Below are 72,089 nucleotides of genomic sequence, written 5' to 3'. Positions count from 1 at the left end.
TCTATGTGCTTGAAATAACTTTTCCATTCTTTTACTCTATGGTGGCATCTACTGCCAATAATAAGGTATATTTCTTGGAGACTACATAAATATAGACTGTATTTTCTAAGCAGATCTATTATTCAATGTCTCTGTATTTACTCTTAATTCTTGTCATTTTGTTGCATATGTGGTGTTTTCCAAGACCTCTATGGATTAACTGTTCTGATATTTTTTGTGTCTTGCTTGACGTTTAACCTTTTGTTTGGACCTAAATATTTTCTCTAATAGCCTCTGTAAAGTTGTCTTAGAGGTCATATATTTTCATGTTTTATTATTTATTTTTTTGAGATAATAAATACACTATATCTCAGTTCCAATTACTCTTTCAAACCCTATTATATACCCTGACATCCTGTTTTTTTTTAAAATCACAGTCTTTCTTTTCATTAAGTGTTGTAATAGACTTAAGTATATATGTATATACATACATATTCCTAAATATAACCTTTACAGGTTATAATGTTATCTTGTACATGTATTTTCTTGGATGACCATTTGGTATTGGTTAATCAATTTGTGTAATTTTCAATGTGTAATTTCTCCCAATCTCAGCATTCCTTGACTGCCTATAGTTCAAGGTCAAGGCTTTCTGTGCATTCTGTTGTCTCCTATAGCAAATACATTGTTGTCATTGTTAAGCCTTGTGTAGGCATTCGTGTTGGTCAGACTTTTGGATATGCTAGGAGATACAATCTCATATAAAACCCTGTCATCTTCTGGCTTGTACAATCTTTCTGCCTTTCCCTTTGCAGTGTTTTCCAATCCTTAGGTATGAGAATATTTTGTAGATGTGTTTATTGGTACTAAGTTTCACAGGTATGCATTTTGACTGGTTCTGGTTTTCTGTAATGATCTCCATTTATTGTTAAGAGAAGTTTTCTTGTGGTGTGAGACAACTTTTACCAACGAGTGTAAAAACGAATATTTAGAATGTAGTTATTATGCTGGTTTAGTAAACTAGTGGTTGTGGGTTCTCCCTCGAGATCATGACTTCAATAGCCCTCAGGATTTGGCTAGGTTTCTAGTACCATTTGTGTTTTTTTCTTGTTGAGTGGTTCTTAAGTCCAATTATAAAGTTCTTAGTTACTGCCAAGATACATGTGCCAGTATTGCCCCCTTGGGGTTTGCATACCATGCTGGTCCTTATTGTTAGTTCAAAGGTGCTATAACTGGGTAGGACCATTTATTGTTTTTTACCTTTGGAAACTTGCATGGAAAAAGTCAGAAAGGAGGTTTAAAAGAAAAGTTAGAATGTCTGAAAAAAAATCATATCTACCTAAAAAAAGAAAAAACTTGCATATAACTGTTTATAAATACACATGTATAAATGAAATTTTCTCATCTGAACTGACAATGCTTCCTCCAAGAGCTAAAGATGATGTTAAAAAAAAAAAAAGAAAAAGAAAAACTACAGTACCAGGTAAGAGAAACCTTCTTTTGAATTGTTGCTCAGGGTCCTTCAAGAGACATTCGAAGCTGTGCTAGCTATTGTAATTGCACCTGGCTGTCCTCTGGAATTGAAATGTCAGTACCTATTGCTGAGTACACTTTAGATGCAGGGCCCAGAGGCTTCTGAACTGGAACTGACCTGAAAACTTCCTCCATGATTTCTTCCTCACTGATTTCTTAAATCTATTTTCGTAATTAAAACTTTTTTTCTCCTTTGATTTCACTGATATTTTTCTGGATATAGTATTCCTTGGCTGGCATTTTTCACAATTTGTACATCAGTGGTTCAACCCTTGTGGTTTTGGAAGTCTCCATTGATAAAGCAGCTGTTAATCTGAAGGACTTTGTCACAATATGTGACTTGTCTTTTTCTCTTGCTGCTTTCAATCTTTTCTTAGCTCTGTGTATTTGGTGTTTTGACTTTGTCTGGCATCATTTGTTTCTTTTCTGAGCCTGTTTATTTGGTGTTCTGCTTGCATGGCTCCTCCATCTTGACAAGCATTTATTCCCTTAAATTAGTGAAGTATCTTCTGTGATTTTGTTGAAACATTCTCTGTGCTTTTGATTTGAGTTACCTCTTCTTCTATGTCTATGATTCATAGGTTTGGTTCTGTTTATGAGACCATCTATGTATTCCTCTTGTTGAAGGAACCTGAAGTTCAATTATACAGAGTTCTTGGTTACTGCCATGCATTTTTTTTGTTTTTGTTTTTTGTTTTTTTTAGATTTATCATTCTGTTTGACTGAGTGATCATATTATTTTACCTTGTCTTCAAGATATGATGTGTTCTTTTCCATTTGATCATTTGTTCTAATTTGTATGTGAGACTTTATTCTGATTTTTTTGTTTGACTTTCTGAATATTTCATTTTGAGTTTTATTCCTGTTTGGATTTTCTTCAGGGGTCCTATCTCTTTATGAAGTTTTATTTTCCTATCTGTTATTAATTAATTAAATATTTGGGTTTTTGTAATTTTTTTTCTGGCATTTATTCACATCCTTTTTGAGTCCCATTATTACTATCATGGTAGCCTGTCTTGTCCACTGTCTAAGTTGTTTTCTTAGGGAATATTAGAATGAGAGTAATAGTTTTATAGGAGAATACTGTCTTGCTTATTCATATTTGTGTTTTTGCAATGGACTCTAAGAACTTGGGTAGGTCATTGGCAGTGATATTTTTGTTATAGATTTCTTGTCTCTCCTTTGTTTGAATGTTTGTATCTCTGCTGATATCCCAGCTTTTCAGGTTGTAGACTAATTCAACGGGACTCAGGATTCAGTCGCGAAGCAAGTCAGTGTTGTTGTTTGAATGGAATATCAGCAGCAGTCTTGGCTCAGCTAGGATGAGCAGAAGATCCTGATTTCAGGAGCAGACCTATTGTAAAGTTAGAACAGCCAGTTCTCACGACTCTGAGAGAGGTATTCAGGACTTATCCTCAGGTGGTAGGACTGGGTAGAGCTATGTGAGAATTTGAGGTCCCTACCTGGAAAGTCATACTTAATTTTACAGGAAGAAAAATTAGCGACCTATTTGATAGTCTTTTGATTAAGGGATTAAATGCATTTGTATGCATAGTTATTGTTAAAAAACTATTTTGATTCCTGTTATTTTGTTGATTTTTAAAAATCTCTGGTATTATTGTAGTTCTCATTTTCTCTCATATCTTTTCAGGTGCATTTCCTTCTCTTAATTCTGAAGTCTTTCTGTCAGTGGCCTCTGTGGTTTGGAGGTCATGACTTGCTTTAGCCTTTTATTCTCATAGGGATTTTCTACCTCTTCCAAGTGTGACAGATAGTTTTGCTGGATATGGTAGTTTGGATAGCTGTGGTCTTTCAGAACTTGAAATAGATCCTTCAATAACCTTCTGGTTTTTAGAATTTCCATTAAAAATAGATATTAAAAAAATTAGGCTCTGGATTTCAGGCAAGAAGAAGTTCACCTAGAAGCCTGCCCAGCGCCTCCGGTGACAGGCAATTTTCAGGCACCATTACGGTGAATAAGTAAAGGATGGAGACATAGGAGAGAGTGAGAAGCAAAATGAGTTCCGTGTTCTTGAGAGAGAGGCAAATTTGAAGAGGCAGGGGCTGACACAGATGCCGTACTGCCACCTAGGGACAGATATCTGGGTCTGGGATGCTACCAAGGCCTATGACTTGGTCCATAATCCTGGTGAAGGACTGGACAGAGTTGACTCCGTTCCTCACCAGCTGAAACACTCAGGAGAGAGGCCCTCCATCTCACCTGTGCAGAACAATAGAGTCAAAGCTGTTAGTGGAGGTGTGGGTGAGACAGTCCTGAAATTTGAGCAGGGGAGAGCAATCCCCACTACTTGTCTGTCTCGAGGCAGTATGGATGGGGGAGAGACCCTCTTACCTCTTGCCCTTTACTGCTTGAAACAGACGCTAGCTGACCCTCCCCCTTACCAGCTGCAGCACTTAGAAAAAGCGGGACCCGCTTCTCACCTGGGAAACACAGTAGAGCTGACTCTGTCACTAGGCGCAGGCGAGATTGCTCTGAAGATGTGAGGATAGCTTGATGCATCTCAGTTGCCTGCCCTGTGGTGGACAGGACAAAGGACAAAGGAAGGTTGCCCTCACCACCCCCGCACCTTTACACTGCCACCTGTGGTGGATGAGGGAGCTGACCCTACCCCTTACCAACCAACCGCAGCACTCGGGAAAGGGGACCCTGCCCCTTCGCTGAGTAGCACTGTTAGCTGGCCCAGTTGGCAGAGGTGTGGGTGAGCCAACCTCAATGTTGTGAGCCTGGGAGAGTCATTACTCAGCAGTCGTGTGGTGGCATGGGTGGAGGAGAGATGTCCTCCCCTCATCAAAGCCTGAGGTAGGTGGAAGAGCTGTCCCTGAGGTCATAAAAGCAGGAGAGCGGTCCCTGACCCTCATCAGCTGCAGCACTTGGGAGAGTGACCCCTACCCCTTGCTTGGTGCTCTCAGGAGAGTTGGCCCTGAGGTGTAGGTATGGGAGAACCTGCCCTGAAGATGTGAAAGCTGGAGAACTGGTCCCTCCCCTTGCTCATCACTGCAAAGGATGAATTAGCCAGGGCAATGCTGGAGAGCTCACCCTGGTGGTGAAGACGTGGGGGGGGGGAGGAGCTGGAGGGCTGACCAAGCCTGTCTGAAGCTACACAGGCCCAGAAACAGGGTTACGAGTTGGCCCACCCCAACATCCAACACATCTGTGATCTGCTGGAGTATGAGGGGGCGGGGACGATAGAGGTAGGAAATGGGGATAAGGGGAGGGGGTGGTCTGGTTCAGTGAAAGTGAGAGGTTATTCCAGCTCTGTAGACCCAGGGCTGCAGGATTTCCATTTCCATGATACAAGGCAGCAACTGGATGTCCAGAACGAATACCAGTGATAGCCTAGCATCAGTTGTGTAGTGGAAATTAGAGGCCTAGAACCAGACTAATGATTCTTTGCAATGAATTCCTGCACATAAAAATGTCTGCATAAAGAGCTTTACTGTGATACTGACTGTATCACACTGCAGCTTCCATGATGAGATTTCCCTTTCTTCCTCCCTCCCTTTTTTTTCTCCTAAGTTTGTTTTATTTCCAGAGGAGGGAGGGGAATGGGTGGGACTGGGAAGCATGATGTGAAAGACACAAAGAATAAATAAAAAGAAGCCTTAAAAATTAGATATGATTCTGATGGCCCTGCTTTTGGATGGGAGTTAGCCCTTGAAACATAAATCTTTCAATCTTATTTGTCTGTATATTTAGTTTTTGACTATAATATGGCATAGTCTCTTCTCTGCTTCTATTTAGTATTCTATATAGCCCTCTGTGCTGATGGACATCACTTTTCCTAGATTAGAGAATTTTCTTTTATAAATGATTAAAAAGTAGGTTCTTTGCCTTTGTCTTGGTATTTTACTATCCTTCTAGACCAATAATTTGTAAGTTTGGCCTTTTCATAGTGTCCCAAAGAAATTGCCATTTGTTACCTTTTCTTCTAGCTGAGACAATCTGTTATCCACATAATCCATTCTGCTGGTGAAGCTTCTTACTAGACATAGTTCTAGCATCCTTTCATTTGGTTCTCTTCAGTACTCTCATTCTTCATATACCGAATTAACTTCCTTATTTCATTTATCTCTCCCTTTGTTTTCCTGGAATTAAGACAGGATTCTTTTCTTATCTCCTTTCAATTCATACATCTTCTATTCTGGTCTTCTTGACATTTTTGGATATATTCATGGTCATTCATTGAATTCTTTGCTGAATTTTATCTGCACACTTATTGTCAGCCATGACTATGATACTGGCAACATTTGGGGATGATATTTTCTCCTGGCTTTCATGTTATTTATTAGCTTTTTGGTTAGGTCTTTTCAGCACTCACATGTTGACTGAGTGTTTGGTTTCCATTTTGGTGTTAACCCACGTTGGAGGGTCTTGGTTAAGCTTAGTGCTGCTTGAAGTTCAGTCATGAAGGTGTTTGGTGATGGATTGTATTCAAATAATACAAATCTTGACACGAGTAGGTGAATCTTCTGTAGACAGTGCTGTCTGTAAATATATCACCTCTTCTTTTATATTGTGAAAGTGGATGGTTGAGTCTGTCTATCACTAGGGGCAATGCTGGGGTTGTGCTTTGGGGTTACTTGGGTGATCACACTGTACCATTACCTTTATGTTCTTCTATTATCTCTTGATTATAGTCGTTTTTGTGCACCAGCCTCAAAATCTATATTTTCCTTGGTATTTGAACTTGGAGGGACTTCTGTCTGTTCATTTTTCTAAGAATGCAAGCCATGTATTTGTTCTAGCTCTTTATTTCTTTGAAGGGTCTTAGGAAAAGAAAACATGTACAGGATATACCTATACAAAAATAAAATGTTTAATAATTTACCTGTCTTTAAAATTCTTATTTTTATGAAAAATGATCATTTAAAAAATGTGAAGTATCTGGAAATAGCTATATAAAGATCTTTTAGTGTTGGATATATTTTATTATACAACCTAGCTTATATTGCTCTTAATCACTCAGTACATATTTTCTTCTTACTAACTTAATGTTTGAGTAATGTATGGACTTACTGAAAAGTAACTTGCCAAAAGATTACTGAACAAAAAGTCAAGTTCACGATATTAATTCAAAAATATGTACTTTTGGTTAATTAGCAGAAAAGTACACAGAATTATTTTTTCATAGGAGGTATTAATATATGTAGCTATGAATCAAAATTATTTATATTTCTTTTTTCAGATGAAGGAAAGAGAGTCAGCTGACTAGAGATGATTTCATTTTTCCTAACAGGTTTGACTGATTACATAATGACCAGCAGGATTTTTAGAAGTCACTCTAAATACTATACTTTAAATATTCTATTTCATAAGTAATTTTCAAGTGTTCAATTAAGATTCTGTTTTTGCTTTATTTTTATAGCAGTGTTTTAGATTTCTATCTAAGAGAGACACTTGAGAGGTAATAAATGGTTATTTGTTCAATGCATTTTATGTTGTAATGCTGCCCTAATTTCTTCTAATACACCTCTTGTTCTTTTTGTGGTTCATGAGCAGTAAACATTCCAAAGACAATTGTATACTGGGTCCTTGTGCTGTTCTTCAGCTGGGTTTCTGTTAACTTGGCACAGAGGTGTGAGCAAAAAGTAAGAAATAATCCACTATAGCAAGAAGGGACATTAAATTACTAGCACAAGTAAAAACTTAGGGTGTGATGAAAGAATGCTCACACGTAGCACTTAACTCACACAAGGCATGCAAATCGTGCTGTCTGATAGCAACTGACACATGTGTGCCATTTTTGTCCTGTTTATCTGCTGAAGTAGCCAATATGACTATGAGGAACCGAGACTGGGTGGGGAAATAAGAGAATGTACAAGAGAACACTATGGGTGTATCCGAGATTATAAAGACACAGTCCACCCCAGAGAGCCTGAGCCATCAGGTCCAGGGAAAGTATTGTGAGGACTAAGTAACATTTCTAGACAGCTGAAATACAGTATGGCAGAAGGACCTTATTAGAGAAATTGCTATTCAAGTTTTCTTCTGAAGCAAGAACATTTGCAAAGCATTTTAGAATAGGAAACAGAAAAATAGAAGGAGTTTGATGAAATATTCCTAGGACTTCAAGGAATAACACAGGCAGATTAAATGTGTGTACATTCTGGAGAAATCTTCATTATATCAATGAAAGTTAGAACAAGTGAAATTGGAGTTAGCAATCTGAGAAGGAATGCCATGAAGGCTACTGGACTGTCAGATTTATTGCCAATGTAATTTCCAGAGAGAAACTTTCAGAATTTCAGAATTTTAGGGGTTGGTGGGAGTCTTCCATGTTTGTCCTCAGTCCCATTTGCTACTTGGAGTTTAACTGAATTTCATCAATGTTTGATTAATATGCCTATTAACGTTGATCATCATGCTTCAAGAAGGAGAGGACAGGGGTGGTGATGCTACGTGCTCAATTTTTATTAGTTATTAAACAAATAATCAAGGGGTTGCCAGCGCTTTGTTATCTTTGAGAAAAGTGTCAGAAGATTCTTTGTCCTGTCTTCTTGGTTGATTTTTGTCTTGGCTTTTGACCCGTACACATGTCGGGAACTGGCTACATCTAGATCCTACTGAGGAATGCAGAATGTGAATTTGGTAGAAATAATAAAAGTTTTAATAAGCAAATTAATTTGAATAACTGAAACCTGATAACCAATTGGTTAGTTTTCTACCCCTCACTGAACTGACTTAATTAACAGCTTGTGTTCATGCTGTGTAGCTCTCTCCACATCTATTGAAACACAGGATTATCATTTATAGAGAACAAATGCTCTCCCTCAGCTCTGAAGTGTCCCCGTGTTCTTTGTACCTTCAATTAGAGTTTCTGTTTTGATGATTTTGCTCTTCCTAATGTCAATAAAAGTTGTTATCAGTTTCAAAAACATATTGAACACACAACATCTTGTTTCTAAATTTCAACACATAAGTTCTCTTCAATGAATATGCCTAACACTAGATGTTAAATTTAAGTAGGCATAAATGTGTTGTTTAGAATTAATTTATCTTAGTTTCTGACTGTCTTACACAACTCTATGCAGTAAATAATCTACTCATGTCAGTGAAATCATATCAAGCAATAGTTATTTTACTCAATTATTTTGTTACTTTTTAGACATTTTTATAACTAATACTAGAGAACTGTTTACATAAACTGTGACTCTTAGTGCACAAGAAATTCAAGGACATTAGGTTACAATCATTTTGCTTCTCATCAGTTAATAGCTTTGCATACTTTTAACACTATTGACTTGTATGATTGTGTGTTTTAAAATATCAGAAAATCCCACTTGTCTTGTGCAGTAAATAAACATGAGACAGGATACTGTGGACTGGCAGCTCTGCAAGCTGACAGATTATGGGTCTAGCAGAGGCCAGTGGCTCAAGTGAAGGCAGCAATATAATACAACTGACAGGAGGGGCTTGTTTCTTTATGTGAGGCCACTTGTATTTGTCTGTAGAAGTCATGTAAATGGAAGAGACTTCCAGAGTTTGTACTCCTTCCATATTTTATTTTCCATCAAGAGACTGGAGTTCAAGTTTAAAAAAAATTACGTATCTTTCTACCTGGACAGAGCAATAATCAAATCCTTGCTTTGTCACTCTAAACACAGAGCGTAAACTTGTCAGAGAAAAATCTCTATTTTGTATTTTTTTTGCCTTACTCTGAAGATATTCTGCTAGTATTTAAGACATTCTAATCTGATGTGGGTAAACATGAGTACATGTGTATGCTAGAAAAATTTTTAAATTTCCTAGAGTTTCTTAATGAACGTAGATAGCAATCGGACAAAAGGAAAAGTATGTTTTGCTGTCAATATCTGTATACTTCTTACCTCAGAAACAAAGTACACCATCTTCATTTTTTTAAAATGTCTTTTATCCACCAGTTACTGCACTAAAATTAATTTGTTATATGCCCATGCTTGACTCTCCAAGAGACTTTAGTAAGTGATTGGGGCTAATCTGATGAATTAAGGTTCTAGTGTGGGTGTAATTGCTAAGTGTGTCCTCTCTTATAGGTAGCATTTATATTTGCTCATAGGTCTTCAATGCCTTGACCCAATGAGGTGTGTAATAAGATTAGAATGACTGGACCCAAGCCCTTCCACCTGAAAGCAGGCATCAGTCAATATTTGTGGGCTGATCTGAGAATTTCCATTACTGACACAGCCAATAAAACATTTTTGGGAAGGGAAGAGATTTAAATTCCTTTAGGTCTATGTATGATTGTGTTTACTATTGTAAATGTTTTCTGCTTTGGGATTACACAAAAAATACAAATATTGCCCTGGGATTATATTTCTTTTTTTTTTTTTGTAAATTTTATTAAATTATAAAAGTTTCCATTTCCACCCCCCCTCCCAACACCCTCCCACTCCCCCTACTCCCCCTCCTCCTCCCTCTTCGTCCCCCAGGGCAGTCAGGGTTTCCTGCCCTGTGGGAAGCTCCAGCTCCCTCCCCCTCCCTCCAGGTCCAGGAAGGTGAGTATACAAACAGACTGGATCCCCAAAATCCATTATATGTAGAGGAAACAGGTCCCAGTGTCATAGTCAATGGCTTTTCAGAAAGACTTCGGGTCAGCCACAGTCAGAGAATCCGGCCAAATTCGGAGAGTCTGGTTAGATCACGTCCTCTTTCAGTCCCAGTCCAACTGCCCTTGGTAAACTCTCATCAGATCCGTTCCCTTGTATCAGTGGGTGATAGCATCCCTCGCAGTACTGATTTCGTTTTTCATGTTCTTCCTCCTTCTGCTCCTCATTTGGACCTCGGGGGGCTCAGTCCGGTGCTGCAATATGGGTCACCGACTGTATCGCCGTCCTTCGTCAGATGCAGGATCTATGGTGATAAGCAAAATATACATCAGTATGGACATGGGCCACGGCCGATTCAGGCACCCACTCCTCTGTCCAGAGAGCAATCTGGGGGATCTCTCCTTGGACCTGGGATCCCATATATAATCAAGTCTCCTGTAAACCCTAAAATGGGTCCCTTAGTTGAAATATAATCTTCCCTGATCCCATATTCATCCTTCCTCCCTCCCCCCCCATCCCAGGCCACCAAGCTTTCCCCTTTCTTCCCCTACTCCCTTCTCTCTAACCTTCTCCCCTTCCATCGACCCTCCCTCCCCCGCATGCACCCGAGGTTACCTGGGACTCTTGTCTATTTCCTACCTCCTGGTGGATAGCTAAATAATCTTCATCAGGTTCATCTTCTTATTTAGCTTCTCTAGGATCACGAATAATAGGCTCAAAGACCTTTAATTATGGTTAGAATCCACTTATGAGTGAATACATACCGTGTTCCTCTTTTTGGGTCTGGCTTACCTCACTCAGTAAAGTGTTTTCTATGTCCATCCATTTGCATGCAAAATTCAAGATGTCATTGTTTTTTACCACTGAGTAAAACTCTAATGTGTATATGTTCCACACCTTTTTTAACCATTCTTCTATTGAGGGGCACCTAGGCTGTTTCCAGGTTCTGGCTATTACAAATAGTGCTGCTATGAACATAGTAGAACAAATGCTTTTGTAGTATGATCGGGAATCTTTAGGGTATATTCCCAAGAGTGGAATTGCTGGGTCCTGAGGGAGGTTGACTCCCAGTTTCCTGAGAAACCGCCACACTGATTTCCACAGTGGCTGCACGAGTTTGCATTCCCACCAACAATGGATGAGTGTTCCCCTCACCCCACATCCTCTCCAGCATAGGATATCATTGGTGTTTTTGACTTTAGCTATTCTGACAGGTGTAAGATGGTATCTCAAAGTGGTTTTGATTTGCATTTCCCTGATCGCTAAGGAGGTTGAGCATGACCTTAAGTGACTTCTTGGTGCGGGAGAATTATCTGTATTCTGTCAATCATATTTTAATAAAACGCTGATTGGCCAGGCAGGCAGTATAGGCGGGAAAGCCAGACAGGAAGTAGGGGTGGAGCAAAGAGACTGGGAGTATTCTGGAAGCAGAAGCTCTCTCTCAGCCATTCCTGTACAGACCACCGAAGAGACAGCATGTAACCTGCCCAGCTGAAAAAGGTATGGAGCCATTATGGCTAACATAGATGAGAATAATGAGTTAATATAAGTTATAAGAGTTAACAAGAAGCCTGACCTAATGAGCCAATCAGTTTATAACCTTATGGAGTCTTGTGCGTGATTTTCCTTGGGACTTGCTGGCTTATTGGGGTACTGGGCCAGACAGAAACCCCAACAAGCCGGCCCCACATGCTACATATGGCGCCCAGACGTGGATAACTGAATCCACAGAAAGCCTGAGAAAGCTTAGAAAAGAATAGAGTAAAGCATGGCTTCTTGGTGGCAGCAATTTCTCAGGTCTACTTTGCTTGCTAGAGGCAAGCAAGCGCTCTCATCTGAGAGAGGCTTCCTGACTCAGCTTTAGCTGCAAAACCTTGCAGCTCTTTAAAGAGGTCCTGCCACAAAATACTTAAATGTTGTTGATGATAAGCTGAACGCATTCTTTTCAGTTTTCAGCTGTAGCAGGAGAAAAGCTGTGCTGTTTTAAAATGCCGGTTATCTGGGCTGTCCTGCCAGAGCAAACTCTGACTCTTTCAGGCAGGCAGTCCGACTGAGTGTGGTCTGTGAGCAGAATGCTGCAGCTTGCTTGCTGGCAAGGACCTTGAAACGCCATAGAGTTGTGGCAGTGAACACAGCTCTGGCTGGTACCTCAGCCTTGAGGCTGAAAAGCTAAGGAATGAGCTGGATCTAGCCGTCAAAGCCACAGCTCTCCATATTGCTTAGTAAATTAAAGACTCATATGGTCAGAAAAAGAAAAATATACAGTAAAGAGAGATTCAAAGAGGAAGAAAACCTCTAAATGGTTTACAGTGTGTATATGCAGGCTAAAAGTTAAAGTTCTTAAAGTTAAAAGGAAAGAAAGAGAGTAGTTGGGTGTGGTGGTACACACCTTTAATCCCAATGCCTGGGAGGCAGAGGCATATTGACCTCTGTGACTTCAAGAGACAGAGGAAGGGATTGACCTCTGTGACCTCAAGGTGTGGTAGTACACACCTTTAATCCCAATGCCTGGGAGGCAGAGTCAGAAGCATCTCTGAGTTCAAGGTGTGATAGCATACACCTTTAATCCTAGCACTGGGGAGGCAGAGACAGTGGATCTCTGTGAGTTCAAGGACAGCCTGGTCTACAGTGTTATTCCAGGACAAAGATATACAGAGAACCTGTCTCAAAAAGTAAAAGTAAAAATAAAAGAAATAGAGTTTAAAATAAAGATGGAGAATACACAGAGAATCTTGATACTGTATGTTATTATGCTCTCTTTGAATTGCTTGAATGCTGAGGAAGGAGCAACAGCTGCTGAAAGACTTTTGTTTATAAATGCTGCTGAACGAACCCAAGATAGGTATTTTGAAAATACCTTGGCTTCAAAACTGAAGTCAAAAGGTATGTTACTTTGGAGAAGAGATTTTGCTTTTGTTTCCACAGAAAACGAGAGACTCTGGATTTATTCAGAGTTAAGAATAATCACCTTTGACCAAGGGAGGCCACCTGAAAAATCTCCGATAGGAACAGATGGCCCAGATGACAGAGGTCTACATCCAGAACTGATCCAAGACTGCTGCCTGAGATGATCGAGACTCACAGGATACTCCAGTCATGACTTGATTATAACTCTAAATTTTCTTTAGGTCCCCTTAAGACTATCAGCGCCCCCAACCAGCAGGAAGTAGCCTGAAATACTACGCCCACATTCCCAACAAATGGATTATGGGCATTTTCCTTTGTTTAAAAAAAAAAAAAGAGGGAAATGGTGCGGGAGAATTATCTGTATTCTGTCAATCATATTTTAATAAAACGCTGATTGGCCAGGCAGGCAGTATAGGCGGGAAAGCCAGACAGGAAGTAGGGGTGGAGCAAAGAGACTGGGAGTATTCTGGAAGCAGAAGCTCTCTCTCAGCCATTCCTGTACAGACCACCGAAGAGACAGCATGTAACCTGCCCAGCTGAAAAAGGTATGGAGCCATTATGGCTAACATAGATGAGAATAATGAGTTAATATAAGTTATAAGAGTTAACAAGAAGCCTGACCTAATGAGCCAATCAGTTTATAACCTTATGGAGTCTTGTGCGTGATTTTCCTTGGGACTTGCTGGCTTATTGGGGTACTGGGCCAGACAGAAACCCCAACAAGCCGGCCCCACATGCTACAACTTCTGGCCATTCGAAGTTCATCTGTTGTGAATTCTCTGTTAAGTTCAGTACCCCATTTTTTAATTGGGTTAATTAGAGTTTTAGTGCCTAGTTTCTTGAGTTCTTTGTATATTTTGGAGATCAGACCTTTGTCTGATGAGGGGTTGGTGAAGATCTTCTCCCAGTCAGAAGGCAGCCTTTTTGTCCTACTGACAGTGTCCTTTGCTTTACAGAAGCTTCCCAGTTTCAGTAGATCCCATTTATTCATTGTTTCTCTTATTGTCTGTGCTGCTGGGGTCCTGCTTAGGAAGAGGCCTCCTGTGCCTATATCTTGTAGACTACTTCCCACTTTCTCTTCTATCAGGTTCAAAGTGGACGGATTAATGTTGATGTCTTTAATCCATTTGGACTTGATTTTTGTGCATGGTGATAGATATGGATCTACTTTCATTTTTTTACAGGTTGACATCCAGTTATGCCAGCACCATTTGTTAAAGATGCTTTCCTTCTTCCATTGTATACCTTTAGCTCCCTTGTCGAAAATTAGGTGTTCATAAGTTTGTGGGTTAATATCTGGGTCTTCTATTCGATTCCATAGGTCGACTTCTCTGTTCTTATGCCAATACCAAGCTGTTTTCAATACTGTAGCTCTATAATAGAGTTTGAAGTCAGGGATGGTAATGCCTCCAGAAGTTCTTTTATTATATAAGATTGTTTTGGCTATCCTGGGTTTTTTGTTTTGCCATATAAACTTGATTATTGTTCTCTCAAGGTCTGTGAAGAAGTTTGATGGGATTTTGATGGAGATTGCATTGAATCTATAGATTGCTTTTGGTAGAATTGCCATTTTTACTATGTTGATTCTCCCAATCCAAGAGCAGGGGAGGTCTTTCCATTTTCTGGTATCCTCCTCAATTTCTTTCTTCAAAGACTTAAAGTTTTTGTCAAATAGGTCTTTCACTTCCTTGGTTAGAGTAACCCCAAGATATTTTATGCTATTTGTGGCTATCATGAAAGGTGATGCTTCTCTGATTTCCCTCTCTGCTTCTTTATCCTTTGTGTATAGGAGGGCCACTGATTTTTTGGAGTTGATCTTGTATCCTGCCACGTTACTAAAGGTGTTTATCAGCTGTAGGAGTTCTTTGGTAGAGTTTTTGGGGTCACTTATGTAAACTATCATATCGTCAGCAAATAACGAAAGTTTAACTTCATCCTTTCCAATTCAAATCCCCTTGATCTCCTTATGTTGTCTTATTGCTATTGCTAGAACTTCAAGCACTATATTGAAGAGGTATGGAGAGAGTGGACAGCCTTGTCGCGTTCCTGATTTTAGTGGAAAGGCTTTGAGTTTCTCTCCATTCAGTTTGATGTTAGCTGTCGGCTTGCTGTATATTGCTTTTATTATATTTAGGTATGATCCTTGTATCCCCAGTCTCTCCAACACCTTTATCATAAATGGGTGTTGAATTTTGTCAAATGCTTTTTCAGCATCTAGTGAGATGATCATATGGTTTTTTTCTTTCAGTTTATTTATATGATGGATTACATTGATAGATTTGCGTATGTTGAACCAGCCCTGCATCTCTGGAATGAAGCCGACTTGATCATAATGGATAATTTTTCTAATGTGCTCTTGGATTCGGTTTGCCAGTATTTTATTGAGAATTTTCGCGTCGATGTTCATGAGTGAGATTGGCCTGTAATTCTCTTTCTTGGTTGTGTCTTTGTGTGGTTTTGGTATTAGGGTAACTGTAGCTTCATAAAAGGAGTTAGGCAATGACTCTTCTGTTTCTATATTGTGGAATACGTTAAGGAGTATAGGTATTAGCTCTTCCTGGAAGTTCTGGTAGAATTCTGCATTGAAACCATCTGGTCCTGGGCTTTTTTTGGTAGGGAGATTTTTGATAACAGCTTCTAATTCTTCGCGACTAACAGGTCTATTTAGATTGTTCACCTGTTCTTGGTTCAACTTTGGTATATGGTACTTATCTAAAAAAATGTCCATTTCTTTTACATTTTCCAACTTTGTGGCATATAAACTTTCATAGTAAGATCTAATGATTCTCTGAATTTCCTCTGTGTCTGTGGTTATGTCCCCCTTTTCATTTCTGATCTTATTAATTTGCATGTTCTCTCTCTGCCGTTTGATTAGTTTGGATAGGGGTTTGTCAATCTTGTTGATTTTCTCCAAGAACCAGCTTTTTGATTCATTGATTCTTTGGATTGTTTTCTCTGTTTCTATTTTGTTGATTTCAGCCCTCAGTTTGATTATTTCCAGTCTTCTAGACCTCCTGGGTGAATCAGCTTCTTTTTTTTCTAGATCTTTCAATTGTGCTGTTAATTCTCCAATGTGTGCTTTCTCCGCTTTCTTTAATTGGGCACTTAGTGCTATGAACTTTCCTCTTAGCACTGCTTTCATAGTGTCCCATAGGTTTGAGTATGTTGTGTCTTTGTTTTCATTAAATTCAAGGAAGAGTTTAATTTCTTTCTTTATTTCTTCCTTGACCCAGGGGTGATTTAGTAGTTGACTGTTCAGTTTCCATGAGTTTGTTGGCTTCCTGGGGGGAGCATTGTTGTTGAATTCTAATTTTAGTCCACGGTGATCTGACAAGACACAGGTAGTTACTAATATTTTTTTGTATCTGTGGAAGTTTACTTTGTTACCGAGTATGTGGTCAATTTTCGAGAAGGTTCCATGAGCTGCAGAGAAAAAGGTATATTCTTTCCTATTTGGGTGGAGTGTTCTATAGATGTCTGTTAAGTCCATTTGATTCAATACCTCCAATAGGTCTCTCAATTCTCTGTTTGGTTTCTGTCTGATTGACCTGTCCATTGGTGAGAGAGGAGTGTTGAAGTCTCCTACTATTAGTGTGTGTGGTTTGATGACCGCCTTGAGTTCTAGAAGAGTTTCTTTTACATATGTGGGTGCCTTTATATTAGGAGCATAGATATTCAGGATTGAGACTTCCTCCTGATGAATTGTTCCAGTTATGAGTATGAAATGTCCATCTCCATTTCTTCTGATTGATTTTAGTTTGAAGTCGATTTTGTTAGATATTAGAATGGCCACGCCCGCTTGTTTCTTAGGTCCATTTGCTTGGAAAACCTTTTCCCAACCCTTTACTCTGTGTAGGTGTCTGTCTTTGTGGTTGAGGTGTGTTTCTTGTAAACAGCAGAATGTTGGATCCTGTTTTCGTATCCAATCTCTAAGTCTGTGCCTCTTTATAGGTGAATTGAGTCCATTGATATTAAGTGATATTAATGACCAGTGGTTGTTGACTCCGGTCATTTTTTTTTTGTTAGGTAGTAGAGTATATGTGTTTTTCTTCTTTAATTTGTGCTTGTGAATGGTCGCTAGATGTTCGAGTTATTGTAGGCCGTGTTGGGAATGTTGGATTCCTTCGGTAGTGATTTTCCTTCTAATATTCTCTGTAAGGCTGGATTAGTAGCTACGTATTGTTTAAATTTGTTTTTATCCTGGAATATTTTGTTTTCTCCGTTGATAGTGAACAGTAGCTTGGCAGGGTATATTAGTCTGGGTTTGCATCCATGGTCTCTTAGTTTCTGCAGTACCTCTATCCAGGATCTTCTGGCTTTCATGGTTTCCATAGAGAAATCCGGTGTAAGCCTGATAGGTTTACCTTTATAAGTTACTTGACCTTTTTCCTTTGCAGCTCTTAAAATTTTTTCTTTAATATTTATGTTTTGTGTTTTGATTATTATATGACGCGGGGATGTTTTTTTCTGATCCAATCTATTCGGTGTTCTGTATGCTTCTTGAACCTTCATAGGAATATCGTTCTTTAGGTTGGGAAAGTTTTCTTCTATAATTTTGTTGAATATATTTTCTGGGCCTTTGATCTGCAGTTCTTCTCCTTCTTCAATCCCTATTATTCTTAGATTTGGTTTTTTTATTGTGTCCCAGATTTCCTGAATGTTTTGTGAAGAGAATTTGTTGGATTTGCCATTTTCTCTGACCAGAGCATTTATTTTCTCTATGGTATCTTCAGAATCTGAGATTCGTTCTTCTATCTCTTGTATTCTATTGGTTATGCTTGATTCTGTAGTCTCCGCTCGTTTACCTAGGTTTTCCATATCCAGCCGGTTCTCGCTTTGTGTTTTCTTCATTGCCTCCATTTCAGTTTTCAATTCTTGGACTGTTTCCTTTACTTGTTTGATTGTTTTTTCTTGGTTTCTCAGGGTATCACTCACGGATTTACTTATTTCTTCAAACTTTTTGTTATATTTCTCATCCATTTCTATACTCATTTCTTCAAACTTTTTGTTATACTTCTCGACCAGTTCCTTAAGGGAGTTATTCATATCCTGTTTAAGGGACTCTATTGCTTTCATAATGGCACTTTTTTCCACTTCATCTGGGTTAGAGTGCTCAAATCCTTCTGTTGTAGGGTCATTGGGATCTGATATTTTCATGTTGTTTTTCAGATTGTTGGAGGAGGTCTTGCCTTGGCGTCTGCCCATCTCTTCGATCCAATGCTCTCTATTGGAGCTTCTGGTATCGGGTCAGGTTCCCTTGTTGGGCAGGGAGTTCACTGACAGAATGCCTACCTTTCCCCAGGCAGGGTATTGAAGCACAGGCACTCCCTCTTTCCGGGATGCCCCTACAGAGCAGGCCCAGTGTGCAAGGCAGCTGAACTGGGGAAATTTTATGGCCTCAGTGGGAGGGGAGAAATATAGAAATTTGTACCTGGATGGAAGCTGGGATGGCAGGCGGGAGAGCCTAGCAGTGTGGACACAGCACTGCAGGCTGACCTGGGAGTCTATGGGGTCGGGGAAAGTCCTAGCTCCTCCTCGCTGGGCCCCTGCCGCGGGCCCGAATCAACTCACCACTCCGAAGGCCCTCTGGATGGAAGCTGGGATGGCTGGCGGGAAGCTAGCAGGGTGGAGCAGGTAGAGCAGGCTGACCTGGGGGTCTATGGGGTCGGGGAAAGTCCTAGCTCCCCCTCGCCGGGCCCCTGTCGTGGCCCGAATCAACTCACCACTCGGAAGGCCCTCTGGATGGAAGCTGGGATGGCTGGCGGGAAGCTAGCAGGGTGGAGCCAGCAGAGCAGGCTGACCTGGGAGTCTATGGGGTCGGGGAAAGTCCTAGCTTCCCCTCGCCGGGGCCCCTGCCGTGGCCCGAATCAACTCACCACTCGGGAAGGCCCTCTGGATGGAAGCTGGGATGGCTGGCAGGAAGCTAGCAGGGTGGAGCCAGCAGGGCAGGCTAACCTGGGTGTCTATGGGCTCGGGGAAAGTCCTAGCTCCCCCTCGCCGGGGCCCCTGCCGTGGCCCGAATCAACTCACCACTCGGAAGGCCCTCTGGATGGAAGCTGGGATGGCTGGCGGGAAGCTAGCAGGGTGGAGCCAGCAGGGCAGGCTGACCTGGGAGTCTATGGGGTCGGGGAAAGTCCTAGCTCCCCCTCGCCGGGCCCCTGCCGTGGCCCGAATCAGCTCACCACTTGGAAGGCCCTCTGGATGGAAGCTGGGATGGCTGGCGGGAAGCTAGCAGGGTGGAGCCAGCAGGGCAGGCTGACCTGGGAGTCTATGGGGTCGGGGAAAGTCCTAGCTCCTCCTTGCTGGGCCCCTGCCGCGGGCCCGAATCAACTCACCACTCCGAAGGCCCTCTGGATGGAAGCTGGGATGGCTGGCGGGAAGCACTTGGAAGGCCCTCTGGATGGAAGCTGGGATCCTGGGATTATATTTCAAAAGCAATTTCTATTAATATCTAAACAATAATATTGTTAGTTGTGTTAGAATTACATGAGACATTATAGAAAGCTTATTTTATTAAGTTCCATTTTTGTCTAAGTTTTGATTTCTTTTACTCTCTTAATATTTTCTCTCAACAACTATTCTATTAGCTTAAACAAATGGTACTTTTATTTTATCTCCAATTATATGTTGGAGGGAGGCCCCTTGTTAGTTCCTCGCTGCCCAGAACCGAAATAGTCACACAGAAACTGTATTAATTAAATCACTACTTGGCCCATTAGCTCTAGCTTCTTATTGGCTAACTCTTACATCTTAATTTAACCCATTTCTATTGTCTGCGTATTGCCATGTGGCTGTGGCTTACTGGGTAAATTTCCATCTGGCTGCAGCGGGGCTACAAGGCTTCTCTCTGACTCTGCCTCCTTTCTTCCAGCATTTCATTTAGTTTTCCCCACCAAGCTCTGTTCCTCTATAGCGCTGCTATAGTCCCAAAGTGGTTTCATTATTAACCAGTGGTATTCACAGCATACAGAGGGTAATCCCACATCAATTATATGACCAGATTTGCTAACACTATCCACAGGGATTTAAGACTCTTATTTCAGGCCACATTTACATTCACATATTATTCTTATATATCACATTTTATTCTTCTTCTTCATGTTTATCTCTGCTGCTAAAACCAAAAGCAACGGCAATTTCTCACTATTCTACTCAATGACCTTCATACCATACGAACCACTTTTCTACTGTGCACCAAATAACTTGGCTGGAATATCGTTGACATCCATGCCCCCTCACTACCTTCTCTGGACACCAATATCTTTGATAGAAACTGTTAATATCTTCACCCATGAGTTGCAGCCTCTGAGGTTCTAAATTGTTACTATGCCCTTGAGAGTCCTTGACCCTTAGTGCTAGCAAGAGCAGGTAGATAACTCTCTCTTACTGCTTCCACTTGGGCTTTCAAAGCTTCATAGAGTTTTCTATGAATGAATTCTTTTAGTTTTAATTTTACATTCTCTCTGAGTTCTTTCAATTTGGGTAATAAATTCAAGTGGGGCATCATTTCCAGCTTAGAATAAACAATCTCTTTAATGAGTTTTTCTGTTTAATCGTTCGGTGTGGTTAACTTAGCTTCTTTTGAATAATATTTTCTCTTTGGAGAATATCATAATTGACCCATAAGCAGTCACTCTGGTGACTAAGATACAGCCTCATTCCTACTTATGATCCAACTGGATTGATATACATCTTCAATGATGTCTCTCTCCTCTCTGTTTTTTCCAAAATTTTACTTGTTTAAAGATAGAGAATTTATGATATTATGGTTTCAAAAATGTGACATTTTCCTTCCTCTATCATAACCTATACAGTTTCCCCCTCTGTGTTGCAAAGTTTCACATAACTAGTTATCAAAAAACATAAGAAGTATGTACCTACAGTATAAGTAGTATATGACCTGGTATTGATCTTTAATGGAGAAGTTGATATGCCTAAACAGTAGTTAAAGGGGTTATGTTTAATTCTTCCACTAGTCATTCCAAACTGAATCTGAAATCCTTTTATTAAGTCATATCTCAATCTAAACCCAAATGTTGAGGACTGGCCTTTACAAAATACCTCTTGCCAGGGTAGGGGCATGGTAATTTAAAAATGTAAGTAAAGAATATGATGACACATGAAAAATAATAGAACAGAAACAGTAGAATAATACCTGGAGGGCAGTCCAGTAAGTACTGAAATCCACCTGCACTTATCTCTCCACAGCTTTTATACCCAATGGAAATGGGGGTTGGGGATGGCAGTAGAAGGTAACAAAAGACTTTATTAACATGCTAAAAAAGATAACTCAAACAGTCAATTGTTTTATCACTCTGAGTCACCAAATCATTAGCATTCTGTTGTCTAGGTAGGGAAGCTGCTCTAGATTACTTAAACTGAAGGCAGCCACTTCCCCAGGTGACCTCATAGTTACAAAAGAAAGAGCAGGAGTACATTTGTGTGTCCTGAACAAATGTCAGAATGGCACAGACCTACTTGAATGAGCTATTTAAATGTTAAAAAAAATCAAGCAATCACATCCTGAGTTGAGAAATGCAACTATGCTTGTAAGTCATTTTGAGCAGCCTTCAACTCTCTGACTATCAGACAAGGTAGAAATGAGTCCACATTTTTGGGCCTCCACACCCAAACAAGATAAACTTTACTTTGTTTGCATATCATAGTATTCTTGCTTATATTTCAACTATTATATCTTTATCTGTGTAGGGAATCTGTAACAGATGTTTTTGAGGGGAAAATAACCAGCTCACAAATCATGACATGGAGACTTATTATTAGTTATGAATAATCACTTTATCTTATGCTCATCTCATTAGCTCTTATAACTTGCTTTTTTATTTATTAAAAATTTCCACCTCCTCCCCACCTCCCTTTTCTCTCCCCCTTCCCACCTCCCCCTCCCTCTCTAGTCCTAAGAGCAGTCAGGGTTCCCTGCCCTGTGGGAAGTCCAAGGTCCTCCCCCTCCTCCGTCCAGGTCTAGGAAGGTGTGCATCCAAACAAACCAGGATTCCACAGTCAGTCCATGTAGTAGAATCAAAACCCAGTGCCATTGCCCTTGGTTTCTCAGTCAGCCTTCATTGCCAGCCACATTCAGAGTGTCCAGTCTGATCACATGCTCCATCACTCCCAGTACAGCTGGCCTTGGTGAGCTCCCATTAAATCAGTCCCACCATCTCAGTGGGTGGATGCACATCTCATGATCCTGACTTCCTTGCTCATGTTCTCCCTCTATCTCCTCGTCATTTGGACCTTGGGAGCTAAGTCCAGTGTTCCAATGTGGGTCTCTGTCTCTATGTCCATCCATCGCCAGATGAAGGTTCTATGGTGATATGCAAGATATTCACCAGTGTGGCTATGGGACAAGGCCAGTTCAGGCACCTCTCCTCTGCTGCCCAAGGAACAATCTGGGGACCTCTCCTTGGACCTGGGAATCCCTCTAGAGACAAGTCCCTAGCAAACCCTAAAATGGCTCCCTTAATAAAGATATTTATGGCTCCCTTAATAAAGATATTTACTTCCCTGCTCCCATATTCACCCTTCCTCCATCCCACCCATCCCAGTGCCCCAAGCTCTCCCGAATCCTCCCCTTCTCCCTTCTCTCTACCTATCTCCCCTTACATCCACCCCCCCACACCCCTGTGCACCCAAGTTTTGCCTGGCAATCTTGTGTACTTCCAATCTCCAGGAGGATAACTACATAATTTTCTTTGGGTTCACCTTCTTATTTAGCTTCTCTAGGATCATGAATTATTGGCTCAATGTCCTTTAATTATGGCTAGTCCACTTATGAGTGAGTACATACCATATTCCTCTTTTTGGGTCTGGGTTACCTCACTCAGTAAAGCGTTTTCTATTTCCATCCATTTGCATGCAAAATTCAAGATGTCATTGTTTTTTACCCCTGAGTAAAACTCCAATGTGTATATGTTCCACACCTTCTTTAACCATTCTTCTATTGAGGGTCACCTAGGTTGTTTCCAGGATCTGGATATTACAAATAGTGCTGCTATGAACATAGTTGAACAAATCCTTTTGTAGTATGATAGGGCATCTCTTGGGGATATTTCCAAGAGTGGAATTGCTAGATCCTGATGTAGGTTGACTCCCAGTTTCCTTGGAAACCGTCACAGTGATTTCCAAAGTGGCTGCACAAGTTTGCATTCCCACCAACAATGGATGAGTGTTCCCCTCACTCCACATCCTCTCCAGCATAGGCTATCATTGGTGTTTTTGAGTTTAGCTATTCTGACAGGTATAAAATGGTATCTCAAAATTGTTACGATTTGCATTTCCCTGATCGCTAAGGAGGTTGAGCATGACCTTAAGTGTCTTTTGGACATTTGAACTTCTTCTGTTGATAATTCTCTGTTCAGTTCAGTACCCCATTTTTTAATTGGGTTAATTAGAGTTTAAGTGTCTAGTTTCTTGAGTTATTTGTATATTTTGGAGATCACCATATTTGGAGATGAGTGGTTGGTGAAGATCTTCTCCTAATCAGTAGGTTTCCGTTTTGTCTTACTGACAGTGTCCTTTGCTTTACAGAAGCTTCTCAGTTTCAGGAGGTCCCATTTATTCATTGTTGCTCTTATTGTCTATGTTACTAGGGTTCTACCTAGGAAATGGTCTCCTGTGCCCATGTCTTGTAAACTATTTCCCACTTTCTCTTCTATCAGGTTTAATGTGGTCAGATTAATATTGATGTCTTTAATTCATTTGGACTTGAGTTTTGTGCATAGTGATAGATATGGCTCTATTTTTATTTTTCTACAGGTTGACATCCAGTTATGTCAGCACCATTTGTTAAAGATTCTTTCTTTCTTCCATTGTATACTTTTAGCTCCTTTGTCGAAAATCAGGTGTTCATAGGTTTGTGGATTAATATCTGGGTCTTCGATTCGATTCCATTGGTCAATGTCTCTGTTTTTGTGCCAGTACCAAGCAGTTTTCATTACTGTAGCTCTGTAATAAAATTTGAAGTCAGGGATGGTAATGCCTCTGGAAGTTCTTTTATTGTATAGGATTGTTTTGGCTATCCTGGGTTTTTTTTTAAGCCATATAAATTTGATTATTGTTCTCTCAAGGTCTGTGAAGAATTTTGATGGGATTTTGATGGAGATTGCATTGAATCTATAGATTGCTTTTGGTAGAATTGCCATTTTTACTATGTTTTTCCTCCCAATACAAGAGTATGGGAGGTTCTTCCATTTTCTGGTATCCTCTTCAACTTCTTTCTTCAAAACCTTAAAGTTCTTGTCAAATAGATCTGTCACTTTCTTGATTAGAGTTACCCCAAGATATATTATACTATTTGTGGCTATCGTGAAAGGTGATATTTCTCTGATTTCCCTCTCTGTATCTTTGTTCTTTGTGTATAGGAGGGCCAATGATTTTTTTGGAGTTGATCTTGTATCCTGCCACAGTACTAAAGGTGTTGATTAGCTGTAGGAGTTCTCTGGTAGAGTTTTTGGGGGTCACTTATGTACACTATCATATCATCTGCAAATTAATGAAAGTTTGACTTCTTCCTTTCCAATTCAAATCCCCTTAATCTCTTTATGCTGTCTTATTGCTATTGCTAGAATTTCAAGCACTAAAATATTGACGAGGTATGGAGAGAATGGACAGCCTTGTCTTGTTCTTGATTTTGGTGGGATGGCTTTGAGTTTCTCTCCATTTAATTTAATGTTAGCTGTTGGCTTGCTGTATATTGCTTTTATTATATTTAGGAATGAACCTTGTATCCCTAATCTCTCCGAGACCTTTATCATCAAGGGGTGCTGAATTTTGTCAAATGCTTTTTCAGCATCTAATGAAATGATCACATGGCTTTTTTCTTTCAGTTTATTTATATGATCGTAAAAGGAATGGCAGGCTGTGTCCCGCCACCTGGCTCCTGGCTAGCTTTACTCAAAATAATTACACGGAAACTGTATTCTTTTAAACACTGCCTGGCCCATTATCTGTAGCCTCTTATTGGCTAACTCTTACATATTGATCTAACCCATTTCTAATAATCTGTGTAGTACCACAAGGTGGTGGCTTACCAGGAGGATTCCAACCTGTGGCTGTCTGGGAGAGGAGAGTCATGGCGTCTGCCTCACTTCCCTTCTTCCCAGCATTCTGTTCTGTCTACTCCACCTATATAAGCTGCTGTCCTATCAAAAGCCAAGGCAGTTTCTTTATTAACCAATGAAAGTAACACATAGACAGTTAACCCTCCTTCATCATTTCCCCTTTTTCTGTATAAACAAAAAGGAAAGGCTTTAATTTTAACATAGTTAAATTGTATATAACAAAACAGTTATCAAGCAAGAATTACAGTTACAATATTTATATCTACTTTATCTTTTATCATAACTAAGAAAAACTATAATTAACCATTCTTCAACTCCATCAAAGACTTTAGAAGGATATAATATTAACTAATTAAACAAGAAACAAGCAACTTCAAACTCTAGAAATGAAAGAGACATCTCACTCCATGGACAGTCACCCAAAGTTCTTTTGTACCGTTGGGGCATCCATCTTCAGCCTTCAGGCCCATAGTTTCCAGCAGACATCTCCATGAAGCAGGAAATTTCAAAGGCAGTTTAGTCATTATCTGCTGTGTCCTGCAGAATGTTTTGCAGACTTTTTCATGAATCAGGAACCCCGAAAGACCATCTCACCTTTAGACAAGTTCAGTAGTCCTCTCTTTGAGGGTTCTTTGTATCCAGTTTATGTATTAGTCCAGGCAAGAGCAGTTTCTTGCCCAAATGGCTATCAAACTCCATAAGGAGCCTCTTTAATGCCCATCTTTCTCTTGAAGTAGATTTGTGCTGCCAGGAGCAGACATGTCTCATTGTCATGAAAAGTCCTAAGTTATTAAAACATTAAAAGGCATATTCTGAAGTCTTTGAAAGATATGAAGAATGCCTATATAACTGAAATATATCTCGAAAATCTAACTAACATGACTACAAGATTTACTATTATCGATAATTATCCATTAACAACCTATATTTCCTAATTATGCATTGCATTTTAAATGAACTACACAATCACAATACTTTAATCAAGATCAGAAATACATATAACAAAATTGACCTTAAAATCCATACCAATGCAAATTATTCATATCTATATCATATTCCCCTTTAAATGTAAAAGAACATTTATAAACAATATTTGGGAACATGGGCGTAGTTATTTCTCTCCAAACTTCTTCCTGCTGATTAGGGGCTCTGTTAATCAGGTCTTTCATGATAATCAGTGTGCTAGGTTCATCTCAGTTGGCAGTTGAATGAAGTAATTTCTTGTGGGTGTTCACAGCAACCTTTCAGGAGGACATGGTCTATCATACCATTTTGGGATAGAAACAATCCACAGGGTCTCATCCTCTGTGAAAACAAAAGAAGACCTTCTCCAAAGCATCATATCCTTAGACCCAAATTTGAAAGTCATTATACTCTTATGATATCCATTCTGGTTTAGCTTGACAGCCCATATAATGAAATGTCTCTCTGTACTTAGCTTCTTCATAGTCAAAAATTTTAAAGAAAACACAATGTACAGATTCCAGACTCTCTGTGAATTTTCCATTTTTATGTGGCTTATTTTTATTTATTTCTTTTAATCTATAACTATCTGTATTTTGTCTCTTTAGAGTCTTTATCCTTTTTTAAGGCATTAACTTTATTGTCTATATTTTTTTTCTCCCAAGTCTATGTACAGTCATCCAACATTGTGACCCATTTATAGGTCTTGTATGTCTGAATCTGTCCTATTGTGAATCTGTAATATTTTTAGTATCCAGGAGCATTTTTTAATATGCTAAGCAGTTCTTAAAAACATAAGTTGCACCATGTAGAGATAATATGGTATGGCCTATTTCCAGTCTAAACCTTAATTGTGCTTTTATTATGATAATTATGATCGCTCCTGCCTGAGGTCAGCATAGTTTAGCCTGGCTGAGTGGAGCCAGAGCGCTCCAGCCTCCGAGCCGAGCACAGTTCTAGACACACAGCAGGTCCATATTGGAGCCGCACTCAACAGTTTAATTTTGAGACTGAGCGTGCCGCATAGAAATTCTTTTCGTCCAAGTAACAGCCAAATCTGATGTGCAGAGCAATGCACAGCCTACAAACATCTTTCTGTATGGTGGCAGAAATCCATCATGCTCTCCAGTCTGCCTAAGACTGGTTCCACAGTCTGCCCAGGTGGGGAGAGCAGGCATGGTCTCAGAGTATTTTCCTCCTGATCCTGAGCCGGAGTGGGAACACAAACATTTGGGCCCAGAAATGTTCCATAGCTGGAGTTTGCACCAGCAGCAGGGCCCAGGAAGCTCTTTTTCTGCCGCTAATGCTGAAACAGGAAATCTCTCTACAGCACGCCCTAGCAAACAGCAAAATCTGTGTTAAACTCTCTTTCCCTTATTTTTAAGCTCTCTCAGGTTTTTAAGTGGATTTAGTTACCACGTTTGGCGCCACTCTGTAAAAGGAATGGCGGGCTGTGTCCCGCCACCTGGCTCCTGGCTAGCTTTACTCAAAATAATTACATGGAAACTGTATTCTTTTAAACACTGCCTGGCCCATTATCTGTAGCCTCTTATTGGCTAACTCTTACATATGGATCTAACCCATTTCTGATAATTTATGTAGCACCACAAGGTGGTGGCTTACCAGGAGGATTCCAACCTGTGGCTATCTGGGAGAGGAGAGTCATGGCGTCTGCCTCACTTCCCTTCTTCCCAGCATTCTGTTCTGTCTACTCCACCTATCTAAGCTGCTGACCTATCAAAAGCCAAGGCAGTTTCTTTATTAACCAATGAAACATAGACACATAGACAGTTAACCCTCCTCCATCCTATGATGGATTACGTTGATATATTTTTGTATGTTGAACCAGCCCTGCCTCTCTGAGATGAAGCCTACTTTATCGTAATGTATATTTTTTTGGGGTGTGTTCTTGGATCTGTTTCTCATTATGTACATTTTTCCTCAGGGGGTTATCCCCTTTGTTTCAATCTGTATGTTCTTTTCCTTGTCTGGCTGGCTAAAGACTGCATGGCTGACTGGCCTGAGACATCTTCTTTTTTCCCTGTTCTCTCCTCTCTCTCTTAATCTTTTCCTACTTATTCACTATGCCTACCAGTCCTGTCTATCCGTCTATGCTTAGCTATTGGTCATTAACATTTTTTTTTAGATCAATCGGGTGCCTTAGACAGGCAAGGTAAAACAAATGTAATATATCTTTGCATAATAAACAAATGTAGTACATCTTTGCCTACTTAAAGTAATATTATACAACAGGGATCGTCAATTTTTTCCCCATTCCAATAAATCCAGAGTAAGCTACTTTTGGTTGAACATGCATCTTCCATTGTCTTTTAACAATTGTCTCAGGTGCGGATTTTTCATCAGGTTTCCCTGATGAGATGGGAGAGCAAGAATGAAATTTTCTTGAAACTATTTTTCTTCATTTTCAAAGAAGATAGGAGCATGTGGAATATTCAATTCAATATGACAAAAATTGTCATACTGTTTGCATTAGTTTTCTACCAGGAGATGCATGTACAGGGTCATATGTATGCTAGACAGGTGCTTTATCACAAAGTTACATCCTTAAATTGTATATATTTTGAAACAGAGTGTCATTAAATTTCCAAGGTCTTGAACTCAGCCTGTAACCCAGCCAAGCTTTCTATTTCTGATCCTTCTGCCTCATTTTCTTCTCAAATAACAGAGAGTATAAGCCTGCAACACTAGACCATCAAGACCCTAAGTTTAGAATTTGATCAAGCACTTGGTATAATTCTGGGATTAAGTCATGAAGGCCATAGGCAATAGAAGCAGGTAGAACCTTTGCTCAGGCTTGGAGCTGTTGAACCAAATCCTGAACTGTCATAAAATTTCATTGTAGATAAGAAGTTTATGTCCTTGTGGGCAAATGAGGGCTCCTTTAGTTTTTCCACTTGGGACTATTTTGCCAAAATATTGCTCTGTGAGCCTGAGTATGCAGGGAAATAAATAGATGTACATTACTGGTAATAAATCACACACAAACTTATTTTAAAATACCTTTTATACATATAATTTGTTCTTTATTAACAATAAATGCAAATTTGTATACTAATGGGATAAATGTGATTGTTTGTCTAATCCAATCCAATTCAAAAGCATTCTAATTTGAAACTTAAATGTTAGGGATGTCATGATGGAAAAATATTAAAAGTCTCTGTTTTCCAGCCTTCCTAGTCCTATAAGAGCAGAGTATTTCGAATGTACAGTAAACACACTGCAGTTCCTAGCATACAGTAGTCTATTTGTGTGATGGTGTTTAAAAGTTGGGTTCTTTGGCATGATTTGTGTGTTTAGAAACACATATTGTGTGTTTAGAAGCAAGGCCACTGTAAAATATTGCTCAACACAGATGAGTGCTTCCAGAAAAGTTTAGATTCATTATGGATTTGATTTTGGGTTAATTTTTGGTCATAACATGTTTAGAAACCATATGTAGCTGCCAATGTTTCCACAACTCTCACAATAAATCATGACCCGCAATTTAAGAAGTTTGGGGCTAAATCCTGGGTCAACAAACAACAATTTGCCTGCCAAATCCAGCCCCACACCTGTTTCTGTAAATCCAGCCTTACTGGAACCCACCCAACACATGCATTTACTGCATTGTCTCCTGGATGCCATCTTCACGTCAACTGGCAGACAGCTTTGAGTAACAGAATAAAGTTATAACTGAGCAGGAGCAGTGGATAGCAACACTTAACATATTTATGGTTTGGCACTAAATGTCATCATCTGAGGATTTCTGCATCAAAGGAGTTCTCAGGTTTTAGTCTTGTCACATCCAAAGTGATAATATTCTAACTCTAAGCATCTGCATTTGGTGTGATAATAACCACATTTTATGCCATTGAGTCTTGACAAATTACTTTATAAATGAACAGATATTAAAAAGATATATTCTAATTTACCTCAAAATTGAGAGAATACTTGTAGACAAAGAGGAAACCATTTGATTGTATATCAGCTAATATAAAATAACTTCACCCCTTTCTTTAAAAATGCCATGTTTTAGGGAAGTACCAATTTGTTGAGTGAAGCCCTACTTTTCCAGCTATTTTAAAGGGTGACATTTGTACAGACTATGTAAAATGTTCAGTTTTATAAAGCCTTCTGTAGCCACCTCATTCTCTTTCTTCAAACATATAACAAAAGAACAAATAATGGTCCAGTCCTCAATTACAAAAACACCCCAAAGCTTAAACGAGTCATATCCATCACCTGGCTTACCCTTAAGGAGACATAACACCATTTCCACAACTGTGAACTGAAAGCACAAAGTGGAAGGAGCTTTATCGTAAGAAGAGAATTAAACAGACTGTTATGTTGTACATCGTTTTTGAATGTGTATGACTTAGACATAGTCATTCAAAATTAGCATACTAATCTGTAGGTCTGCAGATAGCAACAGCCTTTCCTCATAGTTATAGAAGGCTGGACTAGAGTGGCCCATCTCCTTCCGTGTGCAGTCTCTGCCAACACCACTCCTACCCTTGATGATTAAATGGCATTGAAGGATTTCTTCTTCGATTCCAGATGATTGTTTTTTAATATTTGTTTTAATATGAAGGAACGGCATGCTCATTCATCTTAGAAATGTTACAGCAGCACTTCTTATCAGCCATTGATGATGAATGGGGGAATCTCTTCTTAGCATGGGAGAGAATATTACACAAATCTTGTGGAGTCTCACCACAAATCTTTCTTAATAAAACTCAACTCATCGTCTTCCAGAAGAGGAATATGTTTTCAGCCATAAAAGGTATACCAGTGAAGAGAGATGTCTCGCAGAAGGCCCTTTGCATACTGTGCTTTATGTTGATGATTATGTGCAGGCACAGCTGTGGAAGCGTTTTCTTTTTACAGAGAAAAATTTAGGCTGATAAATTTGTTTTTCAAAAGGACAGACTGTCATCTTGTTGTAGCGTCTCTGATATTTATTAACTATCAATTGGAGTCAGGGAGAGTACTAAGTACTGGGGGAGTTTACTGTGGAAAGAGACTAACAAACTGCATTCTTCAGGAGGGAAATGTTTTATGCAAAAGATAGTGTTATGCTCCTGGCAATTAGCACATCTACCCAGGCACCCAGAAGTTAAAAGAGCATGCGATACGTGGGTCCCTTTTTCATGCACATCCAGAGCAATCTATCAGCTGTTGTCATGGGAGTCAGGTTCACCTTGTCCATGGCACTTTTACTTGCCACCTGGATGTCTAGTTAATATTCTCAATCCAATTTTCAATTTGTAAAATTTTAATTTTTGTCTTTTCAGATCTCATAATTACTGCTCAAATTGATCTCAATTCAGGGACTTGAGCAATGCTTTCCTAGCTTGATCCCACCTTCTCTAGCTTTCTTAGTGCTGAGACTGAAATGCACATCCCCTGCCTAGCCTTAAAAATCAGATTCTCCACAAGGACAGATGGAAAGTAAGTAGATGACCATCACAGAATATAATTACCCGTTTCATGACTGACGGCCCTGGTCATTGAGAAGCAGTGTGTGCCAATCTGTGTTCAAAATACTGACTGGAAAACTCAGTTCTCTTTTCCCTGATAGCTAAGTCAAAGGACTTCGAAGTGTAAGCGACAAAGTATTTGAATACTTATACACCATCTGGGGAAAATTCGAATCAAATGTCTTGAAATTAAACCCAAAGTTACATGTGGTGCCCGAGTCAGCATGAAGCCTTCACCATAAGCATCTCCTGGGTCATACTGCAAATAAGTAGTAAGTATGTTATTTCTAGAGATATTTGGTTGAATATGTAGGTTGCTTAGATAACATGGATCCATAACTTTGCTTTAAATATTCCCTAATAAGAAACAAATAACATAAGGTTCATTCTAAAGTTGTAATGTATCCTTTAGTATAGCAAGAATCCAGTTGCTTATCCTATAAAATTTTTTACCACTTGGTGAACAAACTTTGTAATGGAAAGTAAAGTTGACCTTAGCAAATTGAAAATAAGTGCACATTGTAAAAATATGAAATTAATTTTGGCTTGTCATAACTAATATTGTTTTAAAACTATAAAATATTTATGAGAAATTTCTTTTTACATGATTGATAAAATATGTCTTAGGCTGTTAATGATCAGAAAACTCTTCCCTGAGACAGTATAAAAATTTGTCAAGACATCCTAATCAGAATATTTATTCATAGTTATAATTTCAACAGTTAAAATACATACATACATTCAATCTAGTTAACTAATGGTTTCTTAAACATCACATTTTTACCATTATGGACTGCATATATTGCTTGTAGCATGGCGTGCAGGTATGTGGGTTCACCACGGTGCTTGAAATGAAATGAAGACTCAGACACTCCTTGAGAATGAATTTAGACATTGTGACTACAGGGAGCTCAGCATCTGTGGACTGAAGCACTTTCTCTTAGCCTTTTGGCAATTTTATTTTTCCCTATGTTTATATGTTAGTAGCAGATTGCCAAATCTCAAAACAAACTGAATGAAGCTTTCAAAAACATAATGCCAAGTGCAAATACCTGATTCATGAGGTACCATGGTTTTCTGGGTTTCCTCTAATGTAAGTTATGCAAAGGCTTTGTATCTGTGGGAAACTCTCAGACAAGATTCTCATAGTACAACAAAACACAAAGGATGGATTAAGACTGGGTGCTGACTCCAGAGCTATGCCAGGTATGGCCCAGTGAGGGTTCATGGTTAGCAGGGGTTGCTCACGAACAGAACCCTCTGACACTGGGTTAACAGGAATTTCTGCAACAACATTGCCTATTTTTATATCTTTCCTTTGTGTTGTATAATTTTTAATAACATCATTGACTTGATGTTATAACCACTTGAATCACTGATAGTGTCCCAGAAAAACCTGCATAACATTCAACACACTGAAAAATGTCCTTTATTGAAAACCACAGAGTCATCTCCACCCTTTCTGTCTTGTATTATCATTCAACATTGCAAATTATTATGCATTAGTGTATTAACACAGTTAACATGAAAGAGAGGGAGAGTTGTAAATGGATGTAATATTAATAAACTTTTCATGTTTGTAGGAAATTACTGCTTCTTGAAGTATGTTAGCAATTTCATGAATGAGAGAATACAGCAAATTCCTGCTTGACATTAAAACCAAGCAGAACATAGTTAAATTTCATTTCTATTATCCGAAAGGCAGATTCTTCCTAGATATTATTTGTAATATCATCGTATTAGTAGGTATTCAGGTATATGGTAAATATTTATGTACCCAGAGCAAAAAAGTTGTAGTTTCATTCTTCTTTCAATTCAGTTTATAGGAGATACTTGCAAGCATAGAAGGAAGTAGTAAATGAAAGGGTGATTATGAACAAAATGCAAAGACATATGTGTATATAATGTCCTAATCTTATTTGGTACCTAAAAGTGAAAAAAATGTGAAATACCAGTTTAGAGGGTTTAAATCAAAACTACTGAATGATAGAATACAGTATTTCATATTGATTATTTGTCAATATTTCTGTGAGCAAGTAAGTTTACCAGTAATCTTTCCCCCAGAAACAGACAATGCAGTCCATGGTAATTTTGTGGTGGAGGACAAGTTTGTTTCACTGGCTGGGCTGACTGTTCTTTCCTCAGGCCTCAGTATCAGTATCACTTATTAAAGTTGTGTGTTAGGGCTAGGGATGTAGCTAAGTTTGTGGCATGCTTGCTTAACATGTACAAAAACATTGAATTAAACAGGCTTTATGGGACACATGTCTAACCCAACACTCAAAAGATGGAGATCACGTCTTTAGCCATGTAGTGATTTCATAGGGCCAGCCTGGAATACATGAACTCCTGTCTTAACTACTTTTTAATCAAAAACATTCTTTCAGTACTCATTTAAATAAGTTCTTCTATTAATTTCTCTGGTAACATCCCACCTTTTATTAAGTGTTTATCATATTGTACAATAGAATGTTTATATGTGGTTGTTTGAATGAGAATAGTTCTTATAGGTTCATGTATTTGAATACTTGGTCTCCACTTGGAACTGTTTGAGAAGTATTGAGATGCATAGTCTTGTTGGAGGAACACAATGGTGATGTGCTTTGAGGTATCAAATGTCCATTTTATTTTGTTCTCTCTCTCTCTCTCTCTCTCTCTCTCTCTCTCTCTCTCTCTCTCTCTCCTGTTTGTTGGCTTAAGATGCAGACTCCCAGCTACTGTTCCAGCATCGTATTTTCCTGGACTTTGAAACTTTAAGCAAGCTTCCAGGAAACTTCTTCTTTATAAATTGCTTTAGTCATGGTATCTTAGAAAAATGTGGAGGAATATTCATCTTTGCTCGATTCGTTTGGATATAGATCCTAAGAAAAGGCTTAGCTACTTTGTTCATATTTGCATCGATGGTACTTTGGTTAGAGTCTAGCTGTTAGTATTCAGTGGGGTACTGAATACATATTAAATAATGTATTTTAGTTCAGGCTTCCAAAGTGAAGCATAAGGGTGCTTCCACAATCATTTTCATTTTTTATCAGCTTTTAGAGGTGAGATTTATTTGGCAGTTTGGGTTTGGAGCTGCGGACATTGACTTGTGAAGGCCAACAATGTTAATTTGTTTTGAACTGTAAATTCAGTAAAACCATGAAGGCAGCTGGCAACTATTGGGAATGAAATGTTTATATTACGGAGATACAGAAATTCAAAAGTTTAGATGATAATGGTTTTCCAACACATCACTGACTTTGAGTATGTATCTGTACTAGTAAAACCATTGGAAAAAATGGGCTCTACTTGCTTTTTCTGGTATGAGTTTATACTTTGCTAAGGGGTATTGTTAAAATTCTACCTCGGGAAATAAATGTTTAGAGTGTTTGGAACAACTCTTATATTGAATATAGTAAGAACTACCAAACACAGTAATCTAGATTTATTTTTGGAAGGTAACAGATGCAACCAAGTAGTGCTTGCAAAATGGACCTTATGAGCAAAGCCATAAAGTGGTGAGTTGACATTTGGTGCCAGTGTTCTTTCCCAAGCTATCACTGACTCCACAGTTTTGCCTGCTGGGTTGAAAAGCTAAGCAGAATAATCATACCAGGAAGGTGGTATGGTATTCAAGATATCTCTGTTAATTGTAAAGGCTTAAATTAATACATTTGGATAAAAATAAAACTGAAATAGAATCCGTAACCAGAGACTGCTCTTTCTTTTCCTACCGCACAGACCCAAATAATCACACAGAAATTTTATTTAGTACTTAAATCACTGGCTGATAGCTTAGGCAGAATTTTGACTGACTCTTATATCTTAAATTAATTCATTTCTATTAATGTGTGTATCACCATGAGGCTGTGGCCTACCGGCAAATGTTCTGGGCATTGTTTTTGCAGCTACATGGCATTTGCCTCCTTCAGTAGCTACATGGCTCCTCCTTGACTCAGCCTACTTTCTCTGTATATGCCTGTTCAGATTTATCACCTAACTTTACTTTACTAAGCTGTGGATGGATTCTTAAAAGAAATCTCACATTAGCTCAGAATTGAGAAATATATGGTTATTTATTTAGGGGTAGACTCAGAAATCAGAGTCCTCTGTTTGAATGGAGATCAGAAAATGAATCCCACAACTGGACCAGAGAAGCCCGAAAAGAGACTGGATGCATGCTCTACATTGACATATATAGTATAAGAGGCTACATCCCAGTGGGCGGGTAACCACTAGCCTTCCTACAGCACTAACCATTTGGCTGAAATTGCTTTTTTAATAACCTCTGGTAATAAAACATATTCATAGCATATAGAGGAGAATTCCACAGTCAAGAATTCTTAACATACCTAAAACTATTTTGTGATTTATCTCAATCCTTGATTGGGCTAATCATCTACCCTTAGCTTAGCTGCTTCCTAAAACCAGAATAAATCCCTTTTAGAACTTGTAATATATATAGTGTGTGCAATATCAGATACATAAGTGAAACTGCCATTGTAGACTATCTGGCAACATTTAACTAAGGTAAAAGGACATACTAAAATATATTGCCCATGTGTTCCAGTAGTGTTATCACTTTATTTTTTAAATTAAAAAATCTTAAAATAATTTATTTATTTTATATACCAGTCAGTTTCTCCTTTCTTCCAAGTCCCTTTCCCAAACTCCTCCCTATCTCATCCCCTCAATCCTCTCCTCCCCACTGTTATTCAGAAAAGGATAGATCTCCCATGGATGGTGTAGGAGGTTCTTCTGTTTGTGTGTTGCTTTCATTGGTTGAATAAAGAGACTGCTTTGGACTTTTGATAGGGCAGCCCTTACGTGGACAGAGTGGACAGAGTGGACAGAACACATTTCCGGGAAGAGGAGAAGTGTGGCAGATGCCATGCTTCTCCTGCCCAAGATGGATGCTGGTAGACTTATGCTGGTAAGCCACAGTCAAGTGGCAATACACATTAATGGAGATGGGTTAATCAAGATGTGAGTTAGCCAATAAGAGGCTAGAGCTAATGGACCAGGCAGTAATTTAATTAATACAATTACTGTGTTGTTATTTTGTGGGTTAAGCTAGCCGGGTGGTGGGATGGAGCCCACGCTCCTTATTGCCACACATGGACATCAGCTAAACATGACATATCTAGTTGCAGTAAGACAAAGCACCTCCCCTTGTACTAAGGCTGGTCAAGGTAACTCAGTATGAGGAAAAGGGTCCCAAAAGCCAGCGAACATCTAAGCATGACAAACACAAGAAAAAACACACTAATAAAATAGTATAGAAAAACTACCAATCACAAATAATCAGTCAAAAGATATAATGTTTCTGAAAAAAGAATAGAATTGGCAGATGTTTATGACAATAGGAAAAGGAAGAAAATAGAATAATATCATGAAATTGCTCAAAGGAAATCAGTTATAAATTATAATCTCTTATTTGATAGAATATCACTTCGAAATTTTTTCAGAAAACCACTGAAATCATTGATGTTCATGGCTGCAGTAAACACTCAAAAATGGTGAAAAATGGCCAGAAATGGAAGTCAATAAATGTAGGAACAATTACAACACTAAATGTGTTTATAAGTCTAAAAACTATACTGAAACTACATCACTGAATGCTGAGTTCCATCTACATTTAGAATTATAATACATAGTAAATACAGAACACAAACATGGACACAGATCAAGGATAAATCTGATCCGTAGAGTATTGAACAAGATGTTTGGCCTGGCCTGTGGCTCTCATCTATTCATAGTTAGCTTTGGCTTCTACCTCCTTTTCAATGTTCTGTCTGGGATGATATACAGGGTTCTACTGTTCAACCATTATTTTTTAGTCAAAGCTTATAAATCATGTGTATATGCTGAGGGAATAATAACACAGTTTGAAAAAGTTTGTACAATTGAAATAAATGTCAAGTAAAGGACCATGAACAGACAAATTAAGAAAGCAAAATGAACAAATACAAAACCACCCCCTATAATTACAGTAGAAACATAGCTCAAGGACCATAAAAATTTTTGATACAATATGTTTTTTCTTATTTTTTATTAAAAATAATTCTTTTATTTTTAAGATTATAACAAAATTGAATAATTTGCTCCTCTTCCACCAAAACTTTAATGCAACATTTATTGGTATTCTGAATAAATACAAATGAACTACATACTTCAATTTAAAGGAAGTCATACTGAATAAAAATGCCAGATGACATTTACCTGGAAATGATTACAAAATCATACTATAATTATTACGTGCGTAGACATGTTTACAATAAATGAATGTAGTAAAAGGTTTATCTAACTACTCTAATGTGTAAGTAAATGGATTTTAAGTTAAAAGTTATTGTAAATAAAGAGGCATATTGCATCATGGGAAAGCTTTTAATTCATAAGGAAAATATCTCCATTCTAAACTTACATATCCTTAATAAGCATTATATAAAAACTTAAGGCAAAATTAGCAGAAATAAAGACTATACAAATTGGCAATTATAGTGGGATATGTTAACACACACAAACATCATTAAGTGGCAAAACACAGGTGTAAAATGAATAAATTTATAAAAATTTTAAATATACAATGAATAAATCTGTCCTAACTACCATAGGGTGTATTAGCTCATAATAACTAAATGTGTAATATTTTCAAGCATTTACAAAACGTTCCTTTTAAAATTGTGTACCAGTGTTTCACTCAGTCACTGTCAAGAGTAGCTTCCTTCTTGCATTAGATGAGAACCAACACAGAGACCCACAACTGGACAAAGTGGAGAGAGAGGCTTAGGGATACTAAGGCCTAAATAGGATGTCTTCATCAAACCAGTCTTGTCAGGGTTAAGTGATCTATGCAGAAGATGAGACAGACCTAAAAACCAGAGGTAATAGATAACCCCAAGGAAAGAATGTCTTCTAGACACAATGGTCAAATGATGTCCATAAAAGCTCACATGGACTGGATGCAGACACAGGGCCTGAACAGGTTTAGGTTGGATGTAGTCCCATTGCTAAAAGGCGAGGTAGTCACAGGCTCACACATCTAACCAAGAAACTATCTATAATTGACATTAGCTGGCAAAGGGAAAATTAGCTTTGTCCAATGGAGTCTCACCAGGTATATTAACCATACTTCAGGGTAGAACAATGCCCAAGAGTAGTTGGATAACACAAAATGAAATAGATGGTATTTTTGTAGATGTTTTCTCTCATTTTGCTTTGGGGTGTTTGTGTGTGTGTGTGTGTGTGTGTGTGTGTGTGTGTGTGCTATTGGTCTTTTACTTATATATCTTGGTTCCCATCTTTGTGGGACATTTTTGTTTGTGCTAATATTTTGTTTTTGTTTTAAGAAATAAAACTTTGCCTGAAGATCAGAGTGCAGAACTAGGCTACTAGAGGCCAGGTTGTGGTGTCTCACACCTTGAATCCCAGTACTTGGGAGTCTCTTGCTTTTAATCCTAGCACTAGGGAGGTGGAGATAAGAAAGGATATATATATATATATATATATATATATATATATATATATATATATATATGACTGGGAGGAGAGAGGGATATAGGGTGGGAGGAAATAAGAGTTCAGGGTAGTCTGGAGACACAGTCTGAAGCAGTCAGTCAGAGGTTTCAATTTGAGGACAGGATTGCCCTTTTGGTCTTAGAATCTGGTAGAGGTAAAATGTCTTTCTAGTGGCTGGCTGCACTGCTTCTCTGATCTGTCAGTTTTCACACCCTAAGATCTGACTCTGGGTTTTCATTATTAAGACAAATTAAATACGAGGTATAGTTGTGCATGTGTTCTTTTCTTTGGTGGGTGGATAGTTGGAGAGAATCTGGAAGGAGTTGGGGGAGAGCAGAGCATGATTGGAATATACTAAATGAAAAAAAACTTAGTTCCCAATAAAACTTGCCTATCCGTTGGCTAGTAAACAAATCGTTACAAATGTCAGTCCACAAAGCATGTGAAGCAGTCATCTTAGACTGCCATGGAGTTAACCTGAAAGTTAATTACAGAAGAGTTATCAGTAAATCCCAATATTTTTTTTACAAATAGTCAGGTAACACACTTTTAAATAATCTGCAGTTCAAATGAAGCACACACACACACACACACACACAAACACACACACAATCATTTGAAATTAAATCAATGTAATTAAGGCCATGTGTGAGTAGAAAATTGTGCCCTTGAATAAGTTTTTTAATATAAACAAAACGATTAGAGAATACATGAAGCATCTATGTAGACAATGCAAAGAGAACAGTGATACAGATTCTAAAGACGACAGGAAGGTATACTGAGATGCGGCGCGCTTCCTGACCAGCAGGAATAAACGCCACGAAAAATGAGAATTCCTTCCCTATCGCATCTTTATTTGGAGCACTTGATTGAGGAAAATTGGGGGAAGGGAAGAGAGAGTGCAGGGACGAGAGAAAGCTTAGAGAGAGGAAGCAGAGCCCAGAGGCAGCTGCTTTTAAACGGTGGAGAGGCTCGAATGCTGATTGGTTGATGCCATTTGCTGGTCTGAGCATGTGCAGGCAAGGGTTCTCAGCCCCACGTGGCTAAGCCAGGTATGGACTTGTATACCTCCAAACTGCAGAACCACCTGTGCCTCCAGGTGACTCCCTACACTGAGAGGTTACAGAAGAACTATTAATTATTAGTGGGCAGACATACACTTCTCCAAAAGCTGACCAACACACTCACAAAAGGAATAGTAGGTGCCAATATTCCTCACAGACATGTTTGCAAATGCCTTAAACAAAGTACAAACATCAAACAGAACAACACAGGAAAACTGTAAACCAATAAATAGAAAAGTATTGACTTTAATCATAGGTGGTTCGCTTAACATTTGGGCATAGAGCTATATAAATGAGCAAATTAGTAGAATAAGAAGGCAAATAAATATTTATAATGAAGTAAATTTTTAATAGCCTGTCACCACAAATAATATAGTCTCCACAAGAATATAATGAATAGGTTGATCTATAGTCAGGCAATGTAATGCACATGAGAAAATTAGGGAATTGCTACTACAGAAAAAAAAAAAACGTGTGAATCTCAGAATTACTGTAGTTAGCAAAAGAAATCAGACTCTTTGTTCCTAACATGTCAAGTACAGGAACAAAGAAGTCTATAGTGCATGAAATGGTATCTATAGTAGGGTTCTCCAGCAATGTTCAGACTATTCTAGTATGTTTTCCCTTTTTCTTTCTCTCTTTTTTTCTTCCTTCCTTTCTTTTTTTAATAGGTGATTGTTTGAAAAACTCTCATCTTGTGATAATTCTCTGACATGTATTATAATTAGAGTACTTTCACATATAAATGTCACAGTTCAATAAAGAGGTCTATCTTTAACAATAACAGTCTCATGAAATGATATGTTTCTCTTTGGATTCTCATGCATACATCATTTCATGATAAATAGACTTATAATCGCTTAAACTTTTGTTACTGGACCACTCTATACCTATCAAATTTGATCAAAAATATAAGAGTGAACATATTAGTTTGGACAAGGGCAGCTTTATCCAATGATATAAAGGTATCATATATCTTTTCTGTTTGACTAAAGTTTGATAAATTCAAAATATCAAGGTGATGGGACAGTACTCAGTTTGAGCATTCTTAATCCTAAAATTTAATATATGAAATAATTGCACATGGACATGACAATATAAGTGGTAGAATCTAGGCCTGGCCTCCTTCAAGGATTTACAGTCAAAATGCAGGTGCACACTTCCTTGGTGAATTCCAGTGCTTAGGCGAATGAGGATTTCAGTTTCCAGGCTGGCATGAGCTAAGCAGTGAAACTCTGTCTCAAACAAAAAATGAAGAAACACTGGAATGTTCTACAGGACTACTTCCAAGCTATGTGCATATGTTGTGCACAAAATATAAGTGAAACTTGTGTTTATGCTTGGTTTCCATTTCCAGGATAACCTATTACATACATATTAATTCATACTGAAATAAAAAAGATGAATTACAAAAATCCACATATTTTGAATATGGAATATTCAACTTGTGAATAGTGATAAAAAGGCATTCAGTAAGTTGATTATATAATACTATAATTATATAACAATATAATTATGTGAAGAACATTCATTGAGATATACTTATGCATTTTTAAAGAAAATTTGTGCTATCTTATATATTTTATTATACATTTATGCATAGGCAAATTGCTAAATATTTATGTGTTCAGTGTTGATTATTGAACAAAGTTCATTAACTTATTTTTAGGAGTTTTCCAGTTTCTGAGATTTGAAAACTGATTAAGAAATATGTCTGTACCAAATTTGGCATCTATGTTTATTGGAACTCTATCTTCCATTTGAATATAAATCCACTGTTGTTATGAGTGCAGTCTTGTACAGTCACTATGGAAATCAGTATGGTGATTCCTTAGGAATCTGGGAATAGATCTACCTCAAAATCCAGCTATACAACTCTAGGGCATACACACAAAGGGGCCCACCTCCTATGACAGAGACACTTAATAGCCAGAAACTGGAATCAGACTACATGTCCATCAGTAGATAAAGGGATAAATAATATAAGGATTATTTAGTCAATGGATTGTGCAATCATAGAATTTTCAGGTAAATGGATGGAGATAGGAAAAAGAAGACATCCTAAGTGAGGTAACTCATACACCAAAAGACAAATATGGCATGTATTTGCTTAGAGGTGAATGTCAGCTGTTAAGTCTTTAAGAAGCAGACTATAGCCCGTTTAACCATAGAGAATAGTTATAGAGTAATAAAATAAGTGGAGGGTGGGGTGGATTGGGTCTCCCTGGGAAGAGGTAATAGACTAGATACATGTGGATAAGCAGTCAGGGGGGCTGGACAAGTAATAGAGAAGTAATAGCTATCTTTCCCTAATAATACCAATCCTTCTTTCCTTCCTTCCTTCCTTCCTTCCTTCCTTCCTTCCTTCCTTCTTTCCTTTTTCTTCTTCTTCCCTTCCTCCCTCTCTCCCTTTCTCCCTCCTTTCCTTCCTTCCTATCTAGTTTCTTTCTTACTTAGCAAATGCACACTAACCATATTTCAGTAGGAAAGAGCAAGTAGAGATTCAGAATTTGAAGCATCATCACTAATGAACCAAAGGACAAATACTGGAAGTTACTCAGCAGATTGTTTGTGCTCAGTACTTCCAGAAGGAAGACCATAATCAAGATATCCCTCCAAAGCAACCTCGGACACAGTATCGGGTTCTTCCTTACCTGTCTCCCACATGGAAGCCCTATCTAGGTCACAAGCAGGAGGCAAGTGTTCATTATTTTGGACTTTCAGATGGCCTTCCCATTGCCTGAAAATCCCAATAAAACTTGCAATCATGGCTTCCACTGCTCAGCTGAGTTAAATATGCAACTCTGTAACTCCCTGCAAAGAGGCATGATTTTGAGATGCCATTTTTTTTGACTTTATATGAAGTGACTACTGAAAGAAAGGAAAGCTTTCTTTAAGAGGGAAAGATGCATTTTGAACTTTTTAAGCAATGGCCTCCTTCAAGCCAATGGGCATTGCTCACAATTATTTCCTGCTTGCCTGAGTACCACAATCATAGTTTATGATAGTTTGAAATCATAAAGCTACGATTGGAACCTTTGAGGCAGAAACTTCAGCCTCTATCAGCAGGGTGAATGTTATAATTTAGCTCATTTTTCACAAAGGTGGTTCTTAAAACCCGCACCAGGGTTGCTTTGACACTGTTTATGTGCCTGTCTCACAGAACCAAGGCTTCTCCAAGGTTTGTATTTATCTTTTGAAGAACTGTAATGTTGGGCTTAGATATGACCCATGTCCATCATGTGCATATAGGAAAGTGTGGTCAGGGAATCCATTATTTTGCACATTAAAATGCACTAGTAAAATGAATTAAAGACTTAAAAACTAAAGGAGCTATATATTGTTTTATAAGTACAATATGCTGAAGAGAAATCCACCACTGCCTCTATCTAAAGAAATTAACAGCAACTAAATTGTGAGAGTGAGGTCTTTAAGTGTACCTATAAACCTATGACTTTGCAAATCTGCCATTTTAGAATTGTACTTTGATTAACTGGCTCTGATATGTTCTTATATTCCAGTTCTCTACTGGCTGTTCTCTTTTGAGAATTGAATGCTCAGATTTCTGGACTGTTATGATTAAATTAGATTGTGTTCACAAAATGCCTGAATGCAGTAGGCACACAGTAAATATCTGCCATTTATAATATTTATTATGGTTTTATCAAACTGGGAAAAACCCTTCACATATGCATTGAAAGAAGAGTGGGCAACTGTCATCCAGACACCTGCCATGAGCAGTTAAAAGCACAAAATAGGGAGGACTCAGTACCATCGTTTTGTAAAAATGTTTTAAAAATCAAAGGAAAAATTGCCTCTGTTCTTAGCATCTCATTGGTCTTCACTGCAGTCTCTAAGGAGATGGAATATTTCAGAACTGAAGAAGCAAGAGAAAGCAGAGCTCAGAACACTTCTGGAGATGTATCCAGGGCGTGGAAACTCCTGTTTGATAGATACATAGACAGGGATTTGGAAAAATCTCATAAAATTTGAACTGCCGGCTCTTTATCTCCTAAGACTTTCTTCTCCTAAATATGTGGCAAAATAAAGTTAATTTGCATGGTATGTTAGTTCTTTTTTCATTGCTGTGACCACCTTACCATACACATGCATGCTAGACATGAATGGCTCATATTTATCTTCTATTTTGCAATCTATTAAGATTCCTTTCTTTTGGATGTATCCTGCAGAACAAAAGCTGGAACTACATTATGACTGAGAAACTTGAAGGCTTGATTCATGTTCCCAGCAGTAGGAATGAGGAGAGACAGCCATTAGCAATCACAAATGGTCTGAGAAGTTTAGATATGAGCAAAAAAAAAAAGACTAAAAGCTATGATCCAAACATAAAATTGTATCGCAAGTATGAGAAAGTTGGACGCAAGACTCAAGAAAAAATTATGATTCTTTTTTTCCATTCAGGCTTTGTATTTAGATTGGGTTGCACTTGCCTTCTAAAACCTACTGCTTCTTAGAGACACTGCAGGACATCTTCATCCCAGTCTTCAGAGGAATCCAGTTAGCCATGGACCAAGTTTCCTCCCTGCCTCTCTCACATCTCTTTGTAGAATCAACTGTCAGATTTGTTTAGGTTTTTTCTTATATATTTTATCTTTTTTTTTTAATAAAAAATCTCTCATTGCTACCACATACTTCAGACAGCCTTGCCAGATAGCTACCATAATGTGTGAGCTCATCTACTTTTCTGTTTTTTTCTATGACTCAAGCCAGGTGCCTTCTGTTGTCAGAGGCGTTGGCCCAAAGCTCAGACCTAAGCATGCCTTTTATGAGAGAAGGGATTGGAGTTGGAAGATGAAAGTGAATGTACAGACAACCGGAAGCAGACTATTGAGTTTAATCTTTGTAAAGAAGCTCACAGTCCTTCATTTTCAGAATTTGGGGTGGATGTGAGTGCTTTAAAAGAAAGAATGATAAAAGTTTTGCCTAATAGAGCATCTTGCGATGTGAATACAGGTCTTTGGAGTGCCATCCATTCCTCATGTTGAAGTGAAAAATGGTGAGAGGCACTCTTATTAAGCCAACCTAACTTAATGAATAGGTTACATAAAGAGAAAGAGAGTGATGGCTAAGAGTTCAGATTCTAGTTACAGAATTCTGTTGAGATCTTGATCCTAACCTAATAAGTGCAAAACCCCTGTAAAATTAACTAGTATCTTTGTATATCAATCATTGACACTGTGCAACAAGGATAATCATACACATTTAGTTATTAGTGTATTACTAAAATGGTAAGATTGGATATTTAACTTTTAGGAGCCTCTATTCTGCTTACTAATGCAATGTGTTATTATATTCAATACCACCAACCTTATGAGGTTGTATACATTGTTTCACAGTCAGTTCACTGGGGTTAATATTTGATGGGATACTAAAGCATCATTGAAGAATTATGCATCTTTTCTTAATTGTTTTTACAGCTAAATGGACCAAAACAAGACGTTGATCCACAGAGAGGTGATAGTTGTTCTTAAAACATCTGCTTACCTCTTAGCTAGAGCATTACACTAAACACCAAATTCCAAAATTGTTGGAAAGAACGCTACCACATAGTTTAAAGAATTTGGCCAGCTGACTAATGGGACAATAATTGGGAGAAATTAGAGGATTTTCCTTTTAGAATATAGCTTAGAATATACTTTGAATTTGTCCTGAGAGAACTATACTTGAAGAGTTAATTAGGGTAAATACTTTGGCAGGGACTGGGGTGCATCACTTAGGAAAATATTCAAATGCTTCTGGCAAAAAGAGATTTTCTTCTGGGATCCTATTTAGCTTTGGGCTACTGATCAGATGTTTTAGTGTGGCTACAGTTATTGGGCTACAGATGGGGGATTGGACAATTTCAAAAATGCATGGAATGGGAATCATCTTTAGGACTATGCAAATTAGTTGACTTATTTTCTCATAAGGATTTGTAGGCTCTGGATTCCACTTATCGAAGCTATACACTTGATAAAACCTTAGCGTCATGGCTGGCAATCCATGTCATCTTTCTTTAGTATGTATCTGTTCCTGAATTTTAGTCTTGAAAGGAGATGCTTGTAAAAACCTTTCATTTTGAAATGGGGTAGGGCATGGAAGGTGCTGGAGGGCGGAAGTGGAAGGGAAGAAATTATGTGATTATATTTTAATTAAAAATAATTAAAAAGTTGTTAGAAAATCTCATTTGCAAGTTTTCAGTAAGAATATTTCAATGTGCCATTTGAAGAAAAACTGTCTAATTTATGTTGCAAATGACTATTTGAAGTTTTTAAAAGACAGTTTGTTGAAAAGCATGATGGCATATACAAATAAAAGATTTTCTGAGTTCCAGAACAACCCTGGCAGCCTTGTTACCTAGAGAACAGTAGTGTGACAGCTGTTTCTGACTGCCTCTGGCATGCACATGATCACCATGACTAGTAGTGTTGGGTTTTCAGCTTTCTAATGCCTTTGCTGGCTAACATCCTAAGACCAATCTGGTGTTTGCTGAAGTACCAAAAGATGGTGAGGAATCTGCTGTTCCACTTTGGAAGGGAATGAAGATCAATGCGTCTGATATAAAGACTTCCACAAGTTGCCTGTAGAAAAAGAGTAAGCATAAACAACCACCCCTACGAGTTCCATTATTTTTGATAAATATTTGAGTTTTTACAAGAACATCAATATTGGAGAAGAAACACCCCATATTTTAACTACTTATGTCCAAAATGTAATTATCCAATAATATTCTGGTGTGTAAACCCATTTTAAATTGTTTTATAAAAAGTCTCCAGACAAAGTCAGTAATTTTATGAAGATGTCTCTGTTCTTTACTCTTGCACAAGTTTGATGTCAAATATGGACATGTTTTGCTTTCTGAACTCCTTTAATATTACTCTGAGAGTCTCTTTAGAGTCTGTCTACATCAGCATTTCCTCAGATAGTGAGTTAAAGTGTAGGCTTTTAAAGTCTACCTCCACAATATGAATCCAGACTGGTTAGGCTCTGGGAAATGAGCCTGGTTCAAATAAGCTTATTAAAGAGGATGTTGTTCAAAGAGTTTAAAAACTTCCAATTAGAAAAATACACCTCGTGGTGATGCAGAGATGAATGGGGATGTGTTAAACTAAGGTGTAAGAATTAACAAATAAGAAGTTAGAGGTAAGAGACCAAGAATTGATTTAAGTAATTTGGTTTCTGTGTGATCATTTTAGGTCTGAGCTGCTGGGTGGCTGGGAAACAAGTGGTCTCATTACAACATATGTAGGTATGGAAGAAAGAGGAAAAAAGTATAAAAACTTATAAAAAATCAAATAGTTTATTAAAAATATAAAGTCTTTAGACAAACAATAAAATAGTATAAAATAATAAGGTACATAAAATGAAAATACCAAGAGAGTCTGAATTATGTGTTTTCTTTGAATTTTTGACTGTTAAAGAGCTAACTGCAGAGAGATGCTTGATTGTGACGCTGCTAGGCTAAACCAACATAAAGGTATCTTAACTTCAAAATTTGGATCTAAGGATATATTGCTTTGAAAAAGGGGTTCTGCTTTTTTTTTCCACAGAAGATGAAAAGCTATGGACTCCTTTAAGGCTAATAGAGTTTGATTAAGTAAGACCCCCTGAGAGGTCTCCATGGCAGCAATGACCCAGGTGATCCAACATCCAGAGCAGCTTCAAGACAACTGGCTGAGATGATGTAGCCTCACAGAGAACTACATCCAAGACTTAATCATAATTCTAAATTTTCACAGGATTCCCTGAGTATAAGACTATGAATGCCCCAATCCACAGGAAGCAGCATAGAAAACTATACCCAAATTCTCAGGATATTGTTTATAAATGTTTGCTTTGATTTAAAAGGGGTTGGCTATAAATGGTGAATGGTCATATTAAATTTCTTTGTAAAGATAAAATGGGAAGATGATATAGAAACTATAAAAAGATTAAACCTATTTTAATTCAAAAAACAACTGTTAATCTCAAAATACTTTATAGTAATATGGATTTTGATTTACTGATACAAATTTAAGGTCAATTTTGTTATAATATATGTATATTTCTACCCTTGTTTAAAGTATTATGTAATTTATTTAAAATGTAATGTATAGTTAAGGAATACAAATTAATAGTTTTATAAGAGTCAAACATAGTTATGTTAGGATTTCTAGATATGCAGAGATCTATTTCAGATTGATAGGAAATCTTCAAAAACGTCAAAAACTTACAGAATATGGCATTTAAGATGTTTTAAGTATTTAGACTTTTCTTGACAGTGAGAAATGTCTGCTCCTGGTGGCACCAATTACTTCAAGAGGATGGTGGGAATCAAAGTAGCTCCTATGGGGTTTGCTTTCAATATGGCAAAGCTAGCCATTTGGGCAAGAAACTTTTTTTCCCAGGACTGCTTGACAGTATGCTGTATAAACTGGACATTTAGAACTCCTAGAAAAATGAGTGCAGAACTTGCCAAAACAAGGCAAGACAGTCCTTCAGGGTTCCTGATTCATGGAGCAGTCTTACAGACATTCTACAAGACAGAAGAAAATGACTGACAAATTTTGACAAAATAGGTGGAATAGTCTTTCAGATTTCCTGCTTCACTGAGAAATCTGCTGACCACTCTAGGTTTGTAAGGTGAATATGGAAGACCCAACATTACAGAAGAACTGTGTGTGACTGTCCTGGCAGTCGGATATTTTTTGTCATTTCTAGAGTTTTGGAAGTTACTCACAATGCACTTCTTGTTTACTTAGGTAATAATATGTCCTTCTGAGATCTTTGATGGAGTTGAAGACTAGATAGTTATAGTTTTCCTTAGCTATGATAAATTAGGTATGAAAATTTAGAATAACAAAGATAGAATAGATGATAGATTATTTCCTTTAATTTTGTCCAATACAAATAGGGTAATAACTGTACTGTTATTATTACAGAAATAACTGTAATTCTTGCTTCATAACCATTTTGTTATATGTAATTTTACTATCTTAAAGTTAAAATCTTCATTTTTAATTAGACAGAAAAGGGGAGATGATGTTAGATACCCCTCTGTATACTCTGAGTATGTTTTATTATCATTGTTTAATAGAGAAGCTACTTTGGCCTATGGCAGGACAGAATACAGCTAGGCAGAAAAGCCAAACTGAATACAGGGAGAAAAAAGACAGAGTCCGAAAGAAATGCCAGCAGCTTCAGAGTAAACAAGATATGTGGTAACAAGCCGCAAACCTCAATGTAAAACATAGAATAGGAGAGATGAGTAAATTTAAGATGTAAGAGATAATTAATAATAATTCTAAGCTAATATGTCACACAGTTTGTGATTAATATTAAGCCTCAGAGTGTTTATTTGAGAATTGGTGGGCAGGAGAGAAATCTCCAATTGCAAGCCAACATTTTAAAGAATAAAAATTTTTACTATGTATGAACAAACAAATATTCTATGTTATGAACTTGAGTTCAAAGGTGAATAATATAAGTTAATTGTTCTCATGGATTGTTTTACTTTGCTGACTCTCTTATAAATTAGTGTGAAATAAAATTGGGCTACAATCAACCCAAGGGAGAGTGGGGCTAGAGAAAGATGCAATAAATTCCAGAATGTTCAGTTGGAATTTGTAATTCTTATTATGGAACATGAAATAAGGTTAAATTTTAGGTGAGAGAACAATATTTATCTATCTAGGGGCACTGGCAACACCAAAATGTATTTAATGAAGTGTGGGTAGTATGATGTAAAGAGTGTCATTACTTGGTGTTTTGCCCTAGACATATGGTGACTGTAACTCAGAGGAGGATCTAGAAGGAAAGTATAAGTGAACAATTTTAAGACAGGCTAAGATAAGAGCTCACTTTCCCGGTCCATAACTAGTCCCTGACTTCTAGAACTACTTTTAACTTCCTTTCTTTGTATGTACTCTTTCCTTTAGGGAAGCTTATAAGCACCTCAAGAGGCCAGGGCCTGCCCCTCAGAACCTCCAAACTCCATGTTCCAACAAAAGAGTGCACAAAAGGCTGTAAAGGCCAGCCCCATGCCCTGGAGACACAAGCAGTCAAGCTCTGCCTTCCAGAGGAAAAAGCCCAAGGTTAGGTCACAAAATCCCACCAATCTCTGAGCACCAGGGCACAAAACTCCAACAATCCCAGGCTACCCTGAAATTAACCCCAAACAAACCCTATTAAGTTCTTTGCTGCCTCCTATTAAGTTCTTTGCTGTGTCTCACCAGAGCAGAGGCAGCCCTTGTGTCTTCCCCAATAAATATCTTGAGTGAGGGTTGTTGTATGGTGTTATTTTATGGTATTCCTTGGCTCCTGACAAACAGAATACCTTTCCTCTCAAAGCTGTATCATTTGCACTGGCAATACAGTACCCCTCAGAGCTCTAACGCTTCCATTGGGGATTCTTTTCCCTTTAGAGATTTAACACTTACAAACACCCTCTGCTCTGTTCCTTTCAAATAACTCTTCAGAGCACTCCCATATTTGTATGTTAGACCCCGTGTCATTATTTGGCATCATCAGTACAAAATAATCAAGAGTATCTCTAAAGTCTATATAAATCTGTGCCTTCCATAGTCTTCATTTTGGAAATGAATGTACATATGTATGCATGCATATATGTATTTATTTATTCTCTCATACAAGGCATTCCAACAGCAGCCTCCACTCCTTCTATCTCTCCCTCTACCTGACTTCTTCCCTAGGTCCAATACTCCTCCAGTTCCCTTCCGAAAAGAACAGTCCTCCCAGTGTTGTCAACCGAACTGAGCATAACAAGACACAATAAGCCTAGGCATATACTCTCATATGAAGGTTGGACGGCTAGATGAAGTAATCCAGTAGGAGGAAATAGACTCAAAGACACTCCCATTTCAATTTCTGGAAGTCCAACAATAACCCCAATCTAAATAACCATAGCATGTATGCAGAGGGCCTGTTGCACTTCCATGAGGCTCTGTGACTGCTACTTCAGTCCCTCTGAGCTCCTAAGCTTTGTTTAATTGCTTCTGTGGTTCATATTCTCCTGGTGTCCTCTACCTATCTGGCTCCTTTGTTGAAGAAGACATGTTTGTTGAATACCTTCTTCACTCAACCATCAGGTCTTCTTTGCAGAGTATGCTTCTGAATACACAGTCTATGTTGCCACTGATATCAATGGAATCACCATTTTGACTAGTATCCAATTTCTTCTATAATTATCTTGCTGCACTGGAATTATCTTTATGGCATGTAAACTTCAGTATTCACAGAGATCCTATGGCTTCATATATAATTATCTATTTCTCATGGTCTCTTAAGCTCTGAGCAACCCAACCCAATTTATTTTATTTTACTTATTTGGTCATTTAACCTCCTTACTGAGTCCAAAGTATTCTGACCTTTCTATTTAACTAACACATCAAGCTAGGCCTTGTCTTAGTCCTTCTTCTGAGGTGCCCTTTTCTGGTTCCAAACAAAAATAACTTCTTAAATTTTTTCATCATTCAGGTTTCAGCTCAAATGTCACCTTTCTAGAAAGGACCTATTTAAACATTTTATAGACTACCATCTTTAACAACCTGCTACCCACTGTTCTAGAGATTATCTTGCTGTTTTCGATTGTTATATTTATTGGTATTTCTAATTCCTTTGTTTGCTTGAGTTTTACCTTCTCTAGAATATAAACTCCTTGTTCCTCATTACTATGTTCTTATCACTTTGAACTGTGTATTGCCACAAACGACATTGAGGGAATCTTCTATAAGTATAAAACAAATAAAAAATGTAAGCCGTCTTTTCAACTATACACTGGAGATACATTATCTGGAATTTACTGTCTAGTACCTCACCCATTACTCATATGTGACTATTGAAACCTAAATGAATTGCATTTAAGCATATTAATTAATTCACATTATTCTTTGAATTAACAGTTTAAGTAGTCACTCTCTATCTTTTTAGAGATAGAACATTTATATCATCCCCAAGTTCCTATTGGAAAACATTCTATTTTTGATAATAAATGTTTGCACCATAAGAAAAAGAATAGATGTTTAAAAGGTGGTGGGAGACAGTTCTGTATTCTGTCAATTGCATTTTAAATAGATGATGATTGGCCAGTAGCCAGACAAGAAGTAGAGGTGGGGAAATGAGAACAGGAGTATTCTGGGAAGAAGGAAGCTCTTTCCATAGTCCTGCCCAGATCACCAAAGAGGCAGGATGTGATCTGCCCCACTGAAAAAAGGTACTGAACCATGTGGCTAACATAGATAAGAACAATAGGTTAATATAAGCTACAAGAACTAATAAGAAGCCTGAGCTACTGGGCCAATCGGTTTATAACCTAATGTAGACTCTCTGTGTGATTTTCTTTGGGGGCTTACCAACTGTGGGAACTGGACAGGACAAAAACCCCAATAAGCTGGACCTTGTGTTAGAAAAAACGAAAACCTTCTAACTAAAACAGATTATGTGGAGTAGCTTGAAAACTATTGGGCTTTCTTTTTTATAGCACTCTTCAATAGGATAAAAATTCAGCTCTGGAGTAGGCTTAGTTAATATGTAGCCTGGAGGTGGGTGTTTAGGCTTTTGACCTCCCAATATCCCTGCAGGATCAACATATAATTTTTTTTTAAAGTAATTTTATTAAATTATAAAAGTTTCCATTTACGCCCCTCTTCCCAACACCCTCCCACTCCCTCACCTCCCTCTCCACCTCCCTCTTTGTCCCTAAGGGCAGTCAGGGTTTCCAGCCCTGTGGGAAGTTCAAGTTCGTCCCCCCTCCCTTGAGATTATAATTAAATATGCACTGTGCCTGTCAATTGCTAGTGGTTTCACAGGACCCAGAGAAAATGTTTTCTTTGATCTCAAAAAATAATTTTTAAGACTCTTTTCAAACTGTATTGAAGAACAGTCACATCTTACAAAATCTTTAATGAAAGAGTTCATGATGATTGATGACTTTGAGAAGATATGAGTGACAGAACCCACTATTTCAAAGTATTTACCTGTCTTTTTAAATTTACAGATAGAAAAAAAATGGCCTGTCGTATTTAATTTGCAAAACTTTAGGAGTGCTACAGATTAAACTACTAACAATTGTAGTCATGTTTTATTAGATCTCTGCCTAAGGTCTTGTCAGAATGTTTGCTGGTGTATCTTCTAGCTTATTCACAAGATGTAATAAGGCAGTCCTCCTTGTTTAGCAACCAGTCAGAACTCTTCACAATGGTCCTCAAGAAAATCATTTAAAGGAATATTTTGCTGAGTCTGAATACAAATGTAGTCACAGGACTTGTTTGGTTTCAACTGAAGTCAAGTGACAAGAAGCAATACTGCTTATGTGAGAAAAATGTAACCAGGATTCAGAGCATACATCTGTACCCCATGCAGCATGCGTGATGAAGAGAGGGCAGAAGGAGAACAGACAATCCTGTTTTGCTTAGAAAAGATGCTTTTACTGAATTTTACAGAATGGAGAATCCGCAGGTGAGTCCTACATTGGAAAGGTGACTTACTTGATATTCAGAAGAATACAATCATATGGGAAACAGTTTTTCAAGCTTTTTCCTGGCTTGCAATGTCATCAAGTATTTCAAGCAAACAGAGCTTGCATCAGTTCAGTTGACAGAGATCATGAATTTTAATACCCTTCCTTCATATTAATGTTAGTGTTGATGTAGATTCACATGCTTTTCTTTTTTAAAAAACAAAAAGAGTTAGATTTGTGTCCAAAATATGGGCATTGTCATTATGTGAATAATTAAGAACAATTAATGCTGGTCAATTGAAAATTGTATGATTTTGGGATATTTGCTCCAACAAATTCATAAACTATAATTCTGGTTTAATATTAAGAAGAAAAATAAAAGACATTATTACAATTATTCTACTAAATATAAGATGCTATTACAATTAATTATTCTACTTTTAGACTTGTAAATTTGTTTAAATTTTTACTTTACAAATCTGTCAATATCTTCCAGTCTTAGATTTAGCAAACACAAGATGAAATCTAACTGTTACATGAAAAAGGGAGTATTAAGAATTTTTATGCTTGCAGATGAACTCTTATTCTTCTTAATGTACTTGGAGATAAAAGCTTATATAAAAAACTCAAAACTTCAGAAAACAAACCGTGGTTGTTTATTGTCAAAGAAAACTACCTTCCATTGCGTGAGTGAGGCGTTTACGTGGGTACCTATGGTCCTCACCATTTACATATTCATAGTTGGCATTTGGTCAACGAGTTCTGCTAGCAAAAAGTAAAATTAAATTAAAAAGTAGAAGTGCAATTTTAACTTGAGAAAATGAGAAATGTGGAAGGAAAGGGAGTACTTATAGTGACGGAAAAGATACAAGGATTCACAATTGTCTAAGGAAAATTTGCTCAGCATACTCGTTTTCCTATTGTTAGCATATTACTCTGAAGGGAAGACAAAAATCTGTTTCTTGACAATAAATTTTTATTTCTATTATTTGGAAGATGTTATTTAAAGACACATACACTACTCATACTTGAAGTTTCAGAGCAGAATACACAAAGAAGAGGGAATATGTTGTGTTTGTCATTTGGGGTCTGGGTTATCTCAGCCAGTATAATATTCTTAAGTTTACCATTTACCTACAAATTACAGTTTTCTTTACATCTAAGTGCAATTCCATGGTGTACATTCACCATCCACTTACCCATCGAAAGATAAGCACTTTCATTTCATAGCTCATCTTAAAAAGGTTCCAATGAGCTGAGCTGTGGAGTAAGATGTTGAGTACTTTGGACCTATGCCTAAGAGTGATATCGCTGAGTCATGTGGTAGATCTATTTATAGCTCTTTTTCAGAATTTGCACACTTATTTCCAGAGTTAATACACCATTTTGCATTCCTGACAGGAGAGAAGGAGGTTTCGTTCTCCTGTCCACACATACTCACTAGCATACACTGGCAGCTGTTTTCTCAATCTTAAACACTCTGACTGGGGTAATATAACATTTCGAATACCTTTTAGTTTGTGTTTCCCTGATTGCTAGAGATACTGACACCTACAAAGATATTTTTTAGACAGTTTTTTTCTTCTCTTGAGAAAATTTTGTTCTGATCTTTAGCTCATTTTATAATTGGCTCATTAAACTTTGAACAGGCTTAATGTTGAAAATATTAATGTTGTTATGTCTAATTCTATTTACAAATAATCATAAAGATTTATTTTTATAAGATAGAGTAGTCAACATTACATATTTGACCTTATGATAGAGAACATATAAACTTAAACCTGGTCAGTGTCTGAAAACTAATATGATGTATGGATACAATTCTAAAGTCTTTTAATAGTGATGCTACAAATTTGTATTCAATACTCCTTCTAAGATGACCCCCCGAGAATGCTTGCTTCAGTCTCAATGTCAATAAAAAAAAATCTCTATTTCTAAATTCACAAGTTAAATTTGAAAAAAAAGGGAGCTAAAGAAATACCTTTCAAATAACCTGCTGTTCTGAAATGAGAAAAGTTTCTATACAAGACCATGACTCCATATTTATGAAGGTTTAAGAATATAAAAAAAGCAAAAGTTTCGTGTTGTGTGAAACTCTAAAGATGACTGTATTGTTAAAGCCCTTCTGTTCACTTGACCCCAGTCCAGAACACAGGTTATGTCTGTCTATTGTATTGTTCTCAGTCACTACTATGTTTGAGAGATGAACTGGGAGATTAAGAAATATTCATTAAATAAGTAAATAGTCTCATAGAACGGAATTCCTTTTATAAGTTAAAATAGTGAACTACAATTTCAGATCAGGATTCTTGTAGTATTCTGGCTTCTTTCTGAATCTCAGGAGCAAATCATAGGTAACTCAGAGGAATCAAATCAAGCAGTGATCATAGAATAAAATGTTTTTGCGTGTGAGAAATACTTTTCCAGAAAAATTGAACCTTTTTTTACAACAAATCTAACCTCTTATTGTAAATTATGGGAAAAACAAATTTAGTGTTTAGGGTAAATACACAGAGCTAGCGATAGGATCTAGGATGGAGAATTAGTAATTATTTATTGGAATACTCTTTTAACATTTTAGTTTGCCCAGGATCATCCTCAGACTTGAGAAGACTGGAATGGTAGATTTCATTAACCATAAACGAAAAATCACTGGAGAAGGATCTTGGTAATATTAATCCATGAGGGACATGAGCTGTGCATTTTCTCACAAACCAGGCTTGTGATTTTTTGGTGGAAGTAGTATCATTTACGTCTGTTTTTTGTCTTGTTAAAATTACTTTGATACACAAGTGTGATAAAACCTTACACTCTTGGGAACATACCCAAGAGATGACCTATCATACTACAAAAGCATTTGTTCAACAATGTTCATAGCAGCACTATTTGTAATAGCCAGATCCTGGAAACAACCTAGGTGCCCCTCAATAGAAGAATGATTAAAGAAGGTGTGGAACATATACACATTAGAGTTTTACTCAGCAGTAAAAAACAATGACATCTTGAATTTTGCATGCAAATGGATGGAAATAGAAAACGCTTCACTGAGTGAGGTAACCCAGACCCAAAAAGAGGAATATGGTATGTACTCACTCATAAGTGGATTCTAGCCTTAATTAAAGGTCTTTGAGCCTATAACTCGTGATCCTAGAGAAGCTAAATAAGAAGGTAAACCTGAAGAAAATCATATAGTTATCCTCCTGGATAGTGGAAGTAGACAAGATTGCCAGGCAAACTTGACGCACAGTGGGGGGGGGCGTTGTGGCATGGATGTAAGGGGAGTTGGGTAGAGAGAAGGGAGAAGGGGAGGATTCGGGATAGTTTGGGGAAATGGGATGGGACGGGGAGGAGGAAGGAGGAAGGAGGATATGGGAGCAGGGAAGTATATATCTCAACTAAGGGAGCTATTTTAGGGATTGCAAGAGACTTGATTCTAGAGGGGTTCCCAGGTCCAAGGGGAGATCCCTTGGATCTTTGTTCCTTGGGCAACAGAGGAGGGATTGCAAGAGACTTGATTCTAGAGGGGTTCCCAGGTCCAAGGGGAGATCCCTTGGATCTTTGTTCCTTGGGCAACAGAGGAGGGATTGCAAGAGACTTGATTCTAGAGGGGTTCCCAGGTCCAAGGAGAGATCCCTTGGATTTTTGTTCCTTGGGCAACAGAGGAGAGGATGCCTGAATTGGCCCTGTCCCATAGCCACACTGATGAATATCTTGCATATCACCATAGATATTCTCCATCATCTGGCGATGGATGGAGATAGAGACAGAGACCCACATTGGAGCTCTGGACTTAGCTCCCAAGGTCCAAATGAGGAGCAGAAGGAGGGAGAATATGAGGAAGGAAGTAAGATGATAGGGGAGTTCAGCCAATCATATTCTGTCCATGGGGTGTGTTGCCCTAAGGCAAAAATTTTATTTCATTGAAAAACATTTCTGTTTTTATGCCAGTACCACTGTACTGTTTTTATTGCTATAGCTTTGCAGTATAATTTGATATTGGGCATAATGAGACTTCCAGTAGTTCTTTTATCATTTAGGAGCGTTTTAGATACCCTGTTTTTTTCCATATGAAGTTAAAAATTATTTTTAAAGTTCATTGAGGTCTTGTGTTGGAGTTTTGGTAGGGATTGGATTAGATCTGTAGATTACTTTTGGTAGGATGGCATCTTTAGTATGCTAATCCTACCAATCCATGGTCATGGGAGATCTTTCCATCTTCTGATTTCTTCTTCAGTTTCATTCTTCAGAGACTTAAAGGTTTTATCATGTAAGTATTTAACTTGCTTAGTTAGACATACCCCAAGCTATTTTATATTATTTGAGACTATTGTAAATGGTGCTGTTTACTTCATTTCTTTTTCAGTCTTTCTTAGGACTACTGATTTTTGTGCATTAATTTTGTACCTAGCTACTTTGCTGAAAATGTTTATCAGCTGTATGAAGCATAAATCTAATTAATCTTATCAATAAAAATATGTAGTCAGATTTAAGGTCATAACCTGAAAGATGAGAGGAACAGAGGAGCAGTCACCAGTGACCTCTTACCTCTCTGGATCCTCTGAACAAAAGGGCTAAGATTCAGTTTCCACCCCGCCTTATGCCTTATGACTTCCTGTCTCTACCGCCCCTGTGCTAGGATTAAAGGTGTGAGCCTCCACCTTACAGCTCCTATGGTTAACTAGTGCTATCTCTGCTCTCTGGTCACTAGGCAAACTTTATTTGTCAGAATACAAACAGATATCACACAGCAGCTGTGCAGTTCCTTGGTGTAATTTTTAGGGTCACTTATGTATACTATTGTATCATCAGCAAATGAATGTAGCTTAATTTCTTCCCTTCCATTTTGTATATTCTCAATCTCCTTCAGTGGCCTAATTGCTATAGCCCAGACTTCAAGTCCTAGGTCAAATAGGTATGGAGAGAGTGGACAATTTTGTCCTGTTCCTGATTTTAGTGGAATTGCTTTGAAATTCTCTCCATTTAGATGTTTGTTACAGGATTCTGTGAACTGCCTTTATTATATTGAGGTATGTGCCTTATATTCCTAATCTCTCCTGGACTTTATTCATGAAGAGATGTTGGATTTCGTCAACGGCCTTTTCTGCAGATGACCATTTTTTTCTTTCAGTTTGTTTAAATAGTGTATTATATATCCTGAGTTTTGTATATTGATGAAAACCCACTTCACTGGCATGATCAAGATGTCATCTTGATCATCGTGGATTCCTTTTCATGTCTTCTTTGACTCAGTTTACAAGGATTTTATTGAGTAATTGTGTATATATGTTTATAAGAGAAATTGGTTAGTAATTTACTTTTGTTTTAAGTTCTTTGTGTGGTTTGAGTGTCAAGATAACTGTGGGCTCATAAAATGAATCAAGCAATGCTCCTTTTGTTTCTGTGGAATAATGTGAAGGGCATTGGCATTAACTCTTCCTTGAAAATCTGTTTGAATTCTGTGCTAATTCTAAGTCTGTGGCTTCCTTCCTTCCTTCCTTCCTTCCTTCCTTCCTTCCTTCCTTCCTTCCTTCCTTCCTTCCTTCATTTCCTTCCATTTTTTTTGTTCAGTTGGGAGACTCTCCCTGCCCCTCAAGTTTTAGGAAATTTGTTTTCCCTGCTTTTACCTCCTTTACTCAGGTATCTGCAGAGAAGTTCAGGACCACTCAGGGGTGGCTCCAACCCACTTGGTGGTCTGTGTTGTAGGAGCTGCTGATCAATACTCAGTAACTGACTGGGTGCCCCAGTCTTCAATAGGGAACTGCTGGATGTTACTGAGGGCTCCTGCCCACCCTCAGACCTTTGCCACCTCTGGCTGAGCAGCAGTGACCTTGGGATCTGCTGCAGTCCATTTGTTCTGAAACTCCTCATGGTTACAGTCTTCTCTGCAATAGCCTGCTCCTCCTGAATCTCCACTGGGTCTCTATAGAAGTAAAGATCACGGATAAATTTAGACGGGTGCTCACAGGAGATAGTGCCACACATGAGGAGTACTTTCTGTCACAGGCTTCACCACATCAAACCCACTTAAGTGAGTGCCCTTTTTGTTGCACGGGATGGCAATGTCCACATAGCACAGAGGAGAGTCTGTGTTACACAGAGCAATGGTGGGTAGGTTCATATAAGGCACCTCAGTGTGGGACTGGTGGTCAGCCCTGGGATCAATCACCACTAAAAGACATGGATACTTGAATGCTGCTTGTATCTGGTTAGTGAAGGTCCCTTGTGTGTGAAGCAGCCAGCAATGGAACTTTCCCAGCAGCAACAGCAAACTTCAGAATGGCAAACTGGCTAGTGTTCCTGGAGATACCACTGATAATCAATAGGATTCTCAATGACAACAACAGCCCAAGCTGCGCGCAACAGCTTCTTCTAGGTTTTCTTCAGATTTATGATGTAGATTCAATCACATTGGTGCCACCTAAGTGGATCCCTGCAGCAAAGAATTTGAGGACATCCTCCTCTTTAATTTTCAGGTCATCAGTGGTTCTGGGCATTGTATCCTTTTAAGCTGCAATGGGAATCAAGAACAATGCTACATGGATCTGTCCCTGGGCAGTGCAGAAAGTTGTTGAGTGACTTTTAATGACAGCTTCTATTTCAGTAGGGGTTTTAGGTCTAATAAAATTGCTTATCTGGTTCTGACTTAACTTTGGTAAGTGGTATCTATTAAGAAAATTATCCATTTCTTTTAGCATGAAGGAAAATATTATTCAGAAACAAATAAAAAATAACAAGTTTCAAAAGCTTTCTTCGGATCAGTTCTACAACTGTTGATGTTTATACACAAACCCAAAGGGGTTGGATGGAAAGGCTGCAGAATGGGAGCTATGATGAAGGAGTTAAGTTTTTTTTCTAGCCTGAGTTCAGAAGTTAAAGCAGTCTTCTTTTCTGTAGGTTGTAGATATACCATGAATGCAATTAAAATCTAGCAAGCTGTGCTTGCTTGCTCTGTCAATAGCATGTCCTCTGTGGATAAGGGTATGGTTTTCTTGTCCATGAGCCCAGGTGTTTCTACTTATGGCAATAACTACCTGTAAAAGGTACTTTAAGAGTCGTTGGTAAATAGGGCTTCACATCAAATGTGATGACAATTGTGCACTTCAGAGCTTCCAGTTGGCTTTGATTCTCTTCAGGAACACTATCAAAACAGGACAGAGTTTTAATGTCACACAATTCTCCAGAGACAAGAAACAATGCAGTTTAGCCAATTTGCATGAAAAGGTTGAGGATGAGAGCTGAATGTAATTCTTTTGTAGAAGACAGAGAAACTTATCGCAGGTCCTATGGTATCAACTTCCAAACAAATTCATAATTAAAAAAACAACAAAAAAAGAAACTCAGCCCAAGATAAAACCACAGCTGAGACTTGGCCAATAGCTGTATTTTCCAAAGTGCAGGGAAGAAAAAAAAACATATATTTCTCAACTTCAAACAGAGCAGCTAAATTGATGATCTCCCTTTGTTTCTTTCTGTTTTCATTCTCCTTACTCCCACCCTTCCTTTTATTATATGCCTCAGATGATAAATTGTCAGTGTTTGTGGATTTTCTCATAGGATCCAAATTTCATTACTTGACCTAAATCAACTTCATTGAATATTGTCCTTGATCATTCTCCTTAAATTCATGCCTGCTAACACAGCCCTGAAAATAGTGTACAGAAATTGCCCCCTCACATATCTCCTCTCCTACACAAATTTTCTTTCGTACTATTGGTGCACCCAGGGAAAAGCAGTCACAATGCCTCTGAAGTGTGCTCTTATTTCTCAGCTTCACTTGCTTGTTATATCTCCACTCCCTTTACCAATCTCAATTGCTGCTCCTCCCAGAGCCAAGCGGTTCCACAGCAAATCATGAAGTTGCATGATGTGATCAGATTCATCATTGCTCAAGGGTGGAAAGTTATACAATTTCCTTTATTTTTGTAACACCGATTTCTTCTGAAAAGAGACCAGCAACAAGCGTATGTCTAGAATTCTAAGTACAGATGATCTCATATGTAATACAGGTAACTTTATCACCAACATTAAAAATAAACCTAGTATAAGAAAGTAAGAAAATAGCAAGTTGTAGGAACTGACAATTGCATTTTGGCTTAAAATTGTTTAAGATGTTAGAGCCACAAAAAGCATGAAAGCAAATAAACAAAGCCAAACCACATTGCTGCTCAGAATCTCAGTGGGCACTGATTAGATTCCATCCTTCCACCCCTTTCTCTTTCAAAAACTTTAACCTGGGGCTTGAATGATGGCTGAGTAGTTACTGGCTGGTCTTACAGAGGACCTGAGTTACATCCTCAGAAGACACACAGTGTTTCACAACCCTCTGTAACTGCAATCCCAGAAGTTATGACATTTTTTTGGTCTTTAGTGGCACAGCATGCATGAAGCACTCAGACATTCATGTAGGCAAAAAATCACATCTGAAATAAAAAAAGAATTTAAAAATAAAATGCCATGACTTTTCCGTGTTAAAAAAATCTCTAGAAATAATTTTAACAATAAAGGTAAACATGAGGGAGAGACAAAAAGAGATTAAATTACAACTGGATTTCTATTAGACTCCATACTACAGACCTGTTAATGGTTCAAGAATAAGGCATAGAATCATGCACTTTGGGAAGGAAGAATTGTCAACTTTTTTTTAACCTTTGAAACCTTTATTTGTTTTATTTTTAGATGAAGCTGTGCTATGCAGTTCCAGTGCTGGGAACCTCAGGTATCTTACCTTGTCTTCCTGAGTGCTGTGGGCAGATTAGCACCAAATCTCGTTCAATATTTATGAACATCTTGTTAGAGATGTATTCATTTGAACATGAGGTCAAACAGAGGAGATAAAGGCAGCCACATGCATACGCAGAAATGAACCACATTTTGTCTGTTACTCAATTAAGCAAAGACAAGCTGTAAAATCCACCAGTTGGTAAGCATCAAGGCCGTCAGTTTATAATACCAGTGAAAACCTCTAGCAGAAACTTGAAAATATAAAAACTTCTGGTCTCCCCAAGTCCCCCTTTCTCTTAAAGATCTACCAGACTCAATCAGAAGAACACACGTTTTCATATACTCTCAAGAAAAGTTCTGGTTTAACTTTGTACTTGGTAAAGTTCACAGGTCTTTGTTATTGTACTAAAAGGAAGTTTTGTTTCATTACAAAAATATAGAAAATATTGCACCCCATTTTTTTTTTTACTATCAAATGAGTGTTTCGAACTAGATGTAAAGTGTGCTGGAAAAATGGAGAAATGGTTTTGTGACATATTGTAGACCCTTACAAATTAAACATGCCAGTCAGATTGCAGTCTGTACTATAATTTAGAATAACATTCGTTTTTTTGTGACACACTCTGCACGCACATGTGCCCCCCATACACAAACACACACAGATACACACACACACACACACACACACACACACACACACACACACTAGTAAAGGGAAAATAAACAGTTTCTTCCTATAAGGAAGCTGTTCACTTGGTAATATGGCCACATGTAATATGTAATATCAGAACAAGAATATGGATCCCCAGGGATGTTTGAGTGCTCATAGTAAAAACAACTCAGCTAACCTGGGATTGTAATTTAGAAGACAAGAAAACTTTCTGGATGCTAAGTATATTGAGTATTATATATGAAAAAGCAGCTATTGGCATGATATTCAGAAGTTGAATGATCATGAAATTTCAAACAATTCTGCATTTCTTTAATATGTTTTTCTAACATTTGTTGTAATAAACTCTGGAAAATTAATTTGGAATGAAAAAAATTAGTGACAAAGCAATTTTTTTATTCTATCAAAATTTTGAGACAATGGACATAGGTGAGGTGTGATATGACCATTTCCATTTGCAGAGTTAGATGTGGTACAGGAAGGCACGTTTAACATACATCTCTTGTTTGGTTGCTGACATATACAGCTTCTCCCTGTTTCCTGTCTTGCTGCAGTACCCATTAACTGTTCTCTGGGTTTAGGATAATGAAACTCTTTATAAAACAGCTCACATTATTAGAGAAATACCATGAATATTACTAAATAGTTTTTAATATCATAGTTATCAACATAAACTTTCAAGATATTTAAATTTTGTGGCATGCATAAAAACCCCTGCAGAGATTTAGCTCTAAATTTTCTAAAAATTAAGTATCTAGTGAAAATCTTATATTATTTAATGTGTAATAGATGCTTTCACATTTTTAAGTTTTTGAAAATTCTAAAAATTCTATCTGTAGACTAGGTGTAGTAACATATGCCTTTAATCACAGTACTCAGGAAACAGAGTTAGGTGGATGGAGATAGGTCTACTGTCAGATACCATGACAAAACTACATAGTGAGTTCCAGGCCAACCAGAGCTACAAAATCAGACTGTCTCAAAAATATTACATCTGTAACCAGACACTACATGCTCATTTTTGATCTTTAAATTTCTCATTTGTTAAAACTTAAAACCTGTTATTAATTTTTTTGAAAAACATACAAAGATTTTCTGCCTATAAGCTAAGGAAAAATTCAGGTTGAACCAGTACACTGAAGAATAATCACATTAAGACATTTTGAAAAAAAGAGAGTCATGCAATAAAAATACAATTAAACATTCCTAATTTTAAATTTCAAGGCCATAAAGGTGTTCTTATAATTAAAAGCCTTAGCCAAAATTTCCACATAAGATTACACACTAAATGGTGCTGTAAACAGAAGTCGACTTGAGATATGTGAATACTGATGTGCCAGAGACCTAGGTTTTAAACACCAGCTGTTGTAATCAATAAATAAATGAAGTAATAGTCATTAAAGTGAGTGCTAAATGATCATACTGCAATGCAGTCTCAATGTCACATTTATGCAAAGACATCTGTCTTTGGGGTTTTCTGGTGACTACTCTCTGATATCTGAGGAGATAACCTCACAAAAATAGGGCAGTGGCCATTATCAATGAGTCACCAATCAGGGAAAACAGGTTCTGGATGCCATAGTGTGTGTGTGTGTGTGGTGTGGTGTGTAGATGTACAGAGGTTAGAGGACAATCTCATATGTCAATCCTCACTTTCTGCTTTATTTGGGAAAAGGTTCTCTTGTTTGCCATTGTGTGTGCCAGACTAGCTGGACTGGGAACTCCCAGTGAGCTTCTGTTTCTGCCCATATTCAGCTCTTCCTGAACTCTTGAGATACAAACTTAGGTCCTCATGTTTCCGTAACAAGTAATTTACCCAATGAGCCATCTTCTTAACCTTGAAATGCCTTATTCTAATTACACAAGAGAAAGTATACAGAAATCAGGATATGGAAATTTATTAGAACATATGTGTGTATTTATCCTCAATAAACAATACAATATAATTGAAGTAACGAAGAACTCTTTAGCCCGTAATTTATAGAAGCCTCATGTCAATTAGCTTATGTGAATAAAGGAAGCTATTGAGAATATACCTGAATAGGAAAACCAGGAAAGAATGAAAAACCAGGCTGGATGGCACACACCTGAAATACCACCACTTGGGAGGTAGAAGCAAGAGGATGTGGAGTTTAAGATTATCCTAAACTATATAGTAAGTTTGATGCTAGCCTGGGGTATATGAGAACCTGTCAGATGGAAGGAAATAAGGAAGGAAGGAAAGATGATGATGACAATAATAACAGCCACCACCAACAAGAACAAAAGGAGAGATAATGGGAGAAGGGGAGTAGGGAAGTGGACAAATGGTGTGATATTTCTATGCCTGTGGAACAAAGTAAGAGGTCATGTACATTCATAAGGTATATCCATTTATCCTTCAACTGTCTTTTCTATGTTTCTTTTGTTAATTGTCTTGTGGGATGTTGGGTAATTTTCAATAGAAAATATGACAGATATGTTTTTAGAATTAAAAAATTAATCCTATACAATAAGTGTTATGTTTTCCCAAGTGTCATGGAAAGAGGCATAATGGCTCAGTTTAGGTTTCATGCCTCTCTAAACCAACACACTGAGGCATGTTAGAGGGGTTGCTTTCCTTCCCAGCTCTGAAGACAGATCGAGCAGCAGAGATGGAATTCTATCTGTGTAGATATGTCCATAACTGACCATATATTTATGACTTTCTTTCCCCAAGGCAGTAAAAGCGATGTTTTAATGGAAAACATTCATAGTAAGATACATTTTCAGAGTTCAAATAGCAATTCATGAGACTGTATAATTGGACAATTTTCTTAGATCCTAAATAGTTACATAAACAGATACAAAACAGTAGAATAAATGGCATAGGGAAGGCTTAATCTTTTTAGACTTATTTGTGATCCTAAGAAAAATTACTGAAGGTACACTTACTATTTGAAAAATAAATAATTGATTTGCTGAAATTATGAACCCTGTGAGGTGGAAGGAATTTGATTATATGATCTTAGACTTTCTCTTTAAGAAGGGAAGATGGAGTTGTCTTTTAGTTAAGGCAGTGGTTCAAACCTTCCTAATTCTGTGGTGACAGCTAATTACAAAACTATTTTTGTTACTACTTATAACTAACTATAATTTTGCTCCTGTTATGAACCATAATGAAATATCTGTGTTATCCAATGGTCTGAGGTGAACCCTGTGAAAGGGTCATCCAACCCTCAAGGGGTCATGATGATCCACAGGTCAAATGCTGTGGGACAATGATCTTGTACTCTGTAAAGATTTGTCAGTTGTATTGCTTTAATAAAGTGCTAATTGGCCAGGAGCTAGGCAGGAAGTATAGGCAGGGCAATGAGAACAGGAGAATTCTGGGAAGAGGAAAAACTCAATCTGCAGTCGTGACCCAGACACAGAGAAGCAAGGTGAGAATGCCTCACTGATAAAAGGTCCCAAACCATATGGCTAACACAGACAGAAATTATGGATTAATGTAAGATGCAAACATTAATAAAAAACCTGAACTAATAGGCCAAACAATTTATAACTAATATAAGCCTCTGTGTATTTCTTTGGAATGAACAGTTGTAGGACTGGGCAGGACAGAAACCTCTGTCAACAGTCGAGAGCCACTGAGGTAAGATAATACAAAGTGAGACTCTGGTAGGTCTCCAGTAAGGAAAATTTTGACAGCTAATATGCATGGGCACATTTACCAAACATTTTAAAATACAATACTCAGTGCTTCTGAAAGATGAGATGCTGCTCCCAGAAAGTGACTGATGTCCATGGAGACGATGTATATATCATCTCCCGTATTTCAGTGATACATATCACATTCCCTCATATTATGGGATCTTTCCCTGTTTTTTAAATTATCATTAAAAGGATAAACTACCAACTTAAAACCACATTCTGTCTTCAAATTATAGAAATTCTTATGGAATTGCTTAGGACTGTTTTAGAAAGTTGCATTTGAAAAACCCCTTCTAGACATTTTTGAGATATACATGTAGTTTTGAAACCCAGGATATTGCTTCTGAGAATCTGTTGCTGTTTCTACTTTGTCTTTAGTAGCATCTTCTCCTTTATTGACTTCATATAGTCACATTCTTATCTCTTGGTTCCTAATAAAGAAATACAAACTTGTTCTTGCATCAAGACCTAGCATTTGATAGTGCTTTCAGCTTTCAGCTAGACAATTCTGTTTGAAAGGTTTGTCAGTGCACGCATTAAACATGTTTAAAATTAAAATCCTCATATCCACCAAACACTTCATCCAGTTATGTCTGTATTTCCTGTTCTGGTATTGCCCTAATCCATCCAAAATTTCATTACAGGGATCTGGCATGTTTATTAGCCCCGCTCTCTTTCTCATTCTCATTCACATGTGGTTTTGCACTCACCCCTCAGCTCAGATGTTCATCATGTGGATAATGCAAATCCTGGCCAATTGGCGTCACTCAGTTTCAAACTAGAAAGATACTGGTTGACCATTCTAAATGAAACAAAATGCAAGTCTCTTGCTTAAATATCGAATGATTCCCCATATCTTCATTATAAAATTAAGGTTAATTTGTATTCATGTTTTTAATGCAAATATTAATATTTAGTTAATTTTTGGTATTGTTAATAAGATATTTTTTCATTAGTAGCTAAGCTTTTTATTGAATGTAGTGCTCCCTTAGCCAAACAAAGGCTCAGAATGTTTCAGGTGCAAACTATTGTTGAAGGTATTGTTGAAAGAATGTATTTGTATGTATGTATGACAGAATAAATGACTCTAGTTTTGATTCCCTGTCTTGGCCTCACCGTTATTGCATCTCCACAGAGTTATTATTAACATATGAAGAGGATTTGATGCTCTGTAATCACCTGCTTCTTCAAACCACCTGCCTACCAAACTGCTTTCTCACCTTTGGAGAATCCTGTTTCTTATTGCAATTCTTTTATCTTTTCTTCTTTTGGTAACATAAACTTTCCCAGTTTGCTTTCTCTTTCTCCCCTTCCCTCTCCCTCTCCTTCTCCCACTCCCATTCTTTCTCTGTCTCTCTCACACACACATACACATAAACAAATGCACAGGCAGTTGTACACATACACATGTATGCGTGTATAAAAGTTGGCATCTACACCCACACTTGTCCTCAGTCATGGCCAGTACTTTATAGAAGGATCTCATGAGATTAGTCTTTTAATTATATCTTTTTAAAAATTAAAATTCCACGAGAAAAGATTATATGCTTATTTTTCTTCAACCTCATTGATCTCCATTTAAATTCCAACATCTTTTCACGTAGTATCCTTATTTTTTTTATGCCCTATATCCATTTTCAAACAGCATCAAGATTCTACATATGACAATCTTATTCTGCAAACATTTGCCTGGTTTTACTTTTTAAATTTCCTTTTTTACTTTCAAATCAGATCCTCATGGAATCAAGGCCATCAATATCCCTTTTGCCTACCACTGTATCTTTCTCCAGTGGAAGTCTCTAGAGAAAGTAACACACAAGAAGCGCTGCCTTTTGTGATCACAGTAGCTCTTCCAGGAATAGTTCCAGACCAACTGAAGAGTGACTGACCGGTAACACCCCAAACCAAGCCAAAGGAGGATTCAGAAATAATGATAAAAAATAAATACATAGATCATCAACTGTAATTTCTTAGCAAGTGGCTTGCCCTGAGCATAGTTGTATTGTCATAATTTGTGTGTACCTGGTAGTGTAGCAAATGTGTTGACACTGGCAGTACCACAAACTTTTGAGACTATGTGCTGGCTCCAGTAGCTTCAGTCAGTATGAAACGCTGAGCTTCATCATTGCTACCTGGAACACAGTTACGCACATGGGCTGTTATTTCGTGAAAAGCAATTACAGAACTGGATTTCACAAAGAAGCACCACACAATAAATTTGGATAAATGTGCTCTTGATGAATTGGACAGTACAGGAAAAATATACTTTAGAATATGTATTCAATAATGTGTTCCTCATAATGGACGTAAAATTCTAAAATGAGTGGCAAAAACTTTGAAAGAAGAAAATAAGAACAGTAATTTGAAGGTGAAAAGGTCCTGACTAAGCAGATCTTCTCATATTGATGACTACACGGGAAGTAGGAAGCTGAAAGGATAAATAATTATTTTCAAAGAGGAGGAAAGGCCAGGCCAAAGTAAACAATATCTCACGCTACTGATTTTTTCAGTATATTGGATAGGAGTAGGCAAATACTTTCTTAGTTTTAACAACGAAAAAAGAACTTTAAATAGATAAATGTTACATGAATAAATATGGCATCAATATGTTATAAAATATGTGAGTATAGAAACACCAAAACCTCAAAGTATATTTATTGAGTGTAGAAGCGAAATAAATGGTTATTAGATCTTGATTCCTACCATTACCTAAAAAGCCATTTGCGAAACAATCTGTTGGCTCACTTTGCTGTCATGATTTACCTTCCAGTGGGTCATAATTGAGATGCCATTTCACCAACAGTTCAGTTGGTGTTATGAAAAGATTTATTTTCATCTATGCTGTTTGCCCAACAGTTCTGAATACAAAATTTCAGTAAGGGAAAATGCTATTCTTTATTTTTAGATTAAATAAAAATGGGTAACTTTATCATGTGTTAATAAGATTGGACAAAAGGACTATGAGAGGACTGGACAACTGAATCTAATAGAAAAGGAGTTTTGCTGTGGATAGCAAATTTATAATATCGTTCCATCTTCATACTACAAATATGTGTGGCTTAGGATCTACGTTTATGACAAATGATTTCATTTTGAAGTAATTAGAATTCAAAGCCATTAACCGCAGGATGTCTGAGATAATTCTATTTTAGGATAAAACATATAAGAAGGGACATTGTTTGTGTTTAAGACAATTATGCAGTTGATTAATGGTATAAATGACAATATCTGGTATACATACAGAAAAGGAAAAATTAACTGTATCTATCATGGGAGACAGTATGAAGATTAGAGGAAATCAGTAACCACAATTAGGAAATGCTTCTGCTAACACTTTTCTATGAGGAAAGGCAGAGAGAGACAGGGATAAGAGAGATGGGTAGTGTTGGTGCTCTGGTAACTTTGTTTAAAATCTGAGTGAGATCAATTAGGAAATACTAACTATGAACACTGAAAATCCATCAAATCTTAACAATTTTTGTGTATGCAAGCAATGTCTAAGGACCCAACTATGATCACTGTCATATTCAGAACTTCTGTAAGGAAAAATTGTGTTCTATAGTATCTTCACAATTTAGAATGATGTTCCATGAGGGAATGAGGGAATGGGTACTTTTTAAGGCCAGACATAAGCTCTCAGTCTCCAACTCCAGGAATAAAGTTATTCTGTTCTCCATAGTCAGAAAATGTTCCCTGTGTTTCCTTCCCATTCTAGAAAAGTTACTGTCCTTTTAGGTTACAATTTCCAGGAAATACTATGGGCAATTATACAATGAAACCCTGTGTCAGACATCATGCTTCATGTTTTTTCAGTCCTTTAGCTCTCCAGGGAGACAGTTCCCATATTCAATTCTGATGCATGAACAGAAAGTCCTAAAGTCTTTCAATTTTAAATTACAAGAGAGATGTGTAAGTAGAGTGATTTGAAACCAGAGATCTCTGACTCTTTAACGAATTCTTCAATTTTTTTCAGTACTCCACAGAACAGGGAGCCTACAGAGGATTGGGCACTGAGATGGCTTCGACACTGTGATGGCTTGGGCACTGTGATGGCTTGGGCACTGTGATGGTTTGGGCACTGTGATGGCTTCGACACTGTGATGGCTTGGGCACTGTGATGGCTTTGGTACTGTGATGGCTTGGGCACTGTGATGGCTTGGGCACTGTAATGGCTTGGGCACTGTGATGGCTTGGGCACTGTGATGGTTTGGGCACTGTGATGGCTTGGGCACTGTGATGGCTTGGGCACTGTGATGGCTTGGGCACTGTGATGGCTTGGGCACTGTGATGGCTTGGGCACTGTGATGGCTTTGGTACTGTGATAACCATCAGGCTTTGTCACTACTCTAGTCTTCATCCTCTGAGATGCATCTCTGCTTCTTTGGTGAGGAAGTTTCTTCTCACTCCTGTCCTTTTTGTGCTCTTATCTCACACTGATTTTCAGTGAGTAGCGTGGTTTTCTGTTCTGGAACCTTGCCTCAAGTTTTGGGGACTTCATTTACTCCAGCAATATTTAGCTAACATGCCCTTGTTTGGGAACTCCTGAAGACCTTTTGGCTCTTACCTACACTTTTTATTGCACTTCTTGACATCATAAAGCTTAATCATAATCTTGATTATCGGTATCTCTTATTTTGTCACGTGAATATCCTTTATTTTTGATCTCAAGCTTTTTAGAGGGAAAATTCAGATATTCATTCCAGACTACAGACCTTCTATCAGTTTCACCCACCTTTTTGTTTTGTTTTGTATTTTCACAGGGTTTCCCTGTGTAACAATCCTAACTGTTCTGGAATTAGCTCTTGTAGACCAACCTGGCTTTGATTTCACAGAGATCCAGCTGCCTCTGCCACCCAAGTCCTGGGATTAAAGGCATATAGCACTACCACCTTTCTTACATGTTGTAAAAGGCTTCTTCTTTGTTCCAGGTGACCCAGAACCTAAGTAATCACAGAAACTATATTATTTGCAATATTGTTTTACCAACAGCGTAAGTGTATTTCTGGCTAGCTCTTATATCTTTGATTAATCCATTTTATTATTTTATATTTTACCATGAGGCTTGTGGCCTACCAGCAAGGTTTCTGCTGTTGGCTCGTGTCTTTCTCCAATGGCACCCTTATGGCTTCTCCTGACTCTGCCTTCTTTCTCTCAGCATCCAGGTTTGCTTTCCTTGCCTAGCTCTATTCTGCCCTATCATGGGCCAAAAAAGCTTTTTTATTAACCAATGGTATTCACAATATACAGAGGGGAATTCTATATCATCTCTGCTTTTCAGTCTAAATAAAAAGGAAGGTTTTAATTTTAACATAGCAAAATTACATATAACAAGACAGTATCAAGAAAGAATTACAGTTACAATATTTATATCTGTTTTATCTTTTATCATAACTAACAAAAGCTATAATTATAACTATCTATTCTTCAACTCCATCAAAGACTGCAGAAGGATATTGCATTACCTAAGTAAACAGGAAATACATTATAAGCAGCTACCAAAACTCTAGAATTGATGGAGATATC

The 72,089-nt window shown here is 37.8% G+C and overlaps 1 pseudogene; it reads right to left on the bottom strand.

Annotated features, from left to right (window-relative positions):
* Positions 1 to 59,156: 59,156 nt before the first annotated feature.
* Positions 59,157 to 70,923, bottom strand: LOC125394618 (small ribosomal subunit protein uS2 pseudogene; annotated as a pseudogene).
* Between the last annotated feature and the right edge of the window lie 1,166 nt (positions 70,924 to 72,089).

This window comes from Myodes glareolus, chromosome 1 (genome assembly GCF_982192425.1).
Source record: "Myodes glareolus chromosome 1, mMyoGla1.1, whole genome shotgun sequence".
Lineage (NCBI taxonomy): Eukaryota > Metazoa > Chordata > Mammalia > Rodentia > Cricetidae > Myodes > Myodes glareolus.
The sequence above is the reverse complement of the archived record's forward strand: the minus strand, read 5'-3'. Positions and strand labels throughout refer to the sequence as shown.